At 34.4% G+C, this 72,089-nt stretch overlaps 4 protein-coding genes and 1 long non-coding RNA gene across 7 annotated transcripts; 3 read left to right on the top strand and 2 right to left on the bottom strand.

The window, feature by feature from the left end:
- Nucleotides 1–19,251: 19,251 nt before the first annotated feature.
- LOC103502666 (7-deoxyloganetic acid glucosyltransferase-like) lies at nucleotides 19,252–21,629 on the top strand. The gene is made up of 2 exons (XM_051090504.1): nucleotides 19,252–19,843; nucleotides 20,473–21,629. The coding sequence occupies exons 1-2, from the start codon at nucleotides 19,342–19,344 to the stop codon at nucleotides 21,396–21,398; spliced, it is 1,428 nt and encodes a 475-aa protein (XP_050946461.1). The 5' UTR covers nucleotides 19,252–19,341; the 3' UTR covers nucleotides 21,399–21,629.
- A 17,560-nt stretch (nucleotides 21,630–39,189) lies between these two features.
- On the top strand, nucleotides 39,190–41,534 carry LOC107992114 (7-deoxyloganetic acid glucosyltransferase-like). The gene is made up of 2 exons (XM_051090503.1): nucleotides 39,190–39,754; nucleotides 40,361–41,534. The coding sequence occupies exons 1-2, from the start codon at nucleotides 39,205–39,207 to the stop codon at nucleotides 41,284–41,286; spliced, it is 1,476 nt and encodes a 491-aa protein (XP_050946460.1). The 5' UTR covers nucleotides 39,190–39,204; the 3' UTR covers nucleotides 41,287–41,534.
- Nucleotides 41,535–42,677: 1,143 nt separating this feature from the next.
- LOC127151119 (uncharacterized) lies at nucleotides 42,678–46,216 on the bottom strand. The gene is made up of 7 exons (XR_007823853.1): nucleotides 45,970–46,216; nucleotides 45,372–45,500; nucleotides 45,118–45,278; nucleotides 44,504–44,571; nucleotides 44,068–44,136; nucleotides 43,532–43,593; nucleotides 42,678–42,904 (listed from the first exon to the last, which is right to left on the bottom strand). It is a non-coding gene; the product is annotated as an uncharacterized LOC127151119 (long non-coding RNA).
- A 13,956-nt stretch (nucleotides 46,217–60,172) lies between these two features.
- LOC127151118 (uncharacterized) lies at nucleotides 60,173–62,612 on the bottom strand. 2 transcript variants are annotated; one of them, XM_051090502.1, is made up of 6 exons: nucleotides 62,449–62,612; nucleotides 61,612–61,728; nucleotides 61,266–61,522; nucleotides 60,960–61,175; nucleotides 60,693–60,884; nucleotides 60,173–60,584 (listed from the first exon to the last, which is right to left on the bottom strand). In XM_051090502.1, exons 2-6 carry the CDS (start codon nucleotides 61,721–61,723, stop codon nucleotides 60,264–60,266), a joined length of 1,098 nt encoding a protein of 365 aa, XP_050946459.1. In that variant the 5' UTR covers nucleotides 61,724–61,728; nucleotides 62,449–62,612; the 3' UTR covers nucleotides 60,173–60,263. The 2 variants fall into 2 exon arrangements, with proteins under 2 accessions (XP_050946459.1, XP_050946458.1); XM_051090501.1 differs by having other exon boundaries at nucleotides 60,173–60,611; nucleotides 62,449–62,611.
- A 4,171-nt stretch (nucleotides 62,613–66,783) lies between these two features.
- On the top strand, nucleotides 66,784–71,137 carry LOC103502665 (7-deoxyloganetic acid glucosyltransferase-like). 2 transcript variants are annotated; one of them, XM_008466685.3, is made up of 2 exons: nucleotides 66,784–67,404; nucleotides 70,068–71,137. In XM_008466685.3, the coding sequence occupies exons 1-2, from the start codon at nucleotides 66,897–66,899 to the stop codon at nucleotides 71,009–71,011; spliced, it is 1,452 nt and encodes a 483-aa protein (XP_008464907.2). In that variant the 5' UTR covers nucleotides 66,784–66,896; the 3' UTR covers nucleotides 71,012–71,137. The 2 variants fall into 2 exon arrangements, with proteins under 2 accessions (XP_008464907.2, XP_008464906.2); XM_008466684.3 differs by lacking the exon at nucleotides 66,784–67,404 and adding an exon at nucleotides 68,243–69,989.
- Nucleotides 71,138–72,089: the final 952 nt, after the last annotated feature.

Raw genomic sequence — 72,089 nt, 5'->3', positions numbered from 1 at the left:
CCCTAATTGTTATGACGTTAGAGAACTTAGTCGAAGCACTTACAACCATTTTATCATAGTATAGGGCTCGAAGGGTGATTATGAATATGGCATTTAATTCTTTGTTGGTCAGGGGTGGTTGCACTTGTGCAGCTAACTCTCTCCATCGTTGTGCATACTTCTTGAAAGTTTTAACATTCTTTTCTTTCCATCCTCTGAAGATCCAGACAATCGGAAGCTATATCAATGTTGTACTTATATTGTTTTAAGAATGAATGAACAAGATCCTTCCACCTATGCACTTGTGAACCATCCAATTGCATGTACCAATGAGAAGTCGAGCCAACTAAGCTATCTTGGAAGCAATGAATCAATAATTTATCATCATAACTGTAAGCTGACATTTTTTGACAATGCATAACTAGAGGACTTTTTAGGCACGTGGTTCCATTATACTTCTCAAAATTGAGGGTCTTGTATTCGGGAGGGATCACCACATCTGATATCAAACATAGTTGTGTTGCATCGATACTCTCGTACATGTCTGCACTTTCAATGGTGCGTAGTCTTTCTTCAAGAAATTTCAGTCTTCTTCTACTACCCTGCTCTTCTGAAACTATCTTACCACTTTCCGTAATTGGAGCAAATATGGGATCACTCACGTGGGTTATGTATTGTGAGGTCGAATTAGTATTTTGTGCGAGAAAGGATGTAGGATATGTCCTATCCACCATGCGTGGACTAGACGATCTTTGAAGAGTAAAACCCGGAGGGTATAAAAGCATGTTCTCTGGCACCTGGTTCAGATCTACTTCCACTTGTGATGAAGTCCCCACAGCACTCTTTCCTCTTCTAGTAGTGAGCAGTTCCAAGATATTTCCCAATTGATCTTTCAATCTTTCAACATCTTGACGAACTGCTTGAACCTAATCATTGGTTTGCTCATCCATTATTTGAGTCTTTCTTTTTGTCCAATACGAATGCTGAAAAGGTGAACCTTAAGCTATTTTGCAAGTTTTGGATTTTTATCTTTTAAAAATAAAATAATGATTCGAATCAGCAATAAGGGAGATAAGGAAGAAGAAGGAGAAATAGAATACCTTTATTAAATTAATGTAAAATAACATAGACCTGACTTAGTTTACTTTTAAAATGAAAAGTACAATGACTTTAACACCCAATCGTAGCACCCAAAACGTCCAAGGTATTGCCCTATGATTCCTAGAAAATGAGACAATTCTTTATTGGTGTCGCGTATGGGTATAACACCTTTCTGGAGGGTCCTAGCTTGCACTAAGAATTGATCTTTCATCCTAGCCATTTGTCTTAATTTTTCAGGACCTTGTTCCATCTGACCTCTAGCACCATCATACTTGCGTCTCAATGTGTTGTACTTATTCCTCCATATCATGAAATCTATTGACATTTCTTGATATATTTCTATTAATTGAGCATAGTCATTTGTTGCGACCTTCCTTGCCTTATGACATATCAGCAGCTGGCCTTCAGAACTGTTAACGGCTTCTTGTAGAAATCTATTTTTTCTTTCCGCTTCTATAACTTGGGACTTGTATTCTTCAACTGATTGCCATAGAACCTCGACCTCCACAACAATCTGTTGAGATGATGTGGCTTGTTCATGTAATGCATTTTGGAATTCTATAGCAATCCCATTCAATCTTTTATTTTCTATTTAAAATCTGTAATGCATACATTTTTCGCTTCCATCTCTTCATGCAAGTCGGCAATGTTCCTTAATAACCTCTTATTCTTTTTTCTCATTTGGATTGCCTTAGTGTTTAAAGAATCGTTATTCTTCTCTAGCTCCATTGCTTTCGTTTCGCCTCATCCAAATCTCTTTGAGTACTAACAGCTTGTTAGATCCATGTCTAGACTTTTTCTCTTAACTTTTTGTTCTCTGTTGCCAAAACATAATTTATTTCTCTTAACCGCTTTAATTCCTTTTCTTTATCATCATGATATTTCTTCAATTTTATGTTTGGAACTAAATATTCTAACATAACATTAACTGTAATCCCACTCTTAAATGCTCTCCATGTAACGCTCCCAAAAATTAAGATAATTTTGGAAGTTAATTGTCTTAATTTTATTTAATATGATTTAATTTATTGGGCGTTATTTTGAATTCATTTAATGAGAATTATTTGATTTATGTGGGAATTGAAATTTATTAAATATTTCTTGGATGAACATTTAATTAATTAGAGGTTTTGGCATGTGGTGTTTGTTGAGTTTTTGATTAAATGGTAGGTTAAAAGAATTAAGCAAAGTTGTGGATTTTTAGTGTTGTTGAAGTTGAATTTAATTAAATAATTATGGACCTTATTTAATTAAATTTAGAATGGAAAGTTTGTTGGAGATTTAATAATTATATGTATATGTGGAAATATATATATAATTATTATGTTAAAGGAAAAGATAATCATATTTGTTGAAATATAATTATTTAAGGAAAAGATAATTGTATTTTGAAGAAAGAATATTTACTAAGGGAGAAAAAGTAAAATAATTATATTTTGGGAAAATATAATTATTTGTAAAAAGATAATTATTTTGGAGAAAGATAAATAATAATTAATTATTGTGGAAGATAATTAATTATTTTAGAGAAAGATAAATAATAATTAATTATTGTGAAAGATAATTAATTATTTTAGAGAAAGATAAATAATAATTAATTATTGTGGAAGATAATTAATTATTTTGGTGAAAGATAAATAATAATTAATTATTGTTGAAGATAATTAATTATTTAAGAGAAAGATAAGTAATAATTAATTATTGTGGAAGATAATTAAGTATTTTGAATAAAGATAAATAATAATTAATTATTGTAGAAGATAATTAATTATTTTGCAAGATGATTAATTATTCTGAAAAGATAACTATTGTTTCTGGAGTTGTTATGATTAATTAATTAATTATTATTATTATTATTATTATTATTATTATTATTATTATTATTATTATTATTATTATTATTATTATTATTATTATTATTATTATTATTATTATTATTATTATTATTATTATTATTATTATTATTATTAATTATTATTATTATTATTATTATTATTATTATTATTATTATTATTATTATTATTATTATTATTATTATTATTATTATTATTATTATTATTATTATTATTATTATTATTATTATTATTATTATTATTATTATTATTATTATTATTATTATTATTATTATTATTATTATTATTATTATTATTATTATTATTATTATTATTATTATTATTATTATTATTATTATTATTATTATTATTATTATTATTATTATTATTATTATTATTATTATTATTATTATTATTATTATTATTATTATTATTATTATTATTATTATTATTATTATTATTATTATTATTATTATTATTATTATTATTATTATTATTATTATTATTATTATTATTATTATTATTATTATTATTATTATTATTATTATTATTATTATTATTATTATTATTATTATTATTATTATTATTATTATTATTATTATTATTATTATTATTATTATTATTATTATTATTATTATTATTATTATTATTATTATTATTATTATTATTATTATTATTATTATTATTATTATTATTATTATTATTATTATTATTATTATTATTATTATTATTATTATTATTATTATTATTATTATTATTATTATTATTATTATTATTTACAAACAAAAAGTAATTCAAAAAGTTATTTGAGAGGGATCCTTTGAAAACTAGAGGAGAAAATTTCTCCAACAAATTTACTTAATTTTTTTGTTTTAATAATAAAAGATAAAATCTTAACCATTTTCAACCAATTTGAAGTGTAGTGATCTCCTATTTTAAAAGAGGAAGTGGTGAGATTTGGTTTTCTTGACATTACTATATAAGTTGCATCAAAGCAACACTTTCCATATTCATGAAAAACATTTCTTCTCATTGTTTTGTTTGTTTGTTTGTTTTTTCTTCCATGTGATTATGAAGTTGATGGAGAAGGAGTGGAATCATGGAAAGTAAAGAGTTTTCGTTTTTTTTTTTTTTTTTTTTTTTTTTTTTTTTTTTTGGTGAGTGTGGATCAACATGGTTGGAGTCGTCATTGAACTATGTTTCCGACGCCGGTCTTGATAAATCCGACCAAAAACTAGCCTCGGGCTTTCAAAATCGATGAAAGAAAAGGAAAAAAAATTCAATGAATTTTCTTCTTGATTTTGGAAGGTGTTGTGGAAAAGGAAGAGCCCCGCTTTTTTTTTTCTTTTTTTAAATACACTTATAAGGGATTTGTGGCCCACTGAATGCATTTTTTTCTCACTTTCTCATTTTCTTTTCTGTTTTCTTTTGCTTATATTAATTTTTTAAAATTTCTTTTTCTTATCACTTTTTTTTTTAGTTTCTCTCTTTTTTTTCATTTTTTTGTGTTTTTTCTTTAATTTAAATTTTTTATATTTCTTTTTTTTTCTTTTTTTCTTTTCTGCTTTTCATTTCTTTTTTTCTTTCTACTCTCTTTTTTTTTTCTTTTTCACTTTTTTTCAATTACTTTCTTTTTCTAACTTTTTTTTCTTTTTTTTCTTTTTTTTCTTTTTTTTTCTCTTTTTTTTTGCACCAACTTGAAGCTATACCAAACATTGATTTTTTTTTTTTTTTTGCAGTCTCATGCAAGTATATATGAAGTTTTCTTGATGTCCTACTTCTGGGGTTTGTTCATGATAGACGATGCAACTCTATCATGATGCCCTACTGCTTTATCGATGCCTGGGATTTGTTCATGATAGACAACTCTATCATGGCGCCCTACTTCTTCATCGACGCCTAGGGTTTGTTCATGATAGACGATACAACTCTATCATGACGCCCTGCTACTTCATCGATGCGTGGGATTTGTTCATGATAGACAACTCTATCATGGAACTCTACTTCTTCATCAACGCCTAGGGTTTGTTCATGACAGACGATGCAACTCTATCATGATGCCCTGCTGCTTCATCGACGCCTGGGGTTTGTTCATGATAGACAATGCAACTCTATCATGACGTCCTGTTGCTTCATCGACGCGTGGGATTTTTTCATGATAGACGATGCAACTCTATCGTGACGTGCTGTTGCTTCATCGACGCTTGGGATTTGTTCATGATAGACGATGCAACTTTATCCTGACGCCCTGCTGCTTCATCGACGCCTGGGGTTTGTTCATGATAGACGATGCAAATCTATCATGACGCCCTGCTGCTTCATCGACGCTTGGGGTTTGTTCATGATAAACGATGCAACTCTATCATGATGCCCTCCTACTTCATCAACGCCTGGGGTTTGTTCATGACAGATGATGCAACTCTATCATGACGCTCTGCTGCTTCGTCGACGTCTAGGGTGTGTTCATGATAGACGTTGCAACTCTATCATGACACTCTGCTGCTTCGTCGTCGTCCGAGGTTTGTTTATGATAGAGATGCAACTCTATCATGACGTCCTACTACTTCGTCAACATCCGTGATTTGTTCTTGATAGACGATGCAACTGTATCATGACGCCCTACTGCTTTATCAACATCTGGGATTTGTTCATGATAGACGATGAAACTCTATCATGACGCCCTACTGCTTCATCGACGCCTGGGGTTTGTTCATGATAGACGATGCAACTCTATCATGACGCCCTGCTGCTTCATCGACGCCTGGGGTTTGTTCATGATAGACGATGCAACTCTATCATGACGCCCTGCTGCTTCATCGACGCCTCGGATTTGTTCATGATAAACGATGCAACTCTATCATGATGCCCTCCTACTTCATCGACGCCTGGGGTTTGTTCATGACAGACGATGCAACTCTATCATGACGCTCTGCTGCTTCGTCGACGTATAGGGTGTGTTTATGATAGACGTTGCAACTCTATCATGACACTCTGCTGCTTCGTCGTCGTCCGAGGTTTGTTCATGATAGAGATGCAACTCTATCATGACGTCCTACTGCTTCGTCAACATCCGTGATTTGTTCTTGATAGACAATGCAACTGTATCATGACGCCCTACTGCTTTATCAACATCTGGGATTTGTTCATGATAGACGATGAAACTCTATCATGACGCCCTACTGCTTCATCGACGTTCGGTATTTGTTCATGATAGACGATGCAACTCTATCATAATGTCCTACTGCTTTATCGACGTTTGGGGTTTGTTCATGATAGACAATGCAACTCTATCATGACGTCCTACTGCTTTGTCGACGTCTGGAATTTGTTCATGATAGACGATGTAACTCTATCATGATGCTTTACTTCTTCTTTGACGCCTGGGGTTTGTTCATGATAGACGATGCAACTCTATCATGACGCCCTACTACTTTGTCGACGTCTGGGATTTGTTCGTGATAGACAATGTAACTCTATCATGACACCCTTCTCCGTCTAGTTTGCTTTTATATATTCTTTGCTCCAAGATGATGTCATCAGCACTAACTTTCTTCTGGTGAACTTCATTTGCAGAACGATGGTTTATTTCACAGAATGATGCTTGTCTGGAGTCTGATACCTTGTAGTTCTGATAGAAATCAACCAAGAGGAGATGGACTCGACTGTGTCGCATTGAAGATGAAGATCGATTGCGTCACATTAAAGATGATCATTGTGTGTGCTGCATTGAAGAGAATGATCGTCTGTGCCATATTAAAGATGATGATCTCCTGGACTGCGCCGCATTGAAGATGAAGATGACGACCGCCTCTGTTTCGTCGTATTAAAGATGAAGATGATGATCATTTCTACTGTGTCACATTGAAGATAAGGATGATGACCACATTTAAGATAAAGATGGTTATCATTTTTTTGTGCCCTTATTGAAGATAGAGATGATGATCCATGAAGATGATGATTGTTTCTACTATACCACATTAAAGATGAAGATGATGATCGTCTGTGCCGCACCACATTGAAGATGAAGATGAGGAATGCCTCGGCCATGCTACATTGAAAATGAAGATGAAGATAAAGATCCTCTAAGGTGCAACATATGTGAGAAAATGAAGATGAAGATCCTCTCGGCTGCAACACATGTGAGAAGATGAAGGTGATGATCCCCTCGATTACAACACATGTGAGAAGATGAAGATGATGATCCTCTCTGCTGCAACACATTTGAGACGATGATCTTCTTGGCTGTAACATATTTGAGACGACAATCTTCTTGGTTGCAACATATTTGAGACGATGACATTTTCGGCTACTACACATATTTGAGACGACGATCATCTTGGTTGTAACATATTTGAGACGACGACATTCTCAATTACAACATGTTTGAGACGACGACCTTCTCGACTGCAACATATTTGAGACGATGACATTTTCGGTTGCAACATATATGAGACGACGACATTCTTAGCTACAACATATTTGAGACGATGATCTTCTCTGCTGCAACATATTTAAGAACGACGATCTTCTTAGCTGCAACATATTTGAGGGGACGACCTTCTTGGTGGTAACATATTTGAGACGACGACATCCTCGGCTGTAACATTTATGAGACGACGACTTTTTCAGTTGCAACATATCTAAGACGACGACATTCTCGACTAGAATATACTTAAGACGAAGATCTTTTTGGCTGCAACATATTTGAGACGACGATCTTCTTGGTTGTAATATATTTGAGACGATGATCTTCTCTGCTGCAACATATTTAAGAACGATGATCTTCTCAGCTGCAACATATTTGAGGGGATAACCTTCTCGACGGCAACATATTTGAGATGACGACATCCTCGGCTGCAACATATATGAGACAATGACTTTCTCGACTGCAACATATTTGAGATGACGACATTCTCGGCTACAATATACTTGAGACGAAGATCTTTTTGGCTGTAACATATTTGAGAAGATGAAGATGAAGATCCTCTCGGCTGCAACACATGGAAGAAGATGAAGATGAAGATCCTCTCGGCTGCAATACATTTGAGAAGATGAAGATAAAGATTCTATCGGCTGCAATACATGTGAGAAGATGAAGATAAAGATCCTCTCGGCTGCAATACATGTGAGAAGATGAAGATGATAAATCTCTCAGCTGTAATGCATGTGAGAAGATGAAGATGAAGATCTTCTTGGTCGCAACGCATGGGAAGATCCTTGTTTGCAACATATCGAAGCAGAGTAGAGTTCCCTGGTCAACATTTTGGAGAAGAGGCGAAGCTGCACCTTAAGAAGGTAGACAATTAAACATCTTTGTTGTCACCAAAGAAGTCACCGAGGCGCTAGCTACGGTTCATAAGAGCCTGGACGCTGCACGCGAAGAATTTAAGAACTTCAAGTGGAGGCTTTAACTTTGCCCCCTTTGCCCCCCGTTCTTTTTTTTTTCTTCTTTAGTTGTATTCTTGTAAATACAAGAATTTGTTGAATGGTAATGAGAATGTTCTTATTCTGGTGTGACTACTCCTGAATTTCATTTTGTACTGTTTACGCATCATTTACTATGTGCTTACATCATCACAATAAAGAATAATATTTTGTTTTTACGTGCGATTAAACTTAAAGTGAACTTTAAGCTGCCTACATACCCTTTTTATAACATAAGGATCAAGTCATAACGTAGTTCAATTTTTTTTTTTTTTTTTTTTTTTTTTGCCATTCACCTTTTAATCTCTTGTGTGCTAGGAGCACCATGCAATTTAGGCTCTTGCGATAAGGAGCTTTGCATATTTAACAGCTTTTATTTTCATCAAGGATTTGTTCATCTCCTTCATTTGTAAGATTGGTGAAGATATATCTTGGTTTCACAGTCAAGGAACCTTTTGTATTTATGTCAACAGACAACTTCCTCTTCGTGCGTGATGGGACGCGACTGTAAATCTTATCGTCATCATTTTCTTCATGAAATGATTTTGCCTTCAAAGATTTCATCTCTCTTTGTTGTTGATCATTTGTCATCTTTAGACGATCAAAAGCAGATGTTGAAGGTCGAGCTTTCTTCAATGTGGAGATACTTAGCCTCTTGAACGTTGAAGTTCGAGTATAAGTAAATGTTGGACATTGGTTTTCTTCTTCTCTCGTGGCCATACTCAATCTTTGAAAGACTGAAATCGAGTAGTTAAAGGCTTGATACGATTCAAGACAGAAATCCTTTGCTTAATTTCATTTGAATTGTCGACTTCTTCAGAAGAACCATAATGGTTGTTGACTTCTACTATTCTGGCAACATGACATGTAGTGGCTTCTAGTATTTCTTCTGGATAATCCTCAAGGAAACTTCTTGGGAGGAATTCTGTCAAAGTTATCGACCATCGAGGTTGGAGGAAGTCCTCATCTTTTCCTTTTATGGGCTTAGGATTCCACATCTTCTTGTTCCTTCTTCCTTTCTTTTTATGGGAGATGCTTCATTTTGCATACTTTTGATGGAATCACGACTCCTTTTAAATGGAATTTGGTTGTCTCCCTTTTTGACGAGTGACTATTATCCATCCTTCGCCATCATCCTTACCATGCGCTTCTTTATTTTGGGAGTCTATCGTCACGATCCTTTGTTGGAAAAGAACAAGTATAGGTTCAGAAGTCCCAAATTGAATCAAGCTTTTTCTTTGATCATCAAGTTGTGTTAATGACATAACATTTGAAGTCATCTCGATCGCAATATGATTCGTCTGAGCTACTTCATCAATATCTAACTCCATCTTCTTTTCACGAGCCAACTTTAGAATTAGCTCTTTTAACACGAAACCCTTTTCAATAGGGTGACTAATGACCCGATGATACTTGCAGTAGTTAGGATCATCTACTTTTCCTGCTTGTTCTGGTCGTTTGCATTCTGGAAGCTGAATAAGTTGGTTCTGTAGCAGCTGCTCTAACATGTCTGCAACATTAGAGTCAGGAAATGGATAAACTTTTTCCTGCCTTTCTTTAAGAGTTGATCGTCGCTTTTCATCGCCATCATGCTTTCTTTCAGTTTTTGTTTCTTTTCTTTTAGAGAAATATTTCAAAGGAGTTGCATGAACAACCATAAACTCTTTTATGACACTATTTGCAATCTTTTTAGTGTCATCGAGTTCATTCTTGTCACTCCTCGATTTTGGAATCAAGAAATCTTTTGCTCCTCTATTGGCGATACTCAATTCCATATCATGGGCACGAGTTGCCAACTCTTCGAACGTGCGAGGTTTTATTCCCTGCAAAATATAAAGAAGCCTCCAATGCATGCCTTGGGTGCACATCTCCACTGCAGACAATTCGATGGGTCGATCTTTACAGTCAAGAGTCAGAGCTCTTCATCGATTGATGTTGTCGATGACTGGCTTTCCCTTTTGTTGTCTTGTGTTTGTCAACTCCATCATGTTGACGATACGTCGGGTGCTGTAGAAATGATTGAGAAAGTCTCTCTCAAGTTGCTCCCAATTATCAATGGATTCAGGCTCCAGATCGATGTACCATTCGAAGGCATTTCCTTTGAGAGTTTGAACGAACTGTTTGACCAATAAATCTCCTCGCATACCAGCAGTTTCACATGTTTCAATGAAGTGAGCAACATGTTTTGGGTTGCCTTTTCCATCAAACTGTTGGAACTTGGAAGGTTGGTATCCATTCGGCATTCTGAGATTGTCGATCCTCTTCGTATATGGTTTGGAGTACAAAGAGAAAGTTTGAGCAGGTCTACCATATTGGGTTTTGATGGAGTTTGCAATCAACTCCTGTAATTGTTGAACAGACAGTGATGCAATTGAGGTCGAATTTCGTGGTTGAATTTCTTGCATAACTGTCTTCCCTTTGTCAGTATTCTTGACAGTATGTTTATGACTTGATTCAGCAGCATCACGACTTTCAATGTGATTCTTTAGAGATTCAATCTCATAATCCCTTTCTTCAACCACCTTCATAAGCATGTTCACCTTCTTTTCAAGCTCCGCCAATCTATTTTTGCTTGTATCCACGTCAGTTACCATAACTGACATTATATTTGGGTGAGTCATCTCCTCACTTGAGTGTTCAGAGAACGAGTAGTGTTCGTCAATCGTATGATTTTTTTTATTACAATTCTACCTTTTGGTGGCTTGGAGATTTGCTCCCAAATATTCTTTGCAACTTCAAAAGGTGGCGTATCTTCAAATGATTGAATCTCCCTTGAGCGGCTACGAGTGTTTGGTCGCTTTCCAATATCGCTGAGAACTTTGGAAGTGTTTCCTTGAGATGTCATGATTTTCTTTTGATGTTTTTCAAAAAGAGAAAGAGATGAAAGGTAGAGATGGTCCCACTGGGCGTGCCAAACTGTTCACACGAGATTTCAGGAGAAATTTAATTTGTGGAATTGAACTTTGTATATTGATTGATATATGGTGTTATCGATACAATCTTTAATATTTACTCCTCTGATTCTTTCTCTCGAATACAAAAAAAAATATTTAGAACTTCGTGGTCTTGGATCTTCAAAAAGTTGTAATTACAATTCAATTCGAGCTTCAATCTTCTGGAATTCAAGGAAAGTTTGATCTTCCAAATCTTCGATCTTTTAGAAGGATGATTTCGAGGTTGATGATAACTTGCACATCTTGATAGTCTTCAGAAGTTTTTGTCTTCAATTCTTCAGAGCTTCAGTTCTTCTTTTCAACCAAAGATCCCAAAAATGAATGGAAAGGTCTCTATTTATAGAAAATCTCCATAGGTTTTAGGTGGGCTTGGGCTCATTTGCTTGTTGAGCAGGCTTAGGCTTAGGCCCATCTGCCTGTTGGGTTAGGGCTTGGGCCTATCTACTTGTTGGGCTTGAGCTTGGGCCCATTCGCTCTGCGAGTTTTGGCTTGGCTCCATTTGTTTGGTGGGCTCGCATTTGGGCCCACTAATTTGCGCAAGCTCGAGTCCATTATTTCTTTGGCCTAATTTTTCTTCAGCGGTTTGAATTAGGTTGGATATGAGAAAATTTGACTACCCAAATCCAATCAAATTATAATCATCTCAATTTTCATGTGATGACGTGGCGTGATTTAATTGGCCGAAATTTCTTGTTCAACAATGATATCTGAATGTTCTGTGTAGTCTATGCATATTATTGAGTTGTGATGTTGATGGACTAAGGGTTCAAGATCGTCATGTGTAGGTTGTATATTTACTGATGGACTGTGCCGCAGACTGAATATAGATGTTATGCATAGTATAGATCACTTATAGTTTGTGCTATTGTTTTAGCTGAAACGATGTGGTTATCAGGTGTAATTACCTAGTGATGATTTGTTTTGTTGAATGGATTCAGGTAGTGAGACTGTATTGTGTGGATTAGATATATGTATAGTGGCAGATGATACTGTTGACTGAACCTAGACTGTCTAACTGATTATGCTTATAGACTGGACTGTTAGTTTAAGCTATATTGTGATGTGACTATTGTAGACTGTTTAGAATGAACTCAGGGGTAACAGTTAGCTTTATCTATGAGGTGTACCTTGTAGGCGCGGTGTCCTACGGGATCATCACATGTTGTGTATCTTTTGGGATCATTAAACTGATATGTGTATCCGGCGGGATCACTAAACTAATATGTATATCCTTCAGGATCACTAGACTGATTGATGCGTGTGTCCTATGAGACCACTAGACTGTTATGTGTAGGGTATCCCTTAATAGATTGTTATTACCCTAACGGAACCGGTAGTGGTCTCTTGTTGAGTATATTTTATACTCACCTTTTAATGTTTAACTTTTTCAGGTAAAGGTAAGTACGAGGCAGACCGACGAGAGGCAAGAAGGATATGTGAAGGTCATATGAAAATGTCTAGTTTTAATACTTTCGCTCAATGTCTTTGTTTTCGTTTTGAGGATTTTAATTTAAGTTTTGGTTAGAACATTTGTTTGTTTGTTTTGTTAGAAATTCTATAGACAATGTTTTGCAACTTTTGAAATTGATTTGAAATAGGGTTCGAAGGCGATTTTATTACATCTTAAAGTTTTAACGAATTTTGAACAAGGCTTTATTGAGCTTTTATGTTGGATGTCGTGTCTTAGCAGTAAGTAATGACTTCTGCTTAAACTGAAAAGTTGGGTCGTTACAGGATCACTTTCTGTCGCTAGCCGACTTCTCAAGTTCTCTACCTTACCTTGAAATATTAAACATAGGAAAGAGTGAGTATATAAATATACTCAGTAAGGGACTCACTACTAGTCCCACTAGGTGATTTGTTAACTTTCCGTTAGAAACATAATCATAATGTCGTGTGTCAAATGGAGCACACCCGAGTGAGTGAGATTGTATAAACGCCCCTAAATTGTATGAGTGATCTCGTGGGAACACCCTTAGTCGTGCGAGTGATCGCAGGTACACACTCCATAAACATGTATGTAATACGTCCCTAATTGTGCGAGTGGTTAAGTCGGAACACCTCTAGTCGTGCGAGTGAACCCGTATACACAATATAATTGTTTCCCAACCGTGCATGTGATCTGTAGGCACACCCCTAAATCGTGCGAGTGATCTCATAGGAACACCCCTAGTCGTGCGAGTGATCCCATAGATAGGATCACAATACTAGTGGAGTAAAAAGTTGAATAGACAAAGTTAATAGACACATCATAATACAAATCATGTAACATCATCATAAACATCATAACATGACATGAATATTAATCATAACATCCTTATTCATGTGATTAATATATCATGTATCATAATCATCATAAACATACCAATCATCATCATCAATCATAATATCAATCATCATCATCAATTATAATATCAGTCATCATCATCAACATAATATCAATCATCATCTATAGCATCATATTATGCATCTTAGCTACCATCAATGCATAATTGTAAATACATGCAGTCTCTTTAATTCAATCCGAAGGTCCAATAGTAGAATCTCATACCTAGAGATCAGCTAAAAATATTTATTTGCTGACAGTAATTTCCCAATTAAAGTAGATCCTAAATAGTAAGGGAAAATCAATAACTTAATTAATAAAATTTACCAATTTAACTTATCCAAAATTTAAGGTTGAAAGCAATTCAACCTTGATCGGGAAAAAATCCAAGATTAAATCTAAAAAAAAATTAGCCAATTGAACCCTTAAAGAAACCCCAATTTGATCTAAAATTAAATTAACAATTTTTGTCAATAAATTACTGATCTAACTACCTTAACTTACCAAACTTAACCAAATGGAGCTTGAAAATCATCTAAACCTTTATGAGAAAATTCATCACTTAAATCTTCAAGTTTTGCCAAAGGGACCAATCATAACTAAAACTGGTGAGGCGACGGCGGCAAAATTTTATCTTAGTGAAGAAGATGAATAACCTTTCCCTTTTTCCTTTTCTTTTCAACTTAAGCATTCCAATGTTATTTATAAACTCAAATAATAACAAGAATATTTATTATTATTATTTCATTTTCCTTTTAGGATATATATATATATATATATATATATATATATATATATATATATATATATATATATATATGTATCATACCAAAATATACATATATTTTTATTCCTATTATCTTTCTTCAATAAATTCCTTAAATACACAAAATCTTAGACATTTATCACCATTAATAATAATAATAATTCTTATTTATTATTATTATTATTATTCTCCCACCGAAATCTATAATAAACATATATATTTATTTAAACCATTATTCTCTCTTCTAAATAAATATATGGTCTTTTCTTGTCCAATCAAATTAACCATCTCTCTCCTCATGGATTATCTTCTTTTCCAAACAATTATAATTAAATATATTTATCTATATATATATATATATATATATATATATATATATATATATATATATATATATATATATATATATATATATATATATATATATATATATATATATATATATATATATATATTCTCAATTAAATCCAATTCCACCAAAACCAACTTTTCCCTCCAACATCTCAAATTACATCCTCAATTCTTTTAATCAACAAAATCTTCTACAATAAATCACTCATAAATTTCAACAATTAAATTTTAGCTCCAATCTTTAATATAACACCCAAATAATTTAACATAATTATTCAAAACTCCTTTAAGATTTGAGATGTTACATTCCTTTTCCCAATAATTATATTCCAATATATAATTATCGATTGTCCTTTTAAATAAATCTAATTCATTATATTTTCTTATTTACCCAATCATAACTTCTCTCCCGAATCAATATTTATCTTTTTCCAAAATAATTAATTATCTTCTACAATAATTAATCTTTATTCTTTTCCAAAATAATTATCCTTTTATAAATAATTATATTTTTCCAAAATATAATTATTTTCATTTTTCTCCCTAAATAAATATCTTTTCTCTAAAATACAAATTATCTTTTCCTTAAATAATTATATTTCAATAAATATAATTATCTTTTCTTTTCCCATAATAACTATAGGGATAGTTGCAAATATAGAGTAATTATATTCAAAATAATAAAGTATATAACAACATTTAAAAGAAATTGCAAATATAGCAAAATCTGTCAAAATCTATCAATGACAAAAGTATATCACTGATAGACCATGTAACAAATGTTGGTCGATCACTGATAAACCATAAGAGTCTATAAATGATAAAAATCTATCATTGATAGACTTTGTTAAATTTGCAATTTTTCAAAAATATTGCTACATACTTAATAATTATTCTAAAAATTGCTACCTTATAATTACCCATAAAATATATATATATCCACATATACATATAATTATCAAATCTCCAACAAAATTTTCACTCTACAAATTAATTAAATAACATCCATAGTTATTTAATATAATTCAATCTCAACAACACCACATGTCAATGCTTGATAGCATACAAACGCAGCGAAAAACGGGATTGATAATTTTTAGTCTAATTGCAACTAAACTTAAATTTAGTGATGAACATGCATAAAGCACAACTCTAATTACTCCAATAGGGTTAAAATAAACATTTACCTTTGAAGCTCCCTGATGCTCCAAATCTTCTCACGATCACAAACCCGGAACCACCACTAGAGATGACTTGCTATACTCCGGACTAAGAACCGGGTTGTGGTACCCGTCAAATGAAGGAATTAGAGAGATATGGAATTAAGTTTTGATAAAATTAGCAAAAAAACTTCTTTTTCAGCTTGAAAAAGAGAACTATTTATAACCTAATTACATGCATAATTGCTTGTAATTAGTTGGCTAATATCTCAACACTTTGTATTCCACTAACATTTAGTGGAATTACTCACCATTCCATTTGGTGGGATTTTTGGATATTCCCATTAATTTTGGTCAAGGGACAAAATGGTCATTTGACCATTTTAGTCAAAGTCAAACTTTCACTTTTCAAGTAAAAAACCAACATTTTTTACTTTTTTATCATTTTGTCCGTCTTGACTAATTTCCATTATTTTGAGTTTTCTATATGAATCTCTAATTACATTTAAACATAAAGCTCTTACTCAAAACTATAACCAACTATTACATCCCATGTAGTTGTCGTTTTCTCTCTCTTTACATAATCCGTACCAAATCGGCGTCGGGAAAGCCTCTCGCGACGCATTTCCCCCGACGTTCTTCCCGACGTCGTTTTGTACGTCGGGATATCCTTTCCCGACGTTCTTTGCATTTTCGCCGACGTATTTGTGCGTCGGGAGTACCCACGTCTCTTGTAGTGATTCCAACATGTTGTTCTAAGTTAATTCCATATGAGCTAGCAGGAGAACCTAATGGACCTATAGATCATGGGCTCCAACGACCTGAGATTAACTGGCTAAACTCTTTTAGACCACACTAATAAACATTCGTTAACTAACAAGTCATTCCACTAAAGTCTCGTAGCTGCACTCCCCTTACTATAGATATATTTTCGTCCATCTGATATAACCATGATCAGTAAGTTAATCCTTCACACGTTGTTCGTAACCTCAGCTGGATAAAAATATTGTTTTTACCCCTAAGACTACTTCTTGTTCCTTAAGTCTCACTGATCCACTATTGAACATTTGATTTAAGGTCCAACCTATAAACCAAATCCCTCTCAGGCCAATGAGAGGTTGGGGCCCCTATGTTCAAGACTTGGATTCAGTTCTTAAGAGAACAACCTATCTACTAACCCTAAAGCGGGTAGAAGTGAATTCCGTCTTGCACCTTATGTTCCCAACTATTCACCCGATCTCATCCCTGAAATGGGAGGCTTATTGGGCCAACGCTAATGAGTTGCCTTCACCTATGCAGATCTAAGGATAATCTCGTGTGAACAGGAGTTCACAGTTAGCTCAGGATTAAGATTAAGTTACCTAGGTCATCAATAATCAAGATGTCAATTTGAAATAGTAAACGACGTTATTACGTAAAAGTGACTATTTCATGGTTTTGTCTTATGTAAACCTTTTACATAGGATGCCCCCTCTTTCATGTCTCTACATGAACGATTTAGGATTACATCGTTTATATTATTTACAAAATGGGTCGCATCCATAGTATCTCTGAATAAAGCGCCCAACCTTTAATCATATACTATACACTATTTAGACTATTTACTCGAACTTAATCCATGTTTATGTCTCTACATAAAGTTTAAGTTTACTAAAAAATAGTCTTGGGATCTATGTTTATTGGATAGTATTCAATTTCTCAATAACGACTTTATTGAAAAGAATATTATTACAAACTATGAGTTTTAGGACAATAATTCCAACAGCCAAAACCTCTAAATTAATTAAATATTCATCTAACAAATATTTAATTAATTTCAATTCCCACAAAATCAAAGAATTCTCATTAAATAAATTCAAAAATAATAATGTCTAATAAATTAAATCTAATTAAACAAAACTAAGATAATTAACTTCAAAATTATCTTAATATTGAGACGTTACATAGGGATTTGGTTTTGGAGAATTACAGGTCCATTTACTTTCAAACACAAATAGTCAAATATATATTCTCTTATCTGATTTTCTTTTGGTCTGAACACCTGTGCATATCTTCTATTGAAATTTCAGTAATTCTAAAAATGACTAGCAAGAAATGAATTATGTTTAAAAGAAGAGAATGAAAATATGGAACTTAGAATGTGAGAGATTGCAAAGTGTTAAAATTTAATTTATGCTAAAAGACAAAAGTAAAATAACGATAGTAAAGTAGGCTTACCAGAGTGCGGCCTGCAATTGCGAAGGAGAAGGGAAGTAAAATAATTGAGCTACGTGAGAAGGGAAGGTTGAATGTGAAGGGAGGAAGAGCAAAGGAGAGTGCAGACTGCGATTGAAGCGAACAGAGTGTCATGCCGTCTTTGAACTTGCGGTTTGAACGTGCAAAGGCTGGAACGTTCGTTGGAATGTGAAGGTTGGAAAGTGCGAGAGGTTCTGAATGTTGCCAAAATGTGTTCTGAACATCAAACAAATTGCGAACACTAAAGGTCGAAGGAATTGAGTTGAGTGCGCGAGGTTTGGGGAAAAATGGAAATGACAAATGTTAATTTAGGGTAGCCCGTGTTGGTTGGGTTACTCGGTTTATCTCCTTCTACATTGTAATGTATCTTTATCTTCATGATTTCTACCACACATTTTAATGTATCTTTATCTCAACCCAACCCCTACCATACATTGTCGTTATCCTTCTAAACTTATCTGAACTAAAGTTTTCATAGACATAAATATAACTTAAACCAAATTTCTTATATTAAAATTGCATTTTTTTTCTTTTAAATATATAAAATATGGTACCATATAAAACATTACAAGAACGAGATAAAAGAAGTTAAATAGTTTTGATCTTTGTGCTATTTGCAACTCATTCTTTTTTAATGAATCTATTATATACTTCACAAAAGTTCAAATTTAGTTTTAAAATTTTAAATAGTTTTTTTTAAAAAAAAAAATCTCATCATAATTTGAAAATGACTTTTTTTTTTATGGATCTGAAAAAATTATTATCATGATTTTTATCTTCGGTCAATAAAAGGCATCATGTTAATTTTCTTTCAACATTTACAAATAGAAAAGCAGTAGACTAAATTTATTTTGAACCAAAAACTAACAATGTGTACTAATTTTTAAACTATTAAAATTGTAAGATTTATATATTAACATTTGACATATGCAACCGTCTTTTTGCATCCACATGTGCATTCATATCACATGTTGCAATCTGACAATTTTTTTCATTTTTTAAAAAAGGAAACTTTTTCAGGACATTAGTTTTTCGATTGAAACAAAAACATGAAAGATGAGTGTTGCAAAACCACCTAAATATTGCTCGAATAGAGACGAGGGGAATTTAAGTTGTACTCAATTATTACTCATTCTCTATTTGTCAAATTCAAGACTATTTAATGCATGTTAAGGCTTGGTTTTAGCCAAATACTCCCACTCGTTTGATAGCCATGAAAGGAGAACCACAAGCTCCCCATGTCCTAATCTTTCCTCTTCCCTTCCAAGGCCATATTAACTCCATGTTGAAGCTGGCAGAGCTTCTTTCAATAGCAGGCATCACCGTAACATTCCTCAACACCCCTCACTCCCACCGCCAACTCATTCGCCACTCTGATGTTCTCTCTCGCTTCTCTCGCTTTCCCTCCTTTCGCTTCGACACCATCATCGACGGCCTCCCACCTGACCACCCTCGAACTATCAAGTTCTCCAACCAAATCATCTCCTCCTTCGACTCCATCACCAAGCCAATTTTCAGAAACTGGCTGGTTTCTGGGCATTTCGGTTCCGATCTCACTTGCGTCGTGCTGGATGCTTTCCTTAAGAATTTTGTTGATGGTGATGACGATGAAGTTAAACAGCCCATTTTTGGTTTTCGTACTATCAGTGCTTGTTGTGTTTGGACTTATCTTTGTGTTCCTTATCTTATTGAAGATGGCCAACTTCCTATTAGAGGTACCTTATCTTCCTATTTGTGCTTTAAAATTTAATTTTTGTGATGAGCGAGTGTGTGTTTTATTACTCATTAAACTCTACACCCACTTGTTTCTACTCATAGTTTGAAGAGATAATTGGAAGTTTACACTGAATTAAGAGCATATGTTTAACTACCACCTTAGAACCTTACCACAATTTGTGGGCTGCACAACGGTATGGAACCAACATGCAGTATTTTTTTTTTCCTTCCTTTTTACGGATTGAGTTGTCCAAGTTTGAAGAATAGGTTAAATGAATTTTACTTTTAAGTTAAAAATTAATTTTATGTGTTCTGTGCATACTATTTTATTTTTAGTTCAAGTCATAGATGACTTAAGGAGAGATACAAACTAATTGAAAATCAAACATCAAATCTCCATCTAAGGTAAGTTGGAGGCGAAAAACGCTCTCTTAAATGTTAGTCTAAAAGAATGGAGACAATCGTTAAGTAATAAAAGGAAAATAAACATAATCTTCACAAATACAAAATTTAAAAGGCTACCTGACTTAAGTAATTAACATTAGTATGCCGTCGTGTAATGTTATACATTCAGATCATTTTTTTTTTTAAGAAAATTAAAATAATTTTTATGTGATGATAAATGAAGGGGAGGAAGACATGGACAGAGTGGTCACGAACCTACCAGGTATGGAAAATCTTCTTCGATGCAGAGACCTCCCTGGTTTCTGCCGAGTCACAGACACAAACGACTTTGTTCTTCAATTCACTCTCCGACAAACTCAAAGAAGCTATCAGTTTCACGCCCTCATACTGAATTCATTCGAAGATTTGGAAGAACCCATTCTCTCTAAAATTCGAACTTTATGCCCAAAACTCTACGCCATCGGACCCCTTCATTCTCTTCTCAAAACTAAACTCTCCCACGAAACAGAGTCTCTCAACAATCTCTGGGAAGTGGACAGGACCTGCTTGGCATGGCTCGACAATCAACCGCGGGGATCCGTCATTTACGTTAGTTTTGGAAGCATTACAGTGATGGGAAATGAAGGGCTCATGGAGTTTTGGCATGGATTGGTGAATAGTGGGAGGAATTTCTTGTGGGTCATACGGCCTGACCTTGTGAGTGGCAAAAATGGGGAGATTGAAATACCGGCGGAGTTGGAGGAGGGGACGAAACAGAGAGGGTATGTGGTCGGGTGGGCACCGCAAGAGAAAGTGCTTTCGCACGAAGCAGTTGGTGGGTTTTTGACTCACAGTGGTTGGAATTCGACCTTAGAAAGCATAGTGGCAGGGAAGCCGATGGTTTGTTGGCCGTATACGGCGGATCAGCAAGTAAACAGTAGATTTGTAAGCAATGTGTGGAAATTGGGAGTGGATATGAAGGATTTGTGCGATAGAGAAATTGTGGCAAAAATGGTGAATGAGATTATGGTGAATAGAAAAGAGGAATTTATGAGAACGGCAAGTGAGATGGCTAATTTGGCGAGGCGAAGTGTAAGCCCCGGTGGATCGTCGTATGCTGATTTTGATCGTCTAGTAAACGAGATAAGATTGTTGAGCCTGAGTCAATAGAGACCAGTTTACTTGGGTTTTTCTTCTAAAAATGTGTTCTTCGCTTCTTAACTTAATCTCTTCTTTCTCACTCCTCTCTCTTTTCGACTATTTCAATCCAACAAACTTGTAATTATATTAATTTAAACTCTCAACAATACTGTATTAACTGTATTGAACAATTGGTTTAAGGTCCAACCTATAAACCAGAATCCTTTTCGGGCCAATGAGAAGGTAGGACCCCTTGTTGAAGACTTGTATTCAGTCCTTAAGGGAACAACCTATCTACTATCATAGAAGTGGGTAGGAGTAAATTTCATCTTGCACCCCTAGCTATCCACTCTGCCCTTACCTATGCAAATCTAAGAATACTACCGAATGAACAGAAGTTAATAGTTAGCTCAGGATTAAGATCAAGTTACCTAAGTTATCATAATTGAAATAGTCAGTTTATAGTTTACGGTGTTATAACTAAAAGTGACTACTTCGTGGTTCCAGTCTTATGTAAACCATTTACGTAGGATGTCCCAACTCTCATGTCCTACATGAACGATTCAGGATTACACAGTTTGTACTAACTACGGAACGGGCCGCATCCATAGTGTTTATCTAGAATAAGGCGTTCAACCCTATTCATACACTATAAACCATTTGGGCTATTAACTTGAACTTAATCCATGTTTATGTCTCCACATAAAGTTCAAATATATATGACAAACTAGTAAATAGCCTCGGGACCTTAAAGATTATTGGTTTTAAGATTATAGCATTCAATAATAAATTTTATTGAATCAAATAATAATGTATGAGTTTTAGGACACAAATTCCAACAAGGACCAGATCGAGTGGATCCAAGACGAAGAGGGGAAGTCAGCGAGACGTGGATGTTGAAGGCATACATTTGGCGCTCGACCAAACAAACGACCAACTCAAGATGATTGTGGAGTGGTCTGCATGCGCCCTTGCCAATGACAACCATGTGTGCACGGAATTCTTCCGCATATTGCGTGAGATGCCAAAACTAACGAGTTTGGGTAGGACGCTATTACAAAGGCATCTTCTGTCTCATATGGACGACCTTCGGGGTTTCGTAGTCATGCCTGAGGATGAAAGGGAGGGATTTTGTAAAGTCCTTCTACAAGACATCACGAGATAGTTTATGTTTGTATCAACCTGGGTTGCTTCTTATTTGTTTACTTTTTTTTTCTATATGATGTTGACTGTTTATGTTTTTGTTATTGTATACAACTATTTTTTTCCTTCATAGTGTTTGTTTAAAATTAAGGAAAATAGTCACAATTTCACCCAAGCGTTATAATAGGTAATTATATATGTTCAAAATAGGGGGACATCGCTATCGCTAATTACAAATAGGAAATAATTAATTTGTCTTTCTAAAAAATGAATTTTAATAAATTTTTCACAATATGTTCAGAAATTAATTCTAAATTGAACAACTGTCTTTACTAATTTAATAACATTACACATACAATAAATTATTTGCAATAAGACGGGTTTAACGCTTTCGTAAAAAAAGTATGCAATTAGAATTTTTTTTATCGTATTTATAATCTCATTTAAAAAAATATTATACTACATAAAAAAAGTCTATTAACCTAACTCATATAACACTTTCCCTAAATAAATTTTATCATAAATTTCACATAAACCTACCCACCTAACCCTTCCCCTAAACACATCTTATCATAAAATTCTCATTAACTCTTCCCACCTAACCATTCCCCCAAACACATATTATCATAAAACTACATTTCTAAACTCTTCCCCCAAACAAGGGTTACGATAAAACTAATTTTATCATAACACTAGTTTTATCATAACACTAACCCTTCCTTAAATCAACCCTTCCCCCAAACGCACTCTTAATTTTTGGAAAGGTGGACGAAGAGAGAGACAAAGGTTGAGAATTAAAAAGAAATATGAAAATCCCTAATTTTGAAAAATCCAGAGTTCTTTGTTTAAGCAGTCAAAAGCTATATTTCCTTGGGTTGTGTAAATTAGATTTTCAATATGTAATTTCAAATTTGACCGTAGCATTAACTTAAGTGATAGTGTATTTCTGTATTTTTCTAATTGTTTAGAGGCTCTTCAAATTCCTATTTGAATATTGGGATTTTAGCATAGGTGAGGATATTTTTGACGATTTTTTATAATAATTTTTTGACACTACTACAGAAACTGACTCTCATGACAGTTTTAAACTGTCAAGAATGATTATTCTTGACGGTTTTAAAACCGTCGTTGAATCCAGTGTCAAGAAAGGCAATTTTCTTGACAATTGTAAAATCGTCAAGAATTGTTAACGTTGACAGTTTATAATCGTCAAGTATTCAATTATTCATGACAGTTTAGAACCGTCAAGATTATAAGTTTTAATGACAGTTTAGAACCGTCAAGAATATAACTATGAGTGACAAAAACCGTCAACAATACGAATATTCATGACATTTTAAAATCGTCAGGAGTGCATTTTTCATGACATTTAATAACCGTCAAGAAAGTGATTGTTTATGACATTTTGTACCCGTCAAGAGTATTCTTTTTCATGACATTTGGGAACCGTCAAGAGTATGCTTTTTAATGACATTTTGGAACCGTCAAGAATTTCGTTGTTTATGACATTTGCGAACCGACAAGCAATTTTCCATTTTTGTAATTGTAATTTATTCATATTATTGTTCCTGCATTATGCTCCCATATTGGTCCAAGAACTCAACTACATATAAACGACAAATATATATCAAATATAGTTTTAAAACTCAAACATAAATATGCACTAGAACAATTCCAAAACTTTAACGTATATTAACATTTTACCATATATGTATCAACATTTTGAAAACTTTACATATTTGTTCGATATTGTCATATACAAAACATTACTTCTATCAACCCAACTCAATAACCTTGAATGAAACTTGACTTCAAATAAACTTGCATTCTGCATCCTCTACTACCTTCAATTCATGACCTAAAATAAGTACCACTAACAGCAGAGCCAATCTACAAGAAGTAGATAACATCAAAACAACAAAGTATGTTCAAAACTTATTCAGTCAAAGAAATCAACTAACAACTATTAAGAGTAAGCTGATCATACTACACAAATAAAATCACAGTTTCTATTCTCTAACAACCATAATGAATTTAATGCCTAGAGTTGCTTCCAGACCACCAGAATCATCAACATAGCTGATCATTAATACTTTACATTGTTTTTTAATAGACCAAACGGTGCCCGTCTGAAACTAACCACAAAAATAGTCCTTAATTCAAGACAAAGACAAATAAAATCTAAAATACCTTCGCAACATTATTGATATTTGCATCAGAAAGCAAGCAACTCTCAACCTCTTTTGTATATGCATTCGTGCATTGCAAGTCTGCTTTTGTATATGCATTTCTTTTGTAATTCTGCATTAGAAAATCACCAACTCAAGTAAATGGACAATTCTACAACATAGTTCGTACTAATTTCTTGAGGCCCAAATTAAACATCAAAAGAAAAACAAGCTAAAGAAACATCCAAAACAACAGAGCATAAACATTAGTGGCAGTGAAAGAAATGTTCTCTAACATTAGCAAATTGAAACTTACCTAAAATCAATATAGATATAGAAAAGTTAAGTTGATACGGGCAGTCGAAGAAATGTTCTTGTGGAGACATGAAAAATATAATTTGACCTAAGGAAATTAAGTTTATGTTTGCATAAAGAAATTAAGATTCAGAACCAAAGAGTTGAAACTGAATGCAAATAAAATTAAACATTAGAGGCAGTACCTTTACGAGTGATCCTTAATCCACAATCTCTAACATTAGCAATTTTGGGCATACCATCCCTCTCCATCAATAACATTGAAAAATGCAGTATGGTATAATACAGATATTCTTTAGATATGTATTTGACACGCAATTTGACATATATGTTTTTATGTTGACGTATCTAACGTGTGATTTGACGTATCTTATTTTCAAAATGATTAAAACAATACAGAACAAAAACATCAAAACTTAAAAAGAAAAAACCCCGAATGTGATTTCAAAATAATCAAGACAAATAACAGAAACAAGTAAACAAATGAAATTCCAAATCATGTATTCAAGCAAGTGTCGGGCAATTAAATAGCAATGATGTTCTATGCCCAATTGATTGTTGAATCGTGTATGTCAACTTATTTTAAAAAATTAATAAATAAAATAGTGTAAGAAATGTTGGAATTTTTATGTACCAAGCTTAAGAAAAAATAAATGAGTATACCATATATAGCTTTGAAAGCTGTTGATATGAAATTGAATCATGTTGAATAAAATTCCATAATTTCTATAAAAGAAGTGTTATTTATTATTTTTACTGTACCAAGATACCGTAGCGATACAATAAAAGTTACAATTTACAAACCTGGCCTAGATAGCTTCAGAGCACGATTATGAGCTAGCAAAGCCATTTCTTTCGCAGTTCTACGGCTGTAGAACTGAGAAGGGACCTGCAACAAAGAAAGAAAAGTATCAGCATTAACTTTAGGCTTTTAGCTATATTTAACACTGTTAATGAAGATTCTTCCATTAAGATTTTGACAGCTACAGATATGCTAGACAAAAAGTTAAATAGGTTGAAACTGTGCTTCAAAGCAAAGCTATCCAAGTTCAAAAATGTTCGTAGGTGATTGTTTCAATTCACAAAAGCCTTAGGCAAGGACGTTTGGTAAATTTTGTATATATGCATGTAATCTACAATTTGTAAGGATGTTTTAGCAGAGAGCTACCGATTTTTTTCTCCTTATGTTGATAACATGTTCGAGTACAGTCATCGAACAATCAACAATCTCCAGCAAACATTAAGCCATTGAATTGCCAACCCTATTTGTTTCTGCTTTATACATCATATTTTCTTTTAAAAAAAACTTATAAAAAAATCTCATTTCCCAACTCCTAAAAATCCTAAAAAATGAAACATAAACTCTAAACTCTACTATAAGCACCAGGACTATCCTTATACTGGATACTTCATCCATGAGAATCAAATTCCACTAATACCCTCAACTGCATTGCAGCTCAAATATCCAGAAAGACATGTATGGACTCAAAGTTCACTCTAAAATTTCAGGAACATTAAGTAAGAATGCATAATTACAATATCAATTTGTCGTCGATTTTATTTAGTCTGTCCTTCGGTACAACTAAAATCAGTTAAATCGACATTAACTACTCCACAACAATACTACCGGCATGGCTAATTTCAGTCACCAGTTCTCGTTGTTAATCTGAGATTTGGTTCCAATCAATGAAACATTTTCATTAATCGCAAAATTAATTACGAAAACTTAAGCGTAAATAAAGAATTTGTTAGGCTGTCGTGTTCGACCTCGTCGAGTAACTGGATCATGGAATTCCTGGAGTAAGGCACCAGAGCTTCGAGGACTGTGCCGAAAGGGGAGTGGTGGTGTTCGGATCGTGTGGGTGTGGTGTTCGGATGGAGCACTTAATCGAGCACGGGGAGCGGCAGCGGCGTTCGACTTTTGGCGAGCAGGGGAGCAACGGAGTGGCATTCGCGTTCGCGTTCGTGTTAAGCGTCTGGTGTTCGGCGTTTGGATGGAAGTTAGCATTCGGCGTTCGGCCTCGTTTGGGATGGGTGAGCACAGGAAGCATCGGCAGAATCGACAGCGTTCTCATTGACGATGTTTTAGCTGGGTGAGTTTGAGAACGCATGGGTTATGAGAAAGGATGAGGGAAATTGGGGTTTTGTGTGGAGGGAAAGGAAAAAAGTGAAAAGAAAGGGAAAAATTAGGTTATTTAGTAATTCTGGATGTTTTTAAAACGTCAAGGTAAAGTATCCTATTTGACGTTTTAAAACTGTCAAGAAATTTAAAAAAATACTCCCCTCCGCCTTTTCATAAAAATTCTTGACGTTTTCAAAAACCGTCAAGAAATTAAAATTCTTCGGTGGAGGGGTTCTTTGTCGGAGGGGTTTTCGTCGAAGGGGTTTTCGCCAGTTCGGCAAAGGGTGGGGTTGTGGGTCGAGAGAGATGGGAGTGAGAGGCGCGCAATTGGGGGTTTAATTTTTTTTTTAAAAAATGAAGTTAGCTTTTATTTAAAAAGTTAAAAGATATTAGCTTTTTTTAAAAAAATATATATTTTTTATTTTTTCAATTAATTTAGTAATTCTTGACGTTTCTGAAACGTCAAGGAAAATTCTCTTACTTGACGTTTTAAAAATGTCAAGAAATTTTAAAATTTTTCAGTCTCTGTCTTTTCATTAAAATTCTTGACGTTTTAAAACGTCAAGAATTTAATCGATATTTCTTGACGTTTATAAAACGTCAAGAATGTAATCGATATTTCTTGACATTTATAATACGTCAAGAATGTAATCGATATTTCTTGGCGTTTTTAAAACGTCAAGAATGTAATCGATATTTCTTGACGTTTATAAAACGTCAAGAATGTAATCGATATTTCTTGACGGTTTTAAAACGTCAAAAATGTAATCAATATTTCTTGACGTTTTTAAAACGTCAAGTATAAATACATATTATTTGACGTTTGAAAAACGTCAAGAATGTCGACTTTATAATAAATCTTGACGTTTTAAAAACGTCAAGAATTTAGAAGATAATCCTTGATAGTTTATAACAATCAAGAAAAACGTTCATATTGCTTGACGGTTTAAAACCGTCAAGAATTCTAAAAATTGTCTCCCCTTCACCTTTTCATCAAAATTCTTGACGGTTTTCCTATTAAACCACCACTTTCTTGACAATTTTACCAAAAACTGTCAAGAAATGAAAAAAAGTCTTTTTCTAGTAGTGCGATTTTACTATTTCTATAGTTAATTTTTTTTCTTTTCTTATTTGTTTAAAAGTAAATTTTGATATATATTTTCTATTTATAAATTTTGATGTATATTTTCTATTTAGTCCATACATTTTAATGTATCTTTATTTCTCAACATTGTCGATGTCCTTCTAAAATTATCTCAACTAAAGTTTTTATAGACATAAATACAACTTAAACCAAATCTCTTGAACTAAAATTGTATTTTCTTTTCCTTTAAATTTTAATATATAAAATATGGTACCATATAGAACATTACATGAACGAGATAAAAGAAAAATAATTTTGATTTTTGTGCTATTTGCAACTCATTCTTTTTTTAATGAATATATTATATATTTTACAAAAGTTCAAATTTAGTTTTTAAATTTTAAATAGTTTTTTTAATTTGTTTCTCATCATAATTTGAAAGTAACTTTTTTTATAGGTCTGAAAAAAGATATTATTACCATTTTTATCTTTAGTCAATAAAAGACATCATGTTAATTTTCTTTCAACATTTACAAATAGAAAAGCAGTGGACTAAATCTATTTTAGAAAAGTGAACCAAAAACTACCAAAAAGATTTAGGCAGGCCTATTTTAGATAATATTTCCTCTCTCTTTTTCTATTCACTATAATGACCAAAGGTCCATTTATATACACTTAGAACCCCTGAAATTTGGGATGAAAATAATAAAATAAATAAAATATTTCTTCACACAATAAATGCCAAAGGACATGTGGCACTCTGTTACTGGAGAATAGAAAACAGATTTGTAACCACAGTTATTTCTTTCTACATTGCTGAATTTCTTCCTTTTTACTGTCTTCTCTAACATCCCCTCAAACGAGAGGGTAGATTAATGACCCCGTGTTTGGTTCGTAGATGCCGAAATGGAGAGTGTGTTAGAGACTTGGTTAAACAATCTGCAAGTTAATCAACTGAAGACACATAACGAACTTCCAAAGCACCCTTAAGAACTTGATCTCGAACAAAGTGAACATCGATTTCAATATGCTTCGTGCGAGCATGAAATACAGGATTCATTGCTAAGGCTCCAGAACTGATGTTGTCACACCAAATAACCGGTTTGCGTGATGGATAGCTAGTCAATTCCAAGAGTAGTTGCTTCAACCAAATAACTTCAGATGCAACAAGGGCAAGGGCCCGATATTCAGATTTCGTGCTTGATCGAGCGACGACAGTTTGTTTCTTAGATGACCAAAACACTAGGGTGTTACCAATGAATATACAATAGGCTACAATGGACTTACGGTCATTAATGTTCGATGCCCAGTCAGCATCGGAGTATGCAGAAATGGCCAGATCATCACCTTGTTGAAACATCAAACCAAAGGATTTTGTACCACTTAGATACTTGAGAACACATTTAACGGCTTGCCAGTGAAGATCCGTAGGCTTTTGAAGAAACTGACTTAATTGGTTAATAATATAGGCAATGTCCGGTCTCGTGTTCGTGAGGTATTGTAAGGCTCCAATAGTGTTGCGATAAACAAAAGGGTCTTCAAGTGGAGTACCACCAAAAGCGAATAGATTTTTTCCAACAACACTTGGAGATGGGGCTGGCTTTAAATCACTGAGCTGAAGTTTATGAAGAAGGTCACTGATGTACTTCCCTTGGTTGAGAATAAAACCAGATTCAAGATAGTTTACTTGAAAGCCCAAGAAATAAGTCAACCGTCCCAGATCTTTTAGAGCAAATTGTTTATCCAATGACTTAATCAAAGTGCTAATCAACACAGAGTCATTACCAGTCACTATAATATCATCAACATACACCAACAATAGAACAACATAATTATTTCTTCGAAATATGAACAAAGAGAAATTTGACCGAGAGTTTATGAAGCCCCACTTTAAATGTTCTTTAGATAAGGTAGCATTCCATTCGCGGGGGGCTTGTTTCAACCCATATATTGCTTTGTTTAACTTACATGCATAATTTGGATAAGAGAGATGGACATACCCGGGAGGCTGCATCATATAAACATTTTCCTCAAGGTGGCCATTTAAAAAGGCATTGTTAAAATCAAGTTGTCTAAGCAGCCATCCATTTGTAACAGCAATACTAAGAACAACTCGAATGGTGGAAGCTTTAATAACAGGGTTGAACATCTCAAAGAAATCCACACCGGGGTGTTGATGAAACCCTTTGGCGACCATTCTGGCTTTGTATCTCAGGATTGAACCATCGATATGACGCTTAAGTCGAAATACCCATTTACTCCCAACTACATTTTGAGAGGGAGATGGTGGTACCAAGCTCCATGTATTTTCTTTGAGTAAAGCACTATATTCTTCCTCCATAGCCTTTTTCTACTGAGGAGTTTCCAAGGCGTCTTTGACCCGTGCGGGTTCGATCGTGCTCCAGTCCGTTTGAAGAGATGATGTCCAGATTTTGGGTTTAAAAATTCCATCTTTAGCTCGTGTAACCATTGGATGGGTGGGAAAATTGTGGTATTGAGAATTTTCAGCATCAGGAGAAACATTGGGAGTATGAAGGGAGGACGAGGAAGGGGACGAGTTGAGGGAAGCTTCGATGGGAGTGGAATGGTATACAGAAACGAATGAAGAAGACTGATCTAGTGAGGTAGATTGAGGCGTTGAAATTGTGTGTAGGTTATTATCGGTAGGTGGGATTGGATTTTGAGGGATAGAATTAGGGGAATTGGATAAGGTGGGAGTGGGTTGTAATGGGTCGAGAGATGGGCTTGGATAACATTGGGGTTGGTGAAGAGAGAAAATACATTGATTATGGGAAGGGATGGACAGAAAAGGAGATGACATGGGTTGGATATTTGTGGGTTGGGTCAATTCAGTCATGGGAAATAATTTGGAAAATGGAAATTTCCTTAAATCTCACATGTCTTGAGACAAAAATTATGCCCGTTTTTGACAAGCACTTGAACCCTTTATGAACTGGGCTTGGTCCAAGAAATACACATTTCTCAGAATGTTGCTCAAATTTGTTTGATTGATATGGCTTAAGGCATGGAAAACATGCACAACCGAACACCTTCAATTCAGAAAAATTTAGTTTACGAGTAAATAATATTTCAATAGGAGACATACCTTGTAAAGTTGGAGTAGGCATTCCATTAATTAGAATGACAATAGTTAAAAAGGCATCCCACCAATAATTTAGTGATATATTGGCTTGGGCTGAAAGGGTGAGCCCAGTTTCTACAACATGCCTATGTTTCCTTTCGATCCTACCATTCTGTGCTGATGTATACGAGCAAGAAAATCGACAACTGATGCCCATTGTTAAACACAACTTCTGTATTTTCATATGCTCTCCCCCGTTGTCAGATTGAAATTTTTAAGAGTTTTATTGAACTGTTCTTTGACATAAGTGATGAAGTGCTGAAAGGCATCAACAGCTGCACTCTTCTGTTTTAGGGGATATATCCATATATATTTACTGTAATCATCCATAAAAAGTATGTAGTACCTACAACCATCAGTCGAACATACAAGTGCTGGACCCCACAAATTAGAGTGCACAATATCAAACGATTCAGCAGCCGAGACAAAGACTTAGTAAATGGAAGATTATAGGTTTTTCCCAGTTGGCAAGAATCACAAAATTCTATTTCACTGCTTTTAGAAACAACCAGATTACAACTCTTTAGTACTAAATTCAATATTTTAGAAGAAGGGTGTCCTAATCTCATATGTCACACAGCTTTAGATACACCAAGTTTAGTATTAACAAGATTTTTTCCTCTGGACAATACAAAAGTTGATATACCCTTATTTTTGTGCACAAGTTGCTGCTCACTATCCATTCCAGCTCCTATCTTTACTCCAACCCTTTCCAGATGATAAAGTCCATCTCTAAGTGTTCCTCTCAACAGTGTTTCCCCCATAGATTTGTCCTTAATAAAGCAACAATAACCATGGAACTCAATGTAAATGTGATTGTCTTGTGCTAATTTTGAAACACTAATCAAATTCTTTGCTATATCAGGAACACATAAGATATTTTTAAGAACTAGGCTCTTGTCACCATCACTCAAACATGTATTGCCAACATGAGAAATAATTAAACGATTTCCATTTCCTACTGTAACTTTTTCAATACCTGAATATTCAGTTGGGTATGTCATATTCGAACATTATCTAGTAACATGATTAGTAGCTCCACTATCTATGTACCAATTGGGATCAGCAACTGTATTAGGAGTAGCAAATGGTGTCACATTCTGAGTTGACACAAACACTGCTGCATTTGGATTAACAGACCCATTCGAACTATGTTCATTCCTATCTTGAACCAGAGGACTAGAAAATTTCTTGTTAATTCGGTTGTAACATACTAAAGCAGAATGACCATACTTACCACATACTTGGCATGTTGGTTTATTACCACGTCCTTGGCCACGTCCTCGTCCATTGTTGAGATTTCCTCGCTGTCCACTAAAATATTGTCTGTTGTAACCATGAAAATTTTGGTTACTGTGATTTCTTTGACCATTTGAGGGAAACCTTTGACCCATATTAACAGCAGGGCTCTGTGTGATGTTTCCTGTATTTTTTTGGATATTTTGATGTTCCAATCTTTTCTCAAAAATAAGAAGCTCTGACTGCATATCCAGCCAGAAGATGTCCGATTTCCCTTGAATCACGGCAATAACAGGGTTGTAAACTTCATCAAGGCCTTGCAATACCTGTGAAATAAGAGCCCTTCTAGGTATAGGACTACCAGCTTGTCCCAAATTATCGACATTAGTTTTCATAACACGTAAATATTCTTCCATTTTAGTATTACCTTTCCTTGTTGTCTGAAACATTTACGAAGGAAATCTTCTTCGGCTCGAGATTGAACGCCAAAGAAGTCTTGCATTGCATCCCACAAGTCCTTAGCATTTGTAAACCTCATTAAACTGAATGTCTACATCAGGTGTCATGGAGTTGTAGAGCAAACCAAGCAGCAACAAATCAGTTATTACCCACTGCTCGAACAACGGATTCATGATCTGAGGTGTGGTCGAACTTGAAGCCCCGATGGTTGCGTTTGCTCCTTCTTCAGTCACTGTAGTGTTTGAGCTAGACATCGATGAGACGAACTGTGACGGGCATGGTGTTTCTCTGGTGAGATTGTTCACACGAGATTTCCGGAGAAATTTGATTCGTGGAGTTGAACTTGTGTTGATGTTGTATTTATGTTGATTCGATGCGATGTGGTTCGATCCCTAGAATTTGATCCTCTGATTCTCTCTTGGCTGGATGCTTATGATTGATTTGAGGAAGCGAAGAACGTGATGTTCTTGAAGTTGGAGTTTTGGAAGAAAGCTTGTATCTTCGAAGAAGCTTAAATCTTCGAGGGTGTTCTTGAAGTTAAAGACTTGGAAGAAAGCTTGGATCTTCAAAGGAGGTTCAATCTTCGAAGGTGTTCTTGAAATTGGAGCCTTGGAAGAAAGCTATCTTCAAAGGAGCTTCAATCTTCGAGGGTGGTCGACTTTAGGAGTTGAAGAGGCTTCTATCTCTTGGGAGAATTCTCTCTAGACCTTCTAGAGTCAAAAATTTCCAACCCCTGCAAATTAAGAGAACTTCTCTATTTATAGAGTTCCCTGGTGGGCTTTTATGAACTTGGGTTGGTTTGGTCCATGGACCATACCCATGAACTTAATCACGTGGATTTGGGTCATTTTTAATTTTGGGTTAAATTAAGCTTATTTTTTGCCTCAATTGAATTTTAGCCCAACTAAATAATATTTAATTGAACCAAAATAATTAATTTGACCCAATTGTCATAATAAAGACACATGACATCATTAGAAATGTCCAATTTGTTTTTAAATTTAATTTGGGACACATGCCAATTTTTAGTTAATCCCAAATATAATTATTTTAGTAAATGATGTGGCAATTTGTGATTGGTTTCAAAATTTCTTATTCAACAAATGCCCCTTTCGAGATTTATGCACGTGTATGAGTGGGTCAATCTCGAAAAGATAAATTTAAAGTCCAAATATGAGCATTTTTTTTTTTTTGCTCAATTTGACATATCCAATTAATCAAACTATGAATTTAGTACATGAGTTTGATTTAAATTTGAAATAATAGTTGGGATATGACCAATCCTTAATTTAGAAAAATTTAAGGTTTTATCCAGAATTTACTTTAATTTGAGGATAAAAATTTGAGTTTGATAATGGTTTGATCTAATTTTAAGAATTTGGAATGACCAATTTTAACATAAGATAATTGAATTTTAATTTTATTTTAAAAATTAAAATATTAAAATATGTTTCAATATTTTAAAAGTGGAATCCGAGATTTTATTCCGAAATAAAATATCATAAGATAATTGGATTTTAATTTTATTTATTATTAAAAAGAAAATTAAAACCTTTCCAAATCCTATTAGGAATTGGACTTGTTAGCCTTATAAATAGACTCATACCATGATCATTCTTTTCTCATCAAGGAGAACAAAGAAAACAATTTCTCTTCTCCCTTTTTGTTTTTTATTTTTGTTTTTATTTTTCTTTTTTTTTAATAATAATAATTTTTTTAACTCTCCATCTTTTTTTTAGGAAGTAGAGTTATTGTCAAAAAGTAAAGATTTTTTTATTTTTTTATTTTTTTCTTGTTGTTTTTTTGTTTTTTTTTTTTGAAATCATTTGTAGAAGTAACTCCGTCGTTAGCGATCCAACTTCTACTGGAGGACGATCGGGCTTTTGCCGTGAGATCCACCGCCCTAGTAGGAGCGATCGGACACCTGCGTCCTTTGGAGGGGTGATATTGCCGTCAGCGATCCAACTTCTATCGGGGGACGATCGGGCTTTTGCCGTCAGATCCACGACCCTAGTAGGAGCGATCAGGCACCTTCGTCCTTTGGAGGGGTGATATTGCCGTAAGCGATCCAACTTCTATCAGGGGACGATCAAGGTTTTACCGTCAGATCCACCGTCCTTGTATGAGCGATCGGGCACCTTCGTCCTTTGGAGAGGTGGTACTGCCGTCAGCGATCCAACTTCTATCGGGGGACGATCGGGTTTTTGCCGTCAGATCCACAGCCCTGGTAGGAGCGATCAGACTCCTTCGTCGTTTGGAGAGGTGATACTTCCGTCAGCGATCCAACTTCTATTCGGAGACGATCGAGCTTTTGCCGTCAGATCCACAGCCCTTGTAGGAGCGATCGGGCACCTTCGTTCTTTGGAGAGGTGGTACTGCCGCCAGCGATCCAACTTCTATTAGGGAACGATCGGGCTTTTGTCGTCATATCTGCCGCCCTGGTAGGAGCGATCGGACACCTTCGTCCTTTGCAGAGGTGGTACTGTCGTCAGAGATCCAACTTCTATCGGAGGAGATCGGGCTTTTGCCGTTAGATCCATCGCCCTAGTAGGAGCGATCGAGCACCATCGTCATTTGGAGAGGTGACACCGCCGTCAGCGATCCAACTTCTACCGGGGGACGATCAGGCTTTTAACGTCAGGTCCACCGCCCTGGTAGAAGCAATCGGATACCATCGCCGTTTGGAGAGGTGATACTGCCATCAGCGATCCAACTTCTATCGTGGGACAATCACGCTTTTGCCGTCAGATCCACCGCCTTGGTAGGAGCAATCGGACACCTTCGTCGTTTGGAGATGTGGTACTACCATCAGCGGTCTAACTTCTATTGGGGGACGATCGGGCTTCTGCCTTTAGATCCACCGCCCTCGTAGGAGCGATCGGGCACCATCGTCGTTAGGAGATGTGATACTGCCGTCAGCGATCAAACTTCTATCGAGGGACGATCGGGCTTTTATCGTCAGATCCACCTCCCTAGTGTGAGCGATCAGGCACCTTCGTTCTTTGGAGAGGTGGTACTGCCATTAGTGATCCAAATTCTATCGAGGGACGATCAGGCTTTTTTCGTCAGATCCACCGTCCTGGTAGGAGCGCTCGGGCACCTTCGTCGTTTGGAGTGGAGATACTACCGTCAGCGATCAAACTTCTATCGATGGACAATCGGGCTTTTACCCTCAGATCCACCGTCCTGGTAGTAGCAATCGGGCACCTTCGTCGTTTGGAGAGGTGGTACTGCCGTCAGTGATCCAACTTCTATCGGGGACGATCGGGCTTTTGCTGTCAGATCCAACCCCTGGTAGGAGCGATCGGATACCTTTGTCGTTTGGAGAGGTGGTACTGCCGTCAGCGATCCAACTTCTATCGGGGAACGATCGGGCTTTTTCCGTCCAATCCACCGCCCTGGTAGGAGCGATCGGGCACCTTCGTCATTTGGAGAGGTGGTACTCCCGTCAGCAATCCAACTTCTATCGGGGGACGATCGAGCTTTTGCCGTTAGATCCACCGTCTTGGTAGGATCAATCGGACAGCTTCGTCATTTGGAGATGTGGTACTACCGTCAGCGGTCTAACTTCTATTGGGGGACGATCGGGCTTTAGCCGTCAGATCCACCACCCTGGTAGGAGCTATCGGGCACCTTCGTCGTTTGGAGAGGTGATACTACCGTCAACTATCCAACTTCTATCGGGGGACGATCAGGCTTTTGCCGTCAGATCCACCGCCCTGGTATGAGCGATTAGGCACCTTCGTCCTTTGAAGAGGTGGTACTGTCGTCAGTGATCCAACTTCTATCGGGAGACGATCGAGCTTTTGCCGTTAGATCCACCGCCCTATTAGGACCGATCGAACACCTTCGTCTTTTGGAGGGTTGATATTGCCGTCAGCGATCGAACTTCTATCGGGGGACGGTCGAGCTTTTGTCGTCAGATTCACCGCCCTGATAGGAGCGATCGGGCACCATCATCGTTTGGAGAGGTGATACTGCCGTTAGTGATCCAACTTCTATCAAGGGACTATCGGGCTTTTGCCGTCAGATCCACTGCCTTGGTAGGAGCGATCGGACACGTTAGCCGTTTGGAGATGCGGTACTACCGTCAGCGGTTCAACTTCTATCGGGGGACGATCGGGCTTTTGCCGTCAAATCCACCGCCTTGTTAGGAGCGATTGGACACCTTCATCGTTTGGAGAGATGATACTGCCGTCAGCTTTCCAACTTCTATCGAGAGACGATCGGGCTTTTCCCGTCAGATCCACTGCCCTAGTAGGAGCGATCGAACACTTTTGTCATTTGGAGAGGTGATACTGCTGTCAGCAATCCAACTTCTATCGGGGGACGATCGGGCTTTTAACGTCAGATCCACTGCCCTGGTAGAAGCGATCGGGAACCATCGTCATTTGGAGAGGTGATACTGCCATCAGCAATCCAACTTCTATCGGGGGACGATCCGTCTTTTGCCGTCAGATCTACCGCCTGGTAGGAGCGATCGGACACCTTCGTCATTTGGAGGGGTGATATTGTCGTCAACGATCCAACTTCTATCGGGGGAAGATCGGGCTTTTGCCGTCAGATCCACCGCCCTGGTAGGAGCGATCGAACACCTTCATCGTTTGGAGAGGTGATACTGCTGTCAGCGATCCAACTTCTATCCGGGGACGATCGGACTTTTGCCGTCAGATCCACAGCCCTGGTAGAAGCGATCTGGCACCTTTGTCACTTGGAAAGGTGGAACTGCCGTCAGCGATCCAACTTCTATCTGGGGACGATCGGGCTTTTTCCGTCAGATTTACCACCCTGGTTTGAGCGATCGGGCACCTTCGTCGTTTGGAGTGGTGATACTGCCGTCGGCGATCCAACTTATATCTGGGGACGATCGGGCTTTTGTCGTCAGATTCACAGCCCTGGTAGAAGCGATCGGGCACCTTCGTCGTTTGGAGAGGTGGTACTGTCGTCAGCGATCCAACTTCTATTGGGGGACGATCGGTTTTTTGTTGCCAGATCCGCCACTCTGGTAGGAGCGATCGGGCACCTTCGTCGTTTCGAGAGGTGATACTGCCGGCAGCGATCCAACTTCTATCGGGGGACGATCGGGCTTTTGGCGTCAGATCCACTGTCTTGGTAGGAGCGATCGGACACCTTCGTCGTTCTCTCAAAGCTATAACATATTAGAAATGAGGTAGAGTTTTTTATTTATTTATTATTTATTTATATTTTTTTATTTTTATTTATTTATTTTTTGCCAACATTTCTTTTAGAGGAGTCAAAGCCGCATGTACATCAATGAAACCTAAAGTCTTCAAACTTGCTTGAAAAGGCAACGATGAAGTCTTTTTATTTTATTTTTATGTTTATTATTATTATTATTATTTTGCTAGAAGAAGATAATACTTTTAAATTTAAATATGAGAAAGCATCAATGAATCCTTTGAGCTTGAATATGAGGATACATCGATGAAACCTTCAAATTTGTAGCCTTTGAGGATGGGGAGAGCAAGGCTTTTCCACAAAAGATAGTCGTTCCTATCAAGTTTCACAGTGGTTAGTTGATTTAAATTTTGGTTTAGAGGACGATTGGAAAAACCTGCTGGGATAAACTTGGAGCAGCAGCGGTAGGTTGGGCGTTAGCCATGATGCGCTTTGATACCAAAAAAAAGATTTAGACAGGCCTATTTTAGATAATATTTCCTCTCTTTTTTTTTCTATTCACTATAATGACCAAAGGTCCATTTATATACACTTGGAACCCCTAAAATTTGGGATGAAAATTATAAAATAAATAAAATATTTCTTCACACAATAAATGCCAAGAGACATGTGGCACTTTGTTACTAGAGAATAGAAAAGAGATTTGTAACCACGGTTATTTCTTTCTACGGTGCTGAATTTCTTCCTTTTTACTGTCTTCTCTAACAATGTATACTAATTTTGTAACTATTAAAATTGTAAGATTTATATTTTGAACGTTTGACAATACGTAATCGTCTTTTTGCATCCACATACGTATTCAATCACATGTTACAACATGACAACATTTTTCAGTTTTCTAAAACTTTTCTAGTACAATTGTTTTTCGATTGAAACAAAAACATGAAAAAAATGAGGGAAATTTAAGTTGCACTCAATTATTATACGTTCTCTATTTGTCAAATTCAAGACTATTTAAGGCATGCATGTTAAGGCTTGGTGTGAGCCAAAATACTCCCACTCGTTTGATAGCCATGGAAGGAGAACATCAAGCTCCCCATGTTCTAATCTTTCCTCTTCCCTTCCAAGGCCACATCAACTCCATGTTGAAGCTGGCAGAGCTTCTTTCAATAGCAGGCATCACCGTCACATTCCTCAACACCCCTCACTCACACAACCAACTCATTCACCACTCTGATGTTCTCTCTCGCTTTTCTCGCTTTCCCGCCTTTCGCTTCCACACCATTATCGACGGCCTTCCACCTGACCACCCTCGAACGATCAAGTTCTTCGCCCAAATCATCTCCTCCTTCGACTCCATCACCAAGCCAATTTTCAGAAACTGGCTGGTTTCCGGGCACTTTGGTTCCAATCTCACTTGCGTCGTGCTCGATGCTTTCTTTAAAAATTTTGTTGATGGCAATGACGATGAAGTGAAACAGCCCATTTTTGGTTTTCGTACTATCAGTGCTTGTTGTATCTGGGCTTATCATTGTGTTCCTCATCTCATTGACGATGGCCAACTTCCTATTAGAGGTACCTTATCTTCATATTTGTGCTTTAAAATTTAATTTATGTGATGAGCGTGTGAGTGTTTTATTACTCATTAAACTCTACACCCACTTGTTTCTACTCATATTTTGAAGAGATAATTAAAAGTTTACACTGAATTAAGAGCATCTGTTTAACTACCACCTAGAACCTTACCTCAATTTGTGGGCTGCACAACGGTATGGAACCAACATGCAGTATTTTTTTTTTTTTTCATCCTTTTTTAGGGATAAAAGAGTTATCCAACTTTTAAGTTAAAAATTAATTTTGTATGTGTTCGGAGCATACTATTTTAGTTTAAGTCACAAATGATATAAGGAGAGATACAAACTAATTGAAACTCAAACATCAAATCTCCATCTAAGGTAAGTTGGAGGCCAAAAACGCTCTCTTAAATGTTAGTCTAAAAGAATGGAGACAATCGCAAAGTAACAAAAAGAAAGCGAACATAATCTTCATAAATACAAAGTTTAAAAGGGTACCTGACTTAAGTAATTAACATTAGTATGTGTTTGCGTAACGTTATACATTCAGTTCATTTTTTTTTTAAGAAAATTAAAATATGTTTTATGTAATGCATTATAAATGAAGGGGAGGAAGACATGGACAGAATGATCACGAACCTACCAGGTATGGAAAATCTTCTTAGATGCAGAGACCTTCCTGGTTTCTGCCGAGTCACAGATACAAATGACTCTGTTCTTCAATTCAATATCAAACAAACTCAAAGAAGCAATCAATTTCACGCCCTTATACTGAATTCATTCGAAGATTTGGACGGACCCATTCTCTCTAAAATTCGAACTTTATGGCCAAATCTCTACGCGATAGGACCCCTTCATTCCCTTCTCAGAACCAAACTCTCCCGCGAAACAGAGGCTCTCAACAATCTCTGGGAAGTGGACCGGACCTGCTTGGCATGGCTCGACAATCAACCGCCGGGATCCGTCATTTACGTTAGTTTTGGAAGCATTACAGTGATGGGAAATGAAGGGCTCATGGAGTTTTGGCATGGATTGGTGAATAGTGGGAGGAATTTCTTGTGGGTCATACGGCCTGACCTTGTGAGTGGCAAAAATGGGGAGATTGAAATACCGGCGGAGTTGGAGGAGGGGACGAAACAGAGAGGGTATGTGGTCGGGTGGGCACCGCAAGAGAAAGTGCTTTCGCACGAAGCAGTTGGTGGGTTTTTGACTCACAGTGGTTGGAATTCGACCTTAGAAAGCATAGTGGCAGGGAAGCCGATGGTTTGTTGGCCGTATACGGCGGATCAGCAAGTAAACAGTAGATTTGTAAGCAATGTGTGGAAATTGGGAGTGGATATGAAGGATTTGTGCGATAGAGAAATTGTGGCAAAAATGGTGAATGAGATTATGGTGAATAGAAAAGAGGAATTTATGAGAACGGCAAGTGAGATGGCTAATTTGGCGAGGCGAAGTGTAAGCCCCGGTGGATCGTCGTATGCTGATTTTGATCGTCTAGTAAACGAGATAAGATTGTTGAGCCTGAGTCAATAGAGACCAGTTTACTTGGGTTTTTCTTCCAAACTTTTTTTCTTTTCTTCTTAACTTAAATCTCTTTTCAACCATTTCGATCCTTAATGTAAACTCTCAACCTTGAAATTGTTCCAAAAGAAGATTATTAAAATCTGGAACGTCTGTGCTATATATTGTAATTCGTGTAGGTGGGTTATATTATTAGATTATTATTGCACGTGTTATTGTAAGTTATGTTTGAGATTATTATAATATGTGTTATTATGATCTATGTATGAGTGGATACTATTTTCACTAACTTTTTTAGCCTACGTACATAAAATACATTTTTTTAATAGATTTTATTAAAGGAAAACTTTCATAAATGTAACGAAACACTAAACGGCTCGTGTAACAAAGCCCATAAAGTCAGTCATTTTTTAAATATTTCAGGTTTGTTCTTTCATCTTTCTTCTCTTCCTCGCTATTTTTTCGTCTTTCTCGTGCGATTTCTTTCATCGTTTTTTTTTCTTTTTTTTTGGTGCGATTTTTTTCATTGTATTTCTTCTTTTCCTATTCTTTTTTTCTACACCGATTTTTTTCCATCGTCTTTCTTCTTTTCTGATTCCTTTTTTACATCGTTTAATTTTTCATCGTATTTCTTATTTTCCTCTTTTTTTTACATCGTTTAAATTTGGGTAACCAAATCTAAACGACCGTATACAAAAAATAGCAAAATCTAATAGATCGTGCATAAAATTTTTTAAAAAAAATCATTTAGATTGAAGTAGCGAAATGTAAACGAATGTGTAATAAAAATAAAAGATAGTGTATAAATAAACTTGAAAAAAAATCATTTAGATTGGAGTAGCCAAACATAAACGTTCGTGTAAAAAAAGAAAACGATCATGTAAAAAAATAAAAGATCATGTATAACAAATTATGAAAAAAAAAATCATTTAGATTCACTAGTAGAAAAATGACCTATGATGACAGTTAAATGCTGTCATAAAAAAATTTCGTGACGGTTATTTGCAGTCATTGATATGGCAGTTATGGAAAGTCTTTTATGACAGTTCTACAAAACTATCACGAAATGTGTTTTTCATGACAGAGAATAAATGTCGTGAATTCTTTATTTTATGACAGATTATAAATGTCATTTTATTTTATGATAGAGAATAATTGTCATTGTTTATATTTTATGACAGAAAATAACTGTAATTGTTTGTATTTTATGACAGAGAATAAGTGTTACTATTAATCTTGTTTGATAGATATTAAATGTCATTATTTACCATTTATGACTTTTATTAACTGTCATCATTCAACCTACCTTTCTTACCCTATTTTTAATTGTATCCATGTTTTTCTTGTCGCCCTGCCATTACACACACCAATACAATCACAAAGTACTATACAACACACCCATATGGAAAGAAATGGTGAACGCTTTAATACATACTTTAATATATACAACACACAAATTGTTCGTAAAGTGTTTGCACAATGAAGAATGAATATATATGTATTGGTACAAATAAGCTATTTAAATAAGTACATTTAAACCAAAATTTTGCTACCAAACCTACAAAAAGGCCTATAAATCAATGAATTGCCGCAAATATGACTTCACTGCTCCAATGGAATCTTGCAAAACCTAGTAAGAAAAGAAAATGATGATTGTAGCTCATTATAAGACTTGTTATAAAAACAGAAAATAGCGCAAACACCCACAACGGATAAAGCAACAGTCAAACTTTGAAGTCATTTAAACTGATAATAAAAAAATAAAAAAAAAACTCATAAGGCAATAAAACTGAACTATAATCATCAACCAAGAAACAAATGAAACCCCACTGAATAAAATTCAAAAATAATAAACCGAGATTGAAAAACGAAAAAAAAATGAGAAGCAAATGAAGCAAACAAAAAAATATTTGATCCATAACATTCCACCACATGGAAGCAAATGAAGAAAGTATTAAGAACAAAGAGAAAGTGAAGAGCTTACTTCTTCTATTACAGACAAAATATGAAGAAAGAGATGAAGCAAGAGATCAACTGCAGAAGGAAACATGTATGCTAAGGAGTACTGGAACTAATTAACATGGAAAATGGTGGTCGTTGTCAAGTTACTATGATGTTGTAAAAGGAGAAGGAAACAATAATGTCAATCCTACTATGATATTATGTACATAACTAAAAAATACTATTGAAAAAAAAATTGATTAGGAAGGTTTCACCATCAACACACTGTTTAAGTGCAAAGAATGGTTAGTATCACCTTAAGAAATGAGTCAAAAGCTGATATCTACCACACAACCTTGTGCTTGAAAATCAATACAGCTGAAAAAAACACGCATTTTATTAGACATTATTAATACTCAAGCTTTTCCTCTCTATACTGATTGCCAACTCTTTTACTTTCTCAATTGCCTACCAAACAACCCCTGTCTGGAGAGTTAGGATCCTCATTCAATCCTAACTCTTCTAAACCCTATACACTAGATAACCTTACCCGTTGCAAGCAAGAGAATGATTAAGAGGCAGATGAAGGCAACAAGTCTATTCAAAGAAATGTAAAGCGGAAAAATGTTGGCTAACGTACCAATCCTCATGACAAACTATTTTTCCTTCAACAACATACAACTTGACGATCAAGGATTCTAAATCTATGTTTCTTCCCAAAACATTTAGTGTTGCTTCTTATCGACAATAATTTTTGTTCAAAATTGAAACTCTCATCAACCGTAAACATTAATAAATTGATAATAGAAACTAGAAAGAAAACAATAATAGTGACTGTGCTTGGTCATGCACCTCGTGTTTTCCAGGGGAAATAAGTCTTTCTTTGAAATCGTATTCCACAATTCTTGATTCACTAAAGACCTGAGAAATACCAAACCAAAAAAAAAAAAAAAAAAAAGAAACCCCTAAAAAGCTGCAACAAGAAGTAGAAGATTATTTAATGGGTTTTGAAGAAACCATGAAATGGAAGCAAAATATGAAATGGGTTTTGATTTCTAAGCAAAGGGGTATCTGAAAAAAAAAAAAACAGAAAATCGAAGAAATGAAAACCCAATACTAAATCTTAACAAAAGAGTTGAAGAAACATAAAATGGAAGCAAAATTTGAAATGGGTTTTCGGTTCAGAGAAAAAAAGGCAGAAAATGGAATGAAGAAGAGAAAAAAGAAAGAATACGTTTGAGTTTCTGAGATTACTTTCATGGCATTGAGATTTGAGGGATTTGATTACCTTTTGTGGGGGTTTTGTTTATGCAAAGCGCTCCGTTATTGTGAATTCAAAATCTTTTCTTGAAATTCCTACGAAATGCCTCAAAATGTCAACATTTTAGTGCCCCAAATTTTTTTATCAAGTCATTCTACATTAGTTTCTATTGGATCACAAACAAAATGTATAAGTAATGACATTTAATCAGCCCAGTCTGCAATAATGGATAACATTCCTAAAAACTCAAGAGAATGATCAAAGAACAACATCATTTAAAAAAATAATAATAATAACAAAATTACACAGTAGAAATGCGTTAAGCTCCACATAGTTAATGAGAAACTGATCAAATCAGAGATCTACATAAAAATCAGATTTCATCCCATATTATACTTTTGAGAACAATACATATGCATCGGATTAGCCAGAAAATCGACAGAAACAAGTCAAACCAGGACAGACATCGAATCTAAAAATACAAAGAACCGAAAATGAATCATTGAAAACCACAACCAATTACTCGATATTTCACATGGTGTGCAAATATATATACAAAAACATTAGCACTATCTCTTTAACATACACATAATTTGTATTAGAAAAACTATGATTACAAAAACGAAGAGATCAATTTATACCTACTTAGAGATTAGAAAGTAATAGATTCGAGGGATGTATTGTAGTCGTGTTCCTTATTTGTAGAGATGTGTGAGCTTCATTCATGCCAAGTAGACTAACTTTCTAATGCTTCCTTCATCCACCAATGCTGGCAAACATCCCAAGCTTCATGAGCACTCATCTATTAAGTAAACGAATTGAAAATCGATAAGTTTTAGATTATAGAAAGGGCTACAGGAATTGATGAGTTTTTAACAAGGGAGATGATGAATACCCAAACTCGTTGTCGAAAATTCTTTTCGGGCCAAAACTCCAATTGCTCCTTGACAAGTAGATGAAACATGTATCCTTCATAGAAAGAGTCATAGGTTTTGCTCTTAAAACTCCAACTCCTCAATTCACCCTACAAATCAGATTTCAAGTTGAGCATTCGCATCCGAAACAAGAAGCAATTTTCAACCAAGATAAATACAAATACTAGTTGACTTTTTCTCCTTTAGATTGGATCACCATCCAGTTCAGTTCCATGTTCTTTACCACAATTAGTGTAAACTTGGTCTAATATTCCATTTCCTAAACTTAAAACATTATTAATCAACTTCCAAATAATAGCAACCCAAAACTATTCAAAACAACATAAACTTTTACCACTTTTTACAACTAATGTGCCAACTTTCTACATCAAAGATCTGAATGCCCAATACCCCAAGAAGCATTCTATCCAAACCCATGATTCCAAAAACCTAATTAAAATCAACTAAAACGCTAAAACCCAATAACATAAATTTAGGACAATGTTGTACGTCGTATTTCAATGCACACTATAACAGGGAGGAGAAAAGTGAAGAACTGAAAATGAAGAAAATCCTAACCTGATGAAACGCTGTCGATGACGACCTAGGAACACTGGGGACGGATAGCCGATTAGATCCTTGAATGATCGGTGGAACACAAAACTCCTCTGCTGGGCCGGCATTTGGATTACTTGAGGGTGGAGTTAGGTCCTCTTATATCAAAGGGAGATGGTCGACGACATTTGCAGAGGGTGGAGTTCGTGCATCCGATGGCCGACGGCGTTTGAAGGAAATGGAGAGGTGCGCGTGAGGTTTATCGTAATGGTTTGAGGAAATCAAGGGCCGACGGCTTTGAATGAAAGGAAAGGGACACGAAGAGCGTGAGAGTTTTTCTTTTTGTATTAAAATGTATTTTAATTAACTTTTTTTTAATAAATTTAAATAAAAAATATTTTTATTAATTATTTAATGAATTTACCTTTTATGGCAACAAATAACTCTCATCTATAAGTGTAATCCGAAAACCGCATTTTTTTTCCGCCAAAACTGCGAATTTTGACATTTAGAATTGATGACATTTAAAAATTATTTATAATTGATGACATTTAAAAATTGTCATAGATTTATGACACTTCAAAACTGTCATAAAGTCTTCAAATCCAAAAAATTCTGCCTTTTCCCGCCAAAAATGCGTTTTTTGACCTTTGATAGAACAAGCTGTCATAATAGATGATTTTTCTTGTAGTGATTGAAGTAGCCAAATGTAAACGACCGTGTAAAAAAAGTAAACGATCATATAAAAAAAATAAATTATTTTCTCTAAACGATCGTGTACAAAATAATTAAAAAAATTGTATACCAAATAAATTTAAACGATCGTGCAACCAAATTTAAACATAACCAAATTAAACGATTGTGTAACAAAAGTAAACGATAGAATTGAAAAGATAAATTGTGGTCATATTTAAACGATCGCGTATCAAACAATAACCAAATCTAAACAATTCGAGTTGTTGACGGTGTGATTGATGGGACATTTTTGGTATTTTACACGATGGACCTCTGAGTTTTTTTCGTTTTCGGAATTGTTCTATACAGTATAAATAGTTTGCCTCTTTGTTATATTTTTTAAAAGACACCTTTATTAAATCTAGTTAATTATAAATTAATATATATTTTTTCGTTTGACCTCTATTGGTTGTATTAACTAGATTTCGTTTTTTAATCTTCTTATCATTTTACATAGTTACCTTTCATTGACAACAATTTCTCTCTTTTAATTGATGTAGAAATGATATAGAAAAAAATATTATTCCAAAAAAAGAAGATCCTATTTTTTAACTTAAATACATAAACTAAAGGGAAACTTACATACATATAACAAAATACTAAATTATTTACAGCCCGTGTAACAAAACCCATAAAGTTAGTCAGTTTTAAAATTTTTTCAGGTTTGCCATTTCATCTTTTTCTCTTGCTCGCGATGAAATCGTCTTCCTCCACTTGCGATTTCTTTCATATTCTTCCTCCTGTCATTTCTTTCATCATCTTTCTTCTTTTCATCTCCCTTTTTTCTACGATATCTTTCCATAATCTTTATTATTTTTCAATTCTTTTTTTACGTCATTAAATCTTTCCATCGTCTTTCTTCTTTTATGATTTTGCAATTTCTTTCAATGTTTTTCCTTCTTTTTTGATTCTTTTTTACATCGTTCAATACTTTCTTTGTCTTTCTCTCTTCTGATTCTTTTTTACGTCGTTTAATCTTTTCATCGTCTTTCTTCTTTTCCTTTTTTTTTTTCCGCTGTGATTTCTTTCCATTATCTTTCTTCTTTTTCTCTTATTTTTTTACGTCGTTTGAATTTGGATTACCAAATCTAAACGACCGTGTACAAAAAAAAAATATCAAATCTTAAAAATCGTGTATAAAAATCTGGAAAAAAATCATTTATATTGGAGTAGCCAATTGTAAACGATTGTGTAAAAAAAATAAATCATAGGTAGACAAATCTAAACGATCGTGTACAAAAGAATTAAAAAAATATTTAGCCAAATCTAAACGATCGTGTAGACTGTTGGAATTTATGTCTTAACACTCGTACTTTGTTATTTGATTCAATAAAATTTATTATTGAATGTTATAATCTTTAAACCAATAAATTAAGGTCTCGAGGCTATTTTACTAAGTTTGTCAATACACTTGAACTTTATGTAGAGACATAAACATGGATTAAGTTCGAGTTAATAGCCCAAATAGTCTATAGTGTATGAATAAAGTTTGGTGTCTTATTCTGGAAAAACACTATGGATGCGGCCTGCTTGCTCCGTAGTTAGTACAAACGATGTAATCCTGAATCGTTTATGTAGAGACATGGGAGTGGGGCCGTCCTATGTAAATGGTTTGCATAAGACTGAAACCCCGAAATAGTCACTTTTAGTTATAACACCGTAAACTATAAACTGACTATTTTAATTATGACGACCTGGGTAACTTGATCTTAATCTTGAGCTAACTTTGAACTTTTGTTCATTCGGTAGTATCCTTAAATCTGCATAGGTGAGAGCAACTCATCATCACTGGCTCAATAAGCCTCCCATTCAAGGATAAGACCGAGTGGATAGCTAGGGACATAGGATGCAAGATGAAATTCACTCCTACCCACTTCTGAGATAGTAGATAGGTTGTTTCCTTAAGGACTAAATCCAAGTCTTGAACAAGGGACCCCATCTTCTCATTAGCCTAAGAAGGACTCAGGTTTATAGGTTGGACCTTAAACCAATTGTTCAATAGTGGATCAATGGGTCTTAAGGAGCAAGATGTAATCTCGGGGGTAAAACGGTATTTTGACCTAGCCAAGATTACGAACAACCTGTGAATGATCAACTTACTCATCACAGTTATATCAGGTGGATAGAAATATATCTATAGTGGGGGGAGTGCAACTAAGAGTCTTTAGTGGAATGACTCTTTAGTTAACGAATGTTGATTAAGCTTAGTCTAAAAGAGTTTAGCCAGTTAATCTCGAATCTTTGGAGCCCATGATCTATAGGTCCATTAGGTTCCTCTACTTGCTCATATGGATTCAACTAAGAACAATATGTTGAAGTAACTCGAATTGTTCGAATTAGGAAAAGAGAGAGAAACCGACAAATATATAAGATATAAGTCGGTAGATATATACTTTAAGCTTTGTGTTTAAATATGATTTAAATAAATATGAATATAGATTCATATTTAGAAGCTTGGAAAGTTTTGAAAAGGTCAAAGTTGTAAAAGTCAACATGTTAATTTTTGACTTTGAAAAACAAAACTTTGATTGGAATTTATATTCAAATATGATTTGAGTTTTAGAAAAATGAATGTGGATTCATACTCGGGAGGTCAGAATTAGTCAAGACGGGTAAAATAGCAAAAAGTCAAAAAGTTGACTTTTGATTAAGAAAAGTCAAAGTTTGACTTGGACTTAATTGGTCAAATGACCAAATTGCCCTTTGACTAATTTCCTTATTAACTAAATGTTAGTGAGAAATGTGACCGCTTATAATGAATTAAAAGCCACTAATTAATTCCATTAATAGTTAATGAAATAAATTAGGTGTTGAGATTATATGAAATAAATTACATGCATTTTGTATGTAATTTTTCTATATAAACTTCTCATTTCAGAATGAGAAGATGATGATGATTCTCATAAAATTATCTAAATGATACACCTACCTCCATCCTTCTCTCTAAAAGATTTACTTCACAAAAACGAGTCCCACAACTCGGTTCTTGGTCCTGAGATTAGTAGATCAACATAGTGGTTGTCCTATGCTCGTGATCTACAGGCAGACAAGTTTTTGTTTGGAACGAAGAAGTTGAGACCTAAAAAGGTAAGCTTATTGTTTACTTTTTATATTCTTCGTTTAGGTCTATCGTTTAGTAGTTGCATGTTAATTTCTAAATGATTTAGATACATATAGAATAAACACATGATCCTTTTCTTCCGCTGCTGCATGCTATTTGTTGTTTTTTCCATCATAGACAAATCTAAACGATCGTATAGACAAATCTAAATGATCGTATAAAAAAAATAAACGATCGTTTAACAAAAGAATTTAAAAAAATCGTTTAACCAAACCTAAACGATCGTGTAAAGAATTTTAAAAAATTGTTTAGTCAAATCTAAACGATCGTGTACCAAGTTTTGAAAAACAAAATCGTTTAGATTTAGGTCCCTAAATCTAAACGATTAAATCTAAACTAACCAAATTTAAATGTAACCAAACTAAACGATCGTGTAACAAAATTAAACGATAGAATTGAAAAAATAAATTGTAGTCATATCTAAACGATCGTGTACCAAACAATAGCCAAATCCAAATCTAAACGATATTGTATTCAAATTAAACGATCGTGTAACAAAATTAAACGATAGAATTGAAAAATAAATTGTAGTCATATCTAAAGGATCGTGTACCAAACAATAGCCAAATCTAAACGATCGCAAATATATTATGTGCGCGTTTTTGACGGCGTACTTAACGGGGCATTTTGGTATTTTACACAGTAGGCCTTTGAGCTTTTTCTATTTTTAGAATTGTTCTATACAGTGTAAATACTTTGTCGCTTTTTTTATATTTTTGAAAAGACCCCTAGACTAAATATGAAAATAAGAACTTCAAGATAATTATTATGAAAACATGATTTAAAATTCACCCTTGTCGTGAGCTTTCTCATTTTCTAGTATAAGATGTTGATTTCCAAACTAATTATATGGTGTTTAGCATTTTTTTTTTCAAAATTTCAAATGGTTCATTCTAAAAAGAGAGTTTTTCAAATATAGTAAAATAAACTAAAATATTTAAAAACTATAGTAAAATTTTTTATTCTAATAATAGTAGAAACTGATAAACTTTTATCACTATTTATCAATGTCACTAATGAAGCATATCAATATGTATTATTGATAGAATCTAAAATTTTGCTACATTTTGTAAATATTTTTTCAAATTTACCATTTTATACAATTCATCTTTTTAATCTTAGCATTATTAATGTAATTCGGATCTCCGACATTACCTTGCATCCCTTGCCACTTGGTAACAAATCCTTTTAGCACGCTTAATTTTGTAGTTGATCTTATGATTGAGTCAGAAAAAAGGGAGTTGCACCTTATTGGTATAGATAGTAACTTTTAATTATTTTACATTTTTCTTAACCTTACTTTCGTGTCTTTAGAATCCCTCCTATTTAGATGGAATATAATTTTTTAAATAAGCCATAGCAAGTTTAATTTTTATCTTTGTGTAATTTGCAACTCATTCTTTTTTAATGAATATATTATATACATTACAAAAATTTAGTTTTAAAATTTTAGATAGTTTTTTTAAAAAAATTTCTAATCATAATTTGAAAATAATTTTTTTTTATATATATCTGAAAAAATTATTATTATGATTTTTATCTTCATCGATCAGTGAATTAAAGACATCACGTTAGTATGCTTTCAACATTTATAAATAGAGAAGCAGTAGTGCACTAAATTTATTTTAGAAAAGGGAACCAAAAATACTAACAATGTATACTAATTTTTGAAACTATTAAAATCGTAACATTTATATTTCGTCCTTTTGCATCCACAGAAGCATCCACTCACATGTTGCAACAGGACGAATTTTTTCATTTCTTAAAAAGATAACATTTTCTAGTACATCTTTTTCATTGAGACAATACATGAAATACGAGTACTGTAAAACCACCTCAAATTAAAAACGAGGGTAATTTAAGTTGCACTCAATTATTACTCATTCTCTATTGGTCGTATGTTGATTTTGATTGTCTAGTAAACGAAGTAAGATTGTTGAGCTTGAGCCAATAATAGAGACGTTACTTTAGTTTTTCTTCTAAAAAGTTGTTCTTTTCTTCTTTAACTTAATCTCCTCTTTTTCACTCCTCTCCTTTCAACCATTTCAATCCTTAACTTTATAGTCGTATTAATTTAATCTCGATCTAAACAGTGAAATTGTTCTCCCCTTTAAAACTCCAATTAAAGTTATATCAAATTATACCGTTAGCTTTTTATAACTATACCAGTTTAAATCATCGTTTTTTCATAACCGTATTCAAATAAAACATGAATAGAAGGTTTTTCTTTCTTGCATTTTTTAGTTTTTTTTTTTTCTTTTTTTTTGTTCTTCTTCACCTCTCTTGTAATTGGAGGGTTTAAAAGAAAATGAAAACATAAAATCTTATTTAAATTCACCAAGGAATTAAGCTTGTCTATTTTTGTTGGCATAAAAAGAACCAAATCAATAATAAAAAAGAACCAAATCAATAATAGAAAACATCCATATTGATAGTTTTAAAAACTTAAGAATGATTTATAGCTCAATTTCATTCCACTGTTTTGCAAGCATAAGCAAAAAGAACATGCATAATTATTGAGAATTCTTGAAATAGGACGAAACTTGTAAATAAATTTATAAAAGATGCATTTTACTTTCTAGGATGCTATTTTCTCTCTCACCTATTTTGGTTATATGACACTAAACCTCATAAATTCATTAAATATATATATATATATATATGACACTTTTACTCTCCCACTTAATTTGGTTATACTCTTACGTCATGAAAACTTAATCACAAGATTGACGATTACATATAGTGGTACTATACGTCTGTCTCTAAATCTTATTTTTGTCGGGTTAGTTCATCGTCAATTTTATTACTGTTTTTTAAAATTAAATCTAAAAACATCACTTCTTATCTATCTCTTAGGATTTATTTTCAAAACCAAAGTCAAGTATAAGAAAGCTAAATGGTGGACAGTTTTCAAAAACTAGTTTTTGTGTTTTAGAAATTGGTTAAGAATTTAAATGCTTGCATCGCAAATATGAAAACTATAAGTAAGAAATGTTAGATGTATTTAATTAATGCGTATAATTAAAGTATCGACTATGTATGTAAATTAATAATTTATCACATTGGCTTATTTTATTTAATTGGGTCTATCTATTTAATTAAGGCCCATGATTCCTAATTGAGCATGGACTAAAGAGTTAGAAGCTTATTCTTAGATTGATTAGGATTTATTGGAGATCTTAATTAAACTAGTATATAAAGAACCTTAGAGCTATGGCGGTCCCCAATATACAAAAACAATAAATACTTAGTTTTCTTTTATCCCATCAAGAGAAAGATCCCACTAAGGATATTCAGAGCTTTGGTTGAGAAAGACAATAGTCATCTTACCGTCATTAATTTATAGCCATCATCAATTCAAGGAGATGGATTCTGATATGTAATTTATTCTTGAAATAGAATCTTATGTAACTTATTCTTGACAATTTGGTACGAATGATCTTGGGTTAATGATCTATTTATAAAGATTTATAGTATTTATTCTAACAAGTGGTATCAAATCAGAATGAATTTCATGTTAAATTGTTGGAATTTGTTTGTTTTCTATTGGGTTCTTGATTCAAGATTTGACTAACATATTGTGGTTTTAAAGATTTGATTAATTATATCATGAGTTTTAAGTTTAATCATTCTAGATTCAAGATTTGATTAATCATATTGGATTTTTTTAAGTTTAGTATTTATTCTAGATGGAAATGTTTGATTAATTAATCATGTTGTGAACATAAGTTTAATTGATCATGTTGTAGATTCAAGATTTGATTAATTATCATCATGTTGTGAATACAAGTTTAATTGATCATGTTGTTAATTCAAGACTAATAGATTCAAGATTAATTGATCATCATCATGTAGATTAAAGTTGAATGATGAATTTTTTTTGGATATTCATATGTTTATTTTGCATTAATTGTATTTTAATGTACCCAATTATTGGGTGAACTTTGGTAAAGATTATTTGGTGTTCTTCCTCCATTATTTTTGCAATAATAAAATTATTATTATTATTCTGTCTTATATTTTAGATTGAATTGGTGAAAATAACATGTTACCAAAGTAGCCTCTATTATCTAGATTAGTTTGATTCTAAAGTATAGGATCGCTCATGTGAGAAATAGTCGGTCTAAAGAAAAGCTAATTTTTGACATAGTTTATTGTCAGTACTTTGATTACTACGTTGAGAGTACCATTTAAAGTTGATGTCTCTGTTGGGGTTGATGCCCTAAATCTCGTGGTCTTGTAGTTTGTAATTATATATATTATACAAACTTTTTATTTATCTAATAAAATAAAGCGCTTTATTTTATTTGACATTTACTAGCATTAACCCAGAAAACCAATAAACTAACATCCAAGGTTATCTTCTATAACCTAAACATGTATGTGGAGACATACAAGTGGATCATGTTTAAGTGATAACCTAAATGGTCTGTAGTAAATGGATAAGGTTGGATACCTTATCTTGGTGACACTACGAATATGGCCTGCTTTGTAGTTGTTACAATTGTTCTAAAGTGCTACAAATGATTTGACCCTAATCATTCATGTCGAGACATTAGAGCGGGGGTATTCTATACAAAGAGTTTATATCAGACCAAACCATGAAATGAATAATCTCTCTTATTAACACCGTCACTAGTTGAGACTACATTTCACCAGGATGACTATAGGTGACTTGACCTGAATCTTGAGTGAGTTGTGAACTCCTGTGATTTGCATGGGTAAGAGTGGCCTATACAGCCGACTCAATATGCCTACCATTTTGGGGATTCGTCTGATTGGGGAGCTGGGAACACAGCTACACAAGAAGGAATTCACTCCTTTTCTATAAATAGAGTAAGTAGAGAAATTGCTCTCTTAAGGGCTGATTTCAGGGCTTGAACAATGTGGCGCCACACCCTCTATTGGCCTGAGAGGAGTTCAATTATAGTAGGACTAAAATTATTGTTCATTAGAGGAATCAGTGGTACTTAAGGAGTTAGATGTAATTATAGGGGCAAAACGGTAATTTTTGGCCTAGCTGTACTTACGAGCAATTTGTGAAGGGTCATTGCTGTTGATTGGTTATATCTAATGCACACAAAAATATATCTATAGCAAGAAGAGTGCAGCTATTAGTCTTTAGTGGAATGACTAATAGTTAATGAATATAGATTAATTTACTTAAAAAGTTTAATTAATTAATCTCATCTCATAGGACTTAAATCTGTAGGTCCATAAGGTCCCCTTGTTAGCTCAATAAGGATAAATGAGAATCAAATTTATTTTGGTTTAATTTGAATTGTTCAAATTGATTAAAGGAAATAAATTGTATATGATACAATTAATATAATGTATTTGATACATTATAATGTAAAGTTTTTATGAGAGAAGTTAATATTTGAATATGATTCAAATAATAATATGAATATGAATAAGATTCATAAATAAACTATAGGTTAAAATTAATATGAATTCGATTCATATTAGAACTATAGATTATATGAGAGATCTAAACCATTGGTTATATTATATATGATATGATATAAAGTTTATATTATATGAGATATAACATATATTAATTAAATTTATATTAATTTTATTTAATTAATATTTTTTAAATAAATAGAATGAATAACTCTCTTGGGAGTTATTCTACGTGGGAAAGAGGGGGGAAGTTATTGATAACTTCCCCCTCCATATCAATAATGGTTAAGATTTGTTTTTAAAAAGAAAAAGAGAAAGTTTGTTTTTTAGACTCTCTTATCGATCTCTCTGTATTCCAAAAAGGAAACATAAATCTTTAAAAAAAAATTCCCTCACCAAAATTACAAAAGCTCACAAATCTCTGTGATTCTTTACTTGAAGAATAACAAGAAAGATTTTGTGGTGTCTTAGAAGTTTGGAAGAAGAGTTCTTTCAGGTTCTACAAAAGTTAGTTTTTTTTCACCTTTTTCCTCCATGAGAAGCATGCTTAATTTTTGTTTATTGTTTTTCTTTGAATTTATTGGTTTTACAAATTGAATTCCACTTGCACGACGTTCATACGCTTCCGCTTTGAGAATTCCATTCCTTCAGTCTCTACCCAAAGGTTGGACATCAATGTTGTGTTAGGTATCTTGTAAAAAGGGCCCACCATATATGTGAAATTATTTTGACATATTTTATTTTATGACATATTAATTGTGAGTATATTATTTGTTTACTTGTTCTTTGTTGAGTTGGTCTTACTCAAATATCTAAAAATCTAAGTTCAATCCCTAAGTTGAATGTATCGAATTTCAAAATTTGGAAGGAAAGCTTAGAGATTAAGGAGATGCAAAAGGTTCCCTATGCATCGATTATTGGAAGCCTAATGCATGTTCAAATTTGCACGCATCCGGATATTGTTTTCATATTTTGAGCATTAGGCAGATATTTGAGCAATCCAGGATGGATCATTGGAGAGCAGCCAAACGGGTTATGAGGTATTTACAAAGAACAAAAGATTATATGCTCACTTATCGAAGATCAGAAATTTTAGAGATCATTTGGTATTCTGATTCAGATTATGTTGGATGCCAATACACTTTGTGATCCACTTCAGGTTATAACTTCATGTTGGTTGAAGGAGTTGTATTTTGGAAAGGTGTTAAACAAACACATATGACTTCTTCTACCATAAATGTGAAGTTTATAGCATGTTGTGAGGCATCTAGTCATGGAATATGGTTGCAAAATTTTGTCATTAGGTTGCAAATAGTAGTTGGCAAAGACGAATAAAATTATTTTGTGATAATAACTCAGCAGTACTGTATTCCATTAACAACAGAAGCAATACAAAGTCAAAGCATGTAAATGTAAAGCTTCTAGTTATGAAAGAAAGAGTTCATAATGGTCAAATTTTTGATAGAATACATAAAGAACAAACTCAATGGTCACAAATCCATTGACTAAACACCACTAAAGTTTTTCATGAGCATATTGCTCATATTGGTGTTAGTCATTTTTTTTATTCTATGCTTTAGCGAGAGTTTGTTATTAAGGATGTTCTTTGAGCTTAATTTGTTTATTTTCTATATAGAATAAAGTTGATGGTTTATGTTTCATTATCTGAACTTGTTTATCATGCATGCAATTTTGCAAATGCGTTATAACATAAAATTTTTTAAGAATGATCTCACTAAAGAATTTGGATCAGTTAGAAATAGACATGATCTAGATCACTTTGTATGTAATTTCCATGCTATCCATCCATACTTGATCTATGTCATTGAATGTATTCGAATTAGTGATCAAGAAAGGTTTAGTTACAAGGATATAGTGACAAAAGTCGCCTTGGTTCCATGCTGATGTAGGAGATGGATTAGATTGAACTAAAGAGGAATTCTATAATCAAATTAACATGTTTATGCCTGCTTAAGGTTGATGTGATTTATTATATCAAGAATACATATATCCTAAGTGGGAGATTGTTAAACGTATTTAATTAATACGTATTAATTAAAGTGTATGAATGTTAAAGCAAGAGGAGGATTTAAATATTTTATCACTTTTACTGATGATTATTCAAGATATGGGTATGTTTATTTAATGCAACATAAGTCTAAAAACCTTGAAAAGTTCAAGGAATACAAGGCTGAAGTTGAAAATGCAATAAGTACAACTATTAAAACATTTTGATCGGATTGAGGTAGAGAGTATATGGATTTGAAATTTCAAAACCATTTGATGGTATGTGGAATTGTATCCCAACTCTCAGCACCTAGTACACCTCAACAGAATGGTGTATCGGAAAGGAGAAATCGAACCTTGTTGGACATGCTTTGGTCTATGATGAGTTACACTCACTTACCTAATTCGTTTTGGGGTTATATAGTGCAAACTGCAGTCTATATTTTGAATTGTGTTTCATCTAAAAGTGTTTCTGAAACACCTTTCAAATTATGAAATGGTTGTAAAGGTAGTTTACGTCATTTCAGAATCTGAGGTTATCTAGCACACGTGGTTGAGACTAATCCTAAGATATTGGAATCTCGATCAAAATTATGTTTATTTGTAGGCTACCCCAAAGGAACCAGAGGTGGTTACTTCTATGATCCTAAAGATAATAAAGTGTTTGTATCAACAAATGCTACATTTTTAGAAGAGGACCACATAGGGAGCACAAACCGCGCAGTAAGATAGTATTAAATTAACTTTCCAATGAAACTACTGAACGTTTAACAAGAATTGTTGAAGAGCCTAGTGCATTAAGAAGAGTTGTTCATGTCGGTTCATCTACTATGACATATCAGCCTCAATCGTTGAGAAAACCTCGACGAAGTGGGAGGGTTACCAACTTACCCCTTCATTATGTGAGTTTAACTGAAACCTTACATGTTATATCTAATAGCAAATTTGAGGATCCATTGACTTTTAAGAATGCAATAGAGGACATGGATAAAGATGAATGGAACAAAGCTATGAATCTTAAATTGGAGTCTATGTACTTCAATTCAGTCTGGGATCTTGTAGATTAACCTAATGGGGTAAAACCTATAGGTTGTAATTATCTACAAGAGAAAAAGAAGTGTAGATGGTAATTAAGATACACACTTTTAAAGATAGACTAGTGGCAAAAGGTTATACCCAAATTGAGGGAGCTGACTATGAGGAGACTTTCTCACCTGTTGCCATGTTAAAATCTATTTGAATACTTTTGTCCATTGTTGCATATTATGACTATGAGATTTGGCAAATAGACATTAAAACTGGTTTTTTTAATGACAATCTTGAGTAGACCATTTATATGAAACAACCAGAAGGATTCATTACTCTAAGTTAAGATCAAAAGGTTTGTAAGCTTAATCATTTCATTTATGGATTGAAACAAGCTTCTTTGTTTTGAAACATAGATTTGATACTCCAATAAAATCTTATGGCTTTGATCAAATTGTTGATGAACCTTGTGTCTACATGAGAATCATCGACAATTCAGTAGCTTTCTTAGTTCTGTACGTATATGATATTCTACTCATTAGAAATAATGTAGGTGTACTAACTAACATCAAACAATGGCTAGTAGCCCAATTTCAAATGAAAGATTTGGGAGAAGCAAAGTTTGTTCTGGGAATTCAGATCTTTAGAGATCATAAAAACAAAACGCTAGCTTTGTCTCAAACATCGTATATTGACAAGATAGTTGTTAAATATTCAATGCAGAACTCCAAGAGAGGCTTACTACCTTTGAGACATTGAGTTACTTTGTCTAAGGAACAGTGTACTAAGACACCTCAAAAGGTGGAGCAAATGAGATATATCCCCTATGCATCAGCTATTGGCAACTTGATGTATACAATGTTATGTCTATACCTGACATCTGCTATGCGGTAGTGATAGTCAGTAAAAATCAATCTAATATAGGATTAGCTCATTGGACTGTTGTTAAAACTATCCTCAAGTATCTTAGGAGACCGAGGGACTACATGCTTATGTATGGTTCTAAGGATTTGATTCTTACAGGATACACAGACTCTAATTTTCAAACTAATAGAGATTCTAGGAAATCTACTTCAAGTTCAATGTTCACTCTTAACGGAGGAGCTGTAGTTTGGAGAAGTATTAAGCAAGGAAGTATTGTTGATTCACCATGGAGGCAGAGTATGTCGCAACTTGTGAAGCTGCCAAAGAGGTTGTTTGGCTTAGGAAATTCTTGACTGGTTTGGAAGTAGTTCCAAACAAGTCAAAGTCAATTACTCTTTACTGTGATAACAGTGGGGCTGTAACTAAGTCTAGGGAGCCTAGAAGCCATAAGCGTGGAAAGCATATTGAACGCAAGTATCATTGGATTTGAGAGATAGTGCATCGAGGAGACGTGATCATCATACAGATAGCTTCGATGCATAACGTTGCTGACCCATTTACAAAGCCCCTCACGGCTAAGGTGTTTGATGGTCACCCAAAGAGTCTGAGTCCACTACAAGAAACGGGGGCACTCCCGACGCAGAAATACGTCGGCGAAAATGCAAAGTACGTCGGAAAAGGATATCCCGACGTACAAAACGGCGTCGGGAAGCACGTCGGGAGAAATGCGTCGCGAGAGGCTTTCCCGACGCCGTACCAAAGCCGCGTCGGGAAAGGCTTTCCCGACGCCGGAATATGCGTCGGCATGACGGCGTCGGGAATAAGGCTTTCCCGACGCCGTCTATGCCGACGCATATTCCGGCGTCGGGAAAGCCTTTCCCGACGTTTTTTTCCCGACGTAATGAACGTCGGGAAATATTTTTTTATATATTTTTAAAAATATTTTATTTTTACTTTTTTCCTTATAATATTTTGCTCAAACATTCACAATGATGTTCGGATTGCTCAAAAAAATTTCGCGACGTTTTGGATTAAATTAAAATAAATTAATAAATATACAAACACAAATTAAAAAAATAGAATTAAAATTAATAATACGAATAAGTTGACTACAACAAAATATAGTTCTCAATATAGAAAAAACATAAACATAATGAAGCTAGGGATCATGTGGTGGTCCCTGTTGTGCACGAGTTAGGTCTTCAATCATCTTTTTCATAGCTTCCACTTGTGAAGCTAATGCTTGGTGATTTCTATCTTGTACTTCAATCCGTTCCAAAGCTTCATGAAGTTTAGCTTGTAATTCAATCTCTTTTTGTGTGGACTGCGAACAAGATGTCGACGAACTGCTTGCACTTGCCGTTCTGCGGGCCTTCGGCTTGGGTCCCCAACCAAGGCCTTTTGAGTAGCCTGGTCGTCTACCCAACACCTGATCGCATATCTCATCCTCAGAGAGTGGCTGACTACCCTCTGGGATAGGCTGGGATTGGAGTTCCAGCATTTGATTCTGCAACAAATTTAAAAATTATGTTAGGTAACGCGCAAAAATATATAATAAAAGTGGATAATTAATAAGGGTATAACTTACATGCGCATCCTCGGCGGCTTGCGACACGAATGTCCCAGCTCGAACGTGTGTTTCCCGGAACAATTCCACACGATCGACCGGCTGCCCTCTTCTTTCAGCGAGCTCATGCTGTCGTTGTAGAAACGACTTGGACCCGCTACTATGATTGTAAGGCTGCTTCTGTCTAGCAGCCTTGTTTGTCCGTGATTGCTCCTGCATTAAAACAATTATATTGTTTATTTCTTATACATATAAAAACTTGTTATCATAATTAATCATGACAAATACCTGGAATGCACGGCTGATATAATGGTCGCAGAGGAAGTGCCAATCCTCATCACGTCCAACCAATGCGTTTGGTGGGTTGGCACGAGCCTCCTCCGGGTCGCTGTACTTTTTGAAATGTTTATGACAGTCGGCCCGGAACTCTTTAAAGGTCGTGAGCATCTGATGCTCAACAAACCTGTTCATTGCTTGATCATTGAAATCAAGCACAAAGAATCGCTGCACATTACAAACATAACACATTAGATTGGCTAAAGTTAGATATGTTTCAAATGAAATCATATATAAATGTGTAGTGCATTTAATTACCTGGAGGTCGCCCTTGACGACCTCAATGTATTCTCTCCCAACGTCCGTCCACTTAAGACAGCGGACGGGAAATGTCTTTCGCACGCACACGCCTATCGCCTGGCTGAAGCGAACGGCGTGTGGAGAAATAGGCTTCTCCGCTCCAGGGGCGATCGTCATCGGAATGCGCCCATTTATTGCAACGTGGCGCTCTAACTCCAAGAGTCGAGACTGCGCACGTCTCCTAGGAGTCGGAGTCGTTTGTTGAGAAGAAGACTCTGCTCAATAAATAGACAATAACATATAATGTTAGAAAAAAGAACATGAAATATTTGTAAGTTAAAATGAAGAAAATTCTTAGACTCACCCGTATTGTCGCCCACAGATGATGACCCTCCCGCGATGTTATTATCTAAATCGTCCTCAAACTGGAGGAACATATCGTCCGTCTCCATAAAATTTGATGGTCGATATGACATAATGGCTATGGACATAGAAAACAAACATTTTCAATTTAACTTAAACCTCCCTCTCCCCAGATAAGTAGTAATTCCATTTCATAATAATTACACGACCACTGTACACAAGATAATCTTCCCCATAGAATTTCTATCAGATCAAGACATCTCGGTATAGACTTAAGCATATTCAAAAAAGAAATATGTTGAGTAGACCCATTAAAACCATCCGTATATAAGATTGAAGAATGTTAAACATTTTGTATAAACACAAAATTAAAAGTTTATTAGGTATTTCTCAAAGTTCAAACGACTAAGTAATTGGAGATCCTAAATCACAATCTCAAATTCAATAAACACCCCCCCCCCCCCAATTCAATATAACCTCAAAAATCTCTACACATTCAAATTTTTTATCAATCTCAAATTCAATTTCAACTTCAATCTCAACGTCAATCTTAAGTCCTAAAACCACTTCAAATTCAAATTCAACACTAAAACCTAAAACTAATTCAAAATCTATATCCTAACACTATTTCAAAATCTAAATTCTAAAACTAATCCTAAAACTAATTAACTAAAGCAAAACTAAAACAAAAACAAAAAAGAACTTTAAACAATTTCAATAATACATACATTTTTTTAACTTTGAAACAAAAAAAAAACAAAAAAACAAACAAACCCTAAACTAATTTTTATCAAAAAAAACCCTAAAAAAACTGAATAAATTTACATATTTCACTTACCAAAAGTGGCAGACGGCGACGAGGAACAACGGCGAGGCGGTCGGCGACGGACGGCGGCGGAACAAAAGGAAAGCACGGTCGGGCGACGTTCTTCTTCTTCTCCTTTCTTTTTCTCCTCTCCTCTCGGCTTCGGTTCTGTGAATACAGAACTGAAACGAATTTAAAGGGGATTTCCCGACGCAGTGACGTGGCGTCGGGAAATCCCTCAAAATGCGTCGGGAAAAGAGGAATTCCCGACGCTCATTAAACCCCTTTTCCCGACGTTTAACGCGGCGTCGGGACAAACCCCTATTCCCGACGCCGCTCCCGACGCACTGTTCACGGCGTCGGGAAAAACCCCTTTTCCCGATTTACTTTTTGCCGACGCCTTCATGTTGCGTCGGGAAAAAAGGTTTTCCCGACGCCGCTCCCGACGCACTCTTCACAGCGTCGGGAAAAACCCCTTTTCCCGATGTATTTTTGCCGACGCCTTCATGGTGCGTCGGGAAAGGTGGTTTTCCCCGACGCCTCTCCCGACGCGTTGTTGAGGGCGTCGGGAAAGCCCTTATTCCCGACGTTCTTTATGCCGACGTGCTTTTCGGCGTCGGGAATTCTCCATTTTCTTGTAGTGGTCTACTTGACATGCCACATTTAGTCTAGGACAAGTGGGAGATTTACTGGGTGTGTATTGTATGCCCTAGTTTCTTGTTTTGTGTACTATTATAGTGTTTTAACTTTTATGTCGTACACCCACTAGCTTTAGGACAAGTGGGAGATTGTTGGGGTTGACGTCCTAAATCTCGTGATCTTGTAGTTTGTAATTGTATATATTTTATAAATATTTTATTGATCTAATATAATAAAGTGTTTTATTTGTTTTATTTTATTTAACATTTAGTTCCAATAACCCACAAAACTAATCAACTAACATCCAAGGTTATTTTCTGTAACTTAAATATGTATATGGAGACATACAAGTGGATCATGTTTAAGTGCTAACCTAAATAGTCAGTAGTAGATGGATAGGGTTGGATACTTTATATCTTTGTGACACTACGTATACAGCCTGCTTTGTAGTTGTTACAATTGTTTTAAAGTGCTACAAATGATTTGATCCTCATCATTCATGTCAAGACAGTAGAGGGGTGGTATTCTATACAAAGAGTTTGTATAAGACTGGACCATGAAATGAATAGTCTCTCTTATTAAGACCGTTACTAGTTGAGACTACATTTCACTAGGATGACCATAGGTGACTTGGCCTGAATTTTGAGTGAGTTGTGAACTCCTGCCTATGAAGGCGGTCCTTTGATTTGCATGGGTGAGAGTGGTCTATGTCGCCAACTCAATATGCCTACCATTTTGAGGATTCGTCTAATTTGGGAGCTAGGAACGCAGCTACACAAGAAGGAATTCACTCATTCTCTATATGTAAAGTAAATAAAGAAACTACTCTTTTAAGGGCTTCTTTTAGGACTTTAACAATGTGGCGCCACACCCTCTCTTGGCTCAAAAAGAGTTCAGTTATAGTGGGACTGTAATTATTGTTTATTAGAAGAATCAATGATACTTAAGGAGTTAGATGTAACTAAATGGACAAAACGGTGATTTTTGGCATAGCTGTACTTACAAGCAATTTGTGAAAGGTCATTGCAATGTTGATTGGTTATATCTAGTGGACACAAAAATATATCTATAGTAAGAAGAGTGCAAGTATTAGTCTTTAGTGGAATTATTGATAGTTAATGAATAAAGATTAATTTAATTAAAGAGTTTAATTAATTAATCTCATATAATTGGAGTTTCAATCTGTAAGTCTATAAGATCTCCTTGTTAGCTTAATAAGGATAAATGAGAATCAAATTTATTTTGGTTTAATTTGAATTGTTTAAATTGATTAAAGGGAATCAGTTGTATATGATACAATTAATATATAATGTATTTGATACATTATAATATAAAGTTTTTATGAGAGAAGTTAATATTTGAATATGATTCAAATAGTAATAATAATATGAATAAAATTCATAAGTAAACTATAAGTTGAATTAATATGGATTCGATCCATATTAGCATTATAGATCATATGAGAGATCTAAATCACTGCTTAATTATATTATATATGATATAATATAAAGTTATTATTATAAGAGATATAATATGAATTTAATTTATATTAATTTTATTTATCAATATATATTTAATCAATAAAATAACTCCATTATTTTACATGTAGAGAGAGTGAGGGAGTTATTTTGATAACTTCCTTCCATCTCTTTTAAGATGTTGAGATATACAGAATCTTTTTGCACTCTCTACTCTATGCTCTCTCAATTTTTTTGTTTTACAAATTGAATTCTAATATTTGCAAGGCGTTTATAAACTTTCGCTTTAGGAATTTCATTCCTTCACTAATATGGTTGGTGGCAACTCCGAACCTATTTATTTATTAAAATTAAATAAATGAGGATGTTGGCCGCTCCGCATCTCAATCGTTTCGCAACATTAGAGTTAATTTTTACATATTTAAAATAAAACTGAAAATATTTTCAACTCGTATAACAAAATAAAAAAAGCTCCTGAAGTCTTATAACTTAATATTTTCAACTCGTATAACAAAATAAAAAAAGCTCCTGAAGTCTTATAACTTAGTTAATTACTTTATAACTTTCAGATTTTCTATTCTAGAATTTCCTCATCTTCTAGAATTTATTCCTTCTTCGTCATCTCTTATTTTTTGTGTTATCTTTTTAATAAAGACCATTTTTTTTCTTTATTCTTTTTTCATTATCAAGTATTGTGTCCTTTTTTATTCTTATTCTTTTTTCATTCTCAAGTATTGTGTCCTTTTTTATTCTTATTCTTTTTTCATTATCAAGTATTGTACTAAGATCGTTTAGATTGAGTACAAGATCGTTTAGATTGGGTAAAAGGAAAGATCATGTACCAAGATTGTTTTGATTGGGTACAAGATCGTTTGGATTAGATACAAGGATGCAAAATTGTTTAAATTTGGTACAAGATCGTTTAGAATTGGTACAAGATCGTTTTTTCGCGCGTGTATGGCTGATTAATCATGGGGAATTTTTGTTATTTCACCTGGCGGACTTGTGAGTTTTTTCCTTTCTCAAAATTATTTTATACGGTGTAAATACTTTTGCGTTTTGTTCTTTTTTTAAAAAAAAAATCCATTTTTTATTATAGTTTTTGTAATTAAAGTGCAAATAATCAAGTAAGAAATTTATAGTTGATAGAATTTTTATAAGCTTAGATAAAATCAAATGATATATCAACACAAGGGCCAAATAATCAAATGGAAACCTTAGTTTTTAAATTTTTGTTTTCAAAGTTTTTGTACGTTAGTTCAATTTTTGAAAATCTATAAATGGACTCGATGATTTTAAACTTAATTTTTCAAAATCAAAATAGGTAGTAGCCATCGAAAATGGGGACTAAGTTTTTTTGGTTTTTTTTTTTTTTCCTTTCTTTAAAAACACCTAAACATTGATATAATTGATCTACTCTCAAACTCCATAAAATGAAATTTGTCCTACTTTTTCAAACTTCAAAACTTTGCATCTTACATATATCATCATTAACCAAAATTACTCAAATATTCTTACTTCTTTTCCCTTTTCCTCTCTTTCTTCTAAAATTTTCTTTCTCCATTTGTGTTGGGCTACTCTCCATTTTTCCTTTCTCTATTTATCTCCCCGACCCTCAGAATATTACGTAGAGATATTGTCGTCCATTAGAATCTTTGTGTAATTTCTTTTCTCTTCTTAAAGGAGAGGAACGAGGGAAGACTGAGGAGATAAACTTGACCAATAAGAGACAGCGCATCAATGAGAAAGAAATGGGCAAGAGAGAGAAAATCGAGGTTGAGAGATTGAGAATAGAAAGAGACAGAGACAGAGAGTAAAAGGTCATTCCAAATTTGTTTAGATATTTCTTTTTAATTGTCTTTTTTGGTATTGAGTGAAATAGAGAATTTGGACGAAAAATTGACAAAACTATCATTTTATATTTTATATTTTAAAATTAACTAGTTTTCTAAAATTATGTTATTTTATAAATATAAAACAAAAAAAAAATACTAATTTTATGAACTTTTTAATTTAAACCACAGAATATATTTTGATCAGTTAAGTTTTTATTAACGTACATGAATAATTTTATAGGAAGATAATGTTATAAAAAAAATCATAATTTAAAAAAGTCATGCAAATATCCTCCAACATTGTATATTAAAAGTCTTAGCATGTGTTCGGCCTAATTTAAAAAAAAAGAAACAAAATTCTCACAAAATTTGGTATAAGAGTCGTAGGACATTTTCCTAACCAAAAAATTTAAATAAATAAATAAAATCTTTTGTCACCTCCTCCCAATTCCTAATATCTAGAAAGTAGAAACCCACCCCCAAGAGAGTCAGTCCATCCTCTTCCTTAGCCAAAAACTGTCACCCGCCCATGGAGGAACCACAAATAACCTCTCCCCATGTTCTTCTCTTTCCCGCCCCGGCCCAAGGTCACATCAACGTCATGCTCAAGCTCGCCGAGCTCCTTTCCCTCTCCTCCGTTCGTGTCACATTCCTCACTACCGAACACTCCTACCGCCAGCTCACCCTCCACTCCGACGTCCTCCACCGCTTCTCCCTTTTTCCCTCCTTCCAATTCCGAACCATCTCCGATGGCCTTCCTGTATCCCACCCTCGCACCTTCTCCTGCCACTTGCCTGAAATGCTCCACTCATTCGTATCCGTTACCAAGCCCTTGTTCAGAGACATGCTCGTTTCACACCATTTCTCCTCCGACCTCTCTTGCCTCATTCTCGACGGCTTCTTCAGTTACCTCCTTGATATCGATGACGATTTTGTTAAAGTACCCATTTTCTGCTTTCGTACTTTTGGTGCTTGTTCTACCTGGACCATCCTCTCTATTCCAAATCTAATCAAACAGGGGCAACTTCCGATTAAAGGTACCAGATCCTAATTTCTACTGTAACTTTTTTGAATTATTGGCTAATTATATTAATCAGTTATTACTATGTTAATAGGGGAGGAAGATATGGATAGGATTCTAGATAAATTTATTTTCGACTAACTTTGTTGAACACTGTTCAGAATTTCTCTTGATTTTTGTTGGAACAAAGGTAGTCGAGTTTTTCTGTTTATCCTCATGACCTAACAAATTATAATCAAGACTGTGCTTATTTGAACTCGATTTTCCTGTATTCAGGATTTGGTTCAGATCATTTGTACGACTGTACCACAATTCAACATTTTCACTGATTTAGACATCTGTTCATACTCTATTTGGATTTCTTTGGGTTTCACTTTTAATGAAGATATAATGTCAACAATCCTTGATTTTCATCTTTAGATGAAATACTAACAAAAGCATTAGTATATTCTCCTTCCCCGTCACTATCATGAGACTAAAAACCAAAAAATATACATAATATCTAATAGCTATTTTTGTTTGTTTGTTTTTTGTTTTTGAAAATTAAACTTATTTCCGTGTAATTTTTTTTGATGTTTTGTGTCTATTTTAACAAAAAAAAAATGGAAGTTTTCACCAATTTTCAAACACAACAAAAAAAAAAAAATTTAAAAAACTACTTTTGTAGGGTTAATTTTTACATATATAAGAACAAAAGGGAAAATATTTACGGTTCGTATAACAAAATTAAAAAAAAAAATTCATGAAGTCATATTACTTAGTTAATTTTTTTTTTATAAATTATAGATTTGCCATTTTAGAATTTCTTCCTCCTCCAGAATTTATTCCTTCTTCGTCATCTCTCATTTTCGGCTTCATTTTTTTTTCATAAAGACTATTGTTTTTTTAATTATTTTTTCATTATCAAGTATTGTGTTTTTTTTCTTTTTATTTTTTTTCATTATCAAGTATTGTACCAAGATTGTTTAGACTGAGTATAATATCGTTTAGACTGGGTACAAATTTTTTTAGATTGGGTACTAGATTTTTTAGATTGGGTACAAGATCGTTTAGATTGGGTACAAGATCGTTTAGATTGAGTACAAGATCGTTTTAGACTGGATACAAGAGAAGATCGTTCAAATTTGATACAAAATCGTTTAAACTAGGTACAAGAGTACAAAATCGTTTAAACATCGTTTTTTCGTACATGTATGACGGATTAACAATGAGGTATTTTTGTTATTTGATATCGTGGGCTTGTGTAGTTTTTCGTTTTTCAAAATTCTTTTATAGCAAGTAAATATTTGAGTGTCTTGTTTTATTTTAGAAAAACCTCACTTTTTTATTAGTTTTTTTAAATTAGTTGTTTTGTTTGTAATTAAAGTGTAAATAATAAAGTAAAAAATTTATAGATAATAGAATCTTTATAAGCTTAGATAAAAATCAAATGATATCAACACAAGGGCCAAGTAGTGAAATGGAAACCTTATTAGTTTTTAATTTTTTGTTTTTTTGAAATTTATATACTTTAGTTCAAAATTTGAAAATCTATAAATGGACTCGATGATTTTAAGCTTAATTTTTCAAAATCAAAATAGGTAGTAGCAATGAAATTGGGGACTAAGTTCTTTTGGGTTTTTTTTCTTTCTTTCTTTAATAACACCTAAACAATGATATAATTGATCTAATCTCAAACTCCATAAAATGAATTTTGCCCTACCTTTTCAACTTCAAAACTTTGCATCATACATATATACATCATCATTAGCCAAAATTACACAAATGTATGCTTAATTCTTTTCCTTTTCACTCTCTTCTCAAAATTTCTCTCCATTGGTGTTGGCTTCTCTCCATTTTTCCTTCCTTTATTTATCTCAGATCCTAAGAATATTATGTAGAGATATTGTCGGCCATTAGAATCTTTGTATACTTTCTTTTTTCTTTTGAAAAGAGAGGAACGAGAGTCTCGTACGCCATTTCCCTAAGCTAAAAATTTAAATAAATAAATAAAATCTTTTGTCACCTTCTCCCAATTCCTAATAAAATCTAGAAACCCACCCCCAAGAAAGTCAGTCCATCCTCCTCCATAGCCAAAACTCTGTCACCCGCGCATGGGGGAACCACAAACAACCTCTCCCCATGTTCTTTTCTTTTCCGCCCCGGCCCAAGGCAACATCAATGTCATGCTCAAGCTCGCCCAGCTCCTTTCCCTCTCCTCCGTTCGTGTCACATTTCTCACTACCGAACACTCCTACCGCCAGCTCACCCTCCACTCCGACGTCCTCCGCCGCTTCTCCCTTTTTCCCTCCTTCCAATTCCGAACCATCTCCGATGGCCTTCCCTTATCCCACCCTCGCACCTTCTCCCACCACTTGCCTGAAATGTTTCACTCGTTCGTATCCGTTACCAAGCCCTTGTTCAGAGACATGCTCGTTTCACCCCATTTCTCCTCCGACCTCTCTTGCCTCATTCTCGACGGCTTCTTCAGCTACCTCCTTGATATCGATGACGATTTTGTTAAAGTACCCATTTTCTGTTTTCGTACTTTTAGTGCTTGTTCTACCTGGACTATCTTCTCTATTCCTAATCTAATCAAACAGGGGCAACTTCCGATTAAAGGTACCAGATCCTAATTTCTACCGTAGCTTTTTTGAATTTTTGGCTAATTATATTGATCAATTATTACTGTCTTAATAGGGGAGGAAGATATGGATAGGATTCTAGATAACGTTCCCGGTATGGAGAATCTTCTCAGATGCAGAGATCTTCCTGGTTTTTGCAGACCCACTGACCCAAACAATGACCCAATTCTTCAATTCATTGTGAGTGCGTTTATTCGTAGCACCAAATTCAATGCCCTCATAATGAACACATTCGAGGATTTGGAAGGACCCATTCTCTCTAACATTCGAACTTTGTGCCCAAATCTCTACTCAATCGGACCTCTTCATGCCCTTCTCAAAACCAAACTCTCCCACGAAACAGAGTCTCTCAACAATCTCTGGGAGGTCGATCGGAGCTGTCTGACGTGGCTGGACAATCAACCGGCGGGATCCGTGATTTACGTCAGTTTTGGTAGCATTACGGTCATGGGTAATCGCGAACTCATGGAGTTTTGGCATGGATTGGTGAACAGTGGGAGGAATTTTTTGTGGGTCATACGGCCGGACCTTGTGAAGGGAAAAAATGGGGAGATTGAAATTCCGGCGGAGTTGGAGGAGGGGACGAAACAGAGAGGGTACATGGTGGGATGGACACCGCAAGAGAAAGTGCTTTGTCATGAAGCAGTTGGTGGGTTTTTGACACACAGCGGTTGGAATTCGACACTGGAAAGCATAGTTGCAGGGAAGCCGATGATTTGTTGGCCGTTTGGATTTGATCAGCAGGTGAACAGTAGATTTGTGAGCAATATGTGGAATTTGGGTTTGGATATGAAGGATTTGTGCGACAGAGAAACGGTGGCGAAAATGGTGAATGATGTTATGGTGAATAGGAAAGAGGAGTTTGTGAGATCGGCGACTGAAATTGCTAATTTGGCAAGACGAAGTGTGAAACCTGGTGGATCATCTTATGCCAATTTTGACCGTTTGATTGAAGATATTAGAAATTTGAGTCGAAAGAAGACAGCCGTTAACAATTAGAATTTGTGTTTCTGAAACGGCTTTTGACCAATTGTCGCAAATTTGGGACACTTTTTGGTTGTTGAAAACTTATAATTGTGTACTTTGAAACTCAAATCCACATCGATTACACTTTGTTTACATCAATACTCTTTTAAGTTGTTTGTGGCAGCTATGAGTGGTAAAAAAATTCGCATGGAAAGGCACGATGTAATATAAGAATGTAAAAAAATGAAAAGAAAAAAAAAAAAAAAAAAAGAGTAATCAGATTAACTAATTTAGTAGCAATTTCTTAACCAATTTACTAATATAGCAATTTTTTTAATATATTCCAAGATCGCCCTTGTTTTAAAAGAAAATTGGCACGATTTTTTCCCTTCTCCACTTTCACCGTCGTTTCTTCTTTTCTTCATGATTTTCTCCCATCAACTTAGTTTCTCCATTTTCTCTATGATTTTCTCCTGGGTCAAGATCGCCTTCTTCATTCTTCGCCTCCAACTAATTGATCATCCAACAACTTTACAGCTATTTTTCGTTAAAATCATCGGGTAAGTAATCAAATTTTTTTTGAAGATTTATTTTTTTTAAAGATTTTAGATTTGAGCTTTGTTTTTAGTTGTTCCTCTTATTTTAATTTTTCTATTTGAATCTATGTAATCTTTGTTTTTAGTTGTTCCTTTGATTTTAATAATTCTCCATTTGAATCTTTGTACAATGTTTTATCTTTGTTGATTTCATGTTTTTAGGTTAAAAAATTACATGTTCTTTTTATTATTATTTTTAAACATTGATGATATGATTTCTTCGTTGTATAATTACATGTTCTATTAATGATAGTGATAAACTTGTATGCTAGTGTATTACTGATAGAATTCTATCACTGATACACTATAATAAAAGTCTTTTACTAATACAAAGCCTAGAGGAGTTCGAGTCACATCGTGCGGAGCCATCTGATGCAAGTTACAAGCCGACATCCTTCTTCTTTCGTGCATCAAAGTTCTCATCGTCAAGCCACGTTCTTCCATCCATCTACCATTCATGTTGCGTAGCCGAGCCTCCAGCCGTCGCGTCTCGGTTAGTCAAGCTAAAACATCTT

This window comes from Cucumis melo, chromosome 10 (assembly GCF_025177605.1).
Source record: "Cucumis melo cultivar AY chromosome 10, USDA_Cmelo_AY_1.0, whole genome shotgun sequence".
NCBI lineage: Eukaryota > Viridiplantae > Streptophyta > Magnoliopsida > Cucurbitales > Cucurbitaceae > Cucumis > Cucumis melo.
The sequence above is the reverse complement of the archived record's forward strand: the minus strand, read 5'-3'. Positions and strand labels throughout refer to the sequence as shown.

What these genes read in the sequence shown, in the direction of transcription:
- LOC127151118 (XM_051090501.1), bottom strand. Translation starts at nt 61,723, where the DNA reads ATGTCATATCGACCATCAAATTTTATGGAGACGGACGATATGTTCCTC. An exon ending in ATCTGTGGGCGACAATACGG is followed by an intron (nt 61,523 to 61,611) that starts GTGAGTCTAAGA and finishes TTTATTGAGCAG; the next exon opens with AGTCTTCTTCTCAACAAACG. An exon ending in TCGTCAAGGGCGACCTCCAG is followed by an intron (nt 61,176 to 61,265) that starts GTAATTAAATGC and finishes TGTAATGTGCAG; the next exon opens with CGATTCTTTGTGCTTGATTT.
- LOC107992114 (XM_051090503.1), top strand. Translation starts at nt 39,205, where the DNA reads ATGTTAAGGCTTGGTGTGAGCCAAAATACTCCCACTCGTTTGATAGCC. An exon ending in TGGCCAACTTCCTATTAGAG is followed by an intron (nt 39,755 to 40,360) that starts GTACCTTATCTT and finishes TTATAAATGAAG; the next exon opens with GGGAGGAAGACATGGACAGA.
- LOC103502665 (XM_008466685.3), top strand. Translation starts at nt 66,897, where the DNA reads ATGGAGGAACCACAAATAACCTCTCCCCATGTTCTTCTCTTTCCCGCC. An exon ending in GGGGCAACTTCCGATTAAAG is followed by an intron (nt 67,405 to 70,067) that starts GTACCAGATCCT and finishes CTGTCTTAATAG; the next exon opens with GGGAGGAAGATATGGATAGG.
- LOC103502666 (XM_051090504.1), top strand. Translation starts at nt 19,342, where the DNA reads ATGAAAGGAGAACCACAAGCTCCCCATGTCCTAATCTTTCCTCTTCCC. An exon ending in TGGCCAACTTCCTATTAGAG is followed by an intron (nt 19,844 to 20,472) that starts GTACCTTATCTT and finishes TGATAAATGAAG; the next exon opens with GGGAGGAAGACATGGACAGA.